The sequence below is a fragment of the Passer domesticus genome, chromosome 8 (genome assembly GCF_036417665.1).
Source record: "Passer domesticus isolate bPasDom1 chromosome 8, bPasDom1.hap1, whole genome shotgun sequence".
In the NCBI taxonomy this organism is placed as follows: domain Eukaryota; kingdom Metazoa; phylum Chordata; class Aves; order Passeriformes; family Passeridae; genus Passer; species Passer domesticus.
This window is the reverse complement of record NC_087481.1, coordinates 20,680,662-20,752,111: the sequence shown is the minus strand read 5'-3', so window position 1 is coordinate 20,752,111 and position 71,450 is coordinate 20,680,662.

Here is a 71,450-nt window from a genome sequence, read left to right as displayed (position 1 = left end):
GAAAGACGCCTGGCAGCGGCACTTAACTTCGGAGAGCTCCGTATCTCCGTATTCTGCATGTCTTGTCTTCTGCGTCTCAGCAAAATGCTTTTCCACTGTGTCTAGCAAGGAGAAACTGTGCCAGCACAGTATACGTCCCCGGACTTGTGTTCTCAATTCCCGAGTTCTCGGCATCTCAAATACTAACGGGAAGAGCATGGTTATCTATGGTGGGCTGGGGCAAAACTAGACGCAAGCAGAGCAAAGTTGTGCAAGAATACCTTCCTTTCGGATGCTAATGGCAATTGAAGAGGCAGGCAAGTGGTAAGCCTTGAAATTCTAGCAGTTAGAAAGATGCGGACACAGTCCGGGTGTTGTGCAGCTTCACTCTTCGCATCCTAGAAGGTACCGCGCTCTCCGTCTCTCGGATGCGATCAAGCGGCTCTTCGCGCAGAGAGCACTGTGCCGGTCACTGTGCGCTGCGGAGCTCTCTTTCTGCCGAAAGACGCCTGGCAGCGGCACTTAACTTCGGAGAGCTCCGTACCTCCGTATTCTGCATGTCTTGTCTTCTGCGTCTCAGCAAAATGCTTTTCCACTGTGTCTAGCAAGGAGAAACTGTGCCAGCACAGTATACGTCCCCGGACTTGTGTTCTCAATTCCCGAGTTCTCGGCACCTCAAAAACTAACGGGAAGAGCAAGGTTATCTATGGTGGGCTGGGGCAAAACTAGACGCAAGCAGAGCAAAGTTGTGCAAGAATACCTTCCTTTCGGATGCTAATGGCAATTGAAGAGGCAGGCAAGTGGTAAGCCTTGAAATTCTAGCAGTTAGAAAGATGCGGACACAGTCCGGGTGTTGTGCAGCTTCACTCTTCGCATCCTAGAAGGTACCGCGCTCTCCGTCTCTCGGATGCGATCAAGCGGCTCTTCGCGCAGAGAGCACTGTGCCGGTCACTGTGCGCTGCGGAGCTCTCTTTCTGCCGAAAGACGCCTGGCAGCGGCACTTAACTTCGGAGAGCTCCGTATCTCCGTATTTTGCATGTCTTGTCTTCTGCGTCTCAGCAAAATGTTTTTCCACTGTGTCTAGCAAGGAGAAACTGTGCCAGCACAGTATAAGTCCCCAGAATTTGTTCTCAATTCCCGAGTTCTCGGCACCTCAAAAACTAACGGGAAGAGCAAGGTTATCTATGGTGGGCTGGGGCAAAACTAGACGCAAGCAGAGCAAAGTTGTGCAAGAATACCTTCCTTTCGGATGCTAATGGCAATTGAAGAGGCAGGCAAGTGGTAAGCCTTGAAATTCTAGCAGTTAGAAAGATGCGGACACAGTCCGGGTGTTGTGCAGCTTCACTCTTCGCATCCTAGAAGGTACCGCGCTCTCCGTCTCTCGGATGCGATCAAGCGGCTCTTCGCGCAGAGAGCACTGTGCCGGTCACTGTGCGCTGCGGAGCTCTCTTTCTGCCGAAAGACGCCTGGCAGCGGCACTTAACTTCGGAGAGCTCCGTATCTCCGTATTTTGCATGTCTTGTCTTCTGCGTCTCAGCAAAATGTTTTTCCACTGTGTCTAGCAAGGAGAAACTGTGCCAGCACAGTATAAGTCCCCAGAATTTGTTCTCAATTCCCGAGTTCTCGGCACCTCAAAAACTAACGGGAAGAGCAAGGTTATCTATGGTGGGCTGGGGCAAAACTAGACGCAAGCAGAGCAAAGTTGTGCAAGAATACCTTCCTTTCGGATGCTAATGGCAATTGAAGAGGCAGGCAAGTGGTAAGCCTTGAAATTCTAGCAGTTAGAAAGATGCGGACACAGTCCGGGTGTTGTGCAGCTTCACTCTTCGCATCCTAGAAGGTACCGCGCTCTCCGTCTCTCGGATGCGATCAAGCGGCTCTTCGCGCAGAGAGCACTGTGCCGGTCACTGTGCGCTGCGGAGCTCTCTTTCTGCCGAAAGACGCCTGGCAGCGGCACTTAACTTCGGAGAGCTCCGTATCTCCGTATTCTGCATGTCTTGTCTTCTGCGTCTCAGCAAAATGCTTTTCCACTGTGTCTAGCAAGGAGAAACTGTGCCAGCACAGTATAAGTCCCCGGACTTGTGTTCTCAATTCCCGAGTTCTCGGCATCTCAAATACTAACGGGAAGAGCATGGTTATCTATGGTGGGCTGGGGCAAAACTAGACGCAAGCAGAGCAAAGTTGTGCAAGAATACCTTCCTTTCGGATGCTAATGGCAATTGAAGAGGCAGGCAAGTGGTAAGCCTTGAAATTCTAGCAGTTAGAAAGATGCGGACACAGTCCGGGTGTTGTGCAGCTTCACTCTTCGCATCCTAGAAGGTACCGCGCTCTCCGTCTCTCGGATGCGATCAAGCGGCTCTTCGCGCAGAGAGCACTGTGCCGGTCACTGTGCGCTGCGGAGCTCTCTTTCTGCCGAAAGACGCCTGGCAGCGGCACTTAACTTCGGAGAGCTCCGTATCTCCGTATTCTGCATGTCTTGTCTTCTGCGTCTCAGCAAAATGCTTTTCCACTGTGTCCAGCAAGGAGAAACTGTGCCAGCACAGTATAAGTCCCCAGAATTTGTTCTCAATTCCCGAGTTCTCGGCATCTCAAATACTAACGGGAAGAGCATGGTTATCTATGGTGGGCTGGGGCAAAACTAGACGCAAGCAGAGCAAAGTTGTGCAAGAATACCTTCCTTTCGGATGCTAATGGCAATTGAAGAGGCAGGCAAGTGGTAAGCCTTGAAATTCTAGCAGTTAGAAAGATGCGGACACAGTCCGGGTGTTGTGCAGCTTCACTCTTCGCATCCTAGAAGGTACCGCGCTCTCCGTCTCTCGGATGCGATCAAGCGGCTCTTCGCGCAGAGAGCACTGTGCCGGTCACTGTGCGCTGCGGAGCTCTCTTTCTGCCGAAAGACGCCTGGCAGCGGCACTTAACTTCGGAGAGCTCCGTATCTCCGTATTCTGCATGTCTTGTCTTCTGCGTCTCAGCAAAATGTTTTTCCACTGTGTCTAGCAAGGAGAAACTGTGCCAGCACAGTATACGTCCCCGGACTTGTGTTCTCAATTCCCGAGTTCTCGGCACCTCAAAAACTAACGGGAAGAGCAAGGTTATCTATGGTGGGCTGGGGCAAAACTAGACGCAAGCAGAGCAAAGTTGTGCAAGAATACCTTCCTTTCGGATGCTAATGGCAATTGAAGAGGCAGGCAAGTGGTAAGCCTTGAAATTCTAGCAGTTAGAAAGATGCGGACACAGTCCGGGTGTTGTGCAGCTTCACTCTTCGCATCCTAGAAGGTACCGCGCTCTCCGTCTCTCGGATGCGATCAAGCGGCTCTTCGCGCAGAGAGCACTGTGCCGGTCACTGTGCGCTGCGGAGCTCTCTTTCTGCCGAAAGACGCCTGGCAGCGGCACTTAACTTCGGAGAGCTCCGTATCTCCGTATTTTGCATGTCTTGTCTTCTGCGTCTCAGCAAAATGTTTTTCCACTGTGTCTAGCAAGGAGAAACTGTGCCAGCACAGTATAAGTCCCCAGAATTTGTTCTCAATTCCCGAGTTCTCGGCACCTCAAAAACTAACGGGAAGAGCAAGGTTATCTATGGTGGGCTGGGGCAAAACTAGACGCAAGCAGAGCAAAGTTGTGCAAGAATACCTTCCTTTCGGATGCTAATGGCAATTGAAGAGGCAGGCAAGTGGTAAGCCTTGAAATTCTAGCAGTTAGAAAGATGCGGACACAGTCCGGGTGTTGTGCAGCTTCACTCTTCGCATCCTAGAAGGTACCGCGCTCTCCGTCTCTCGGATGCGATCAAGCGGCTCTTCGCGCAGAGAGCACTGTGCCGGTCGCTGTGCGCTGCGGAGCTCTCTTTCTGCCGAAAGACGCCTGGCAGCGGCACTTAACTTCGGAGAGCTCCGTACCTCCGTATTCTGCATGTCTTGTCTTCTGCGTCTCAGCAAAATGCTTTTCCACTGTGTCTAGCAAGGAGAAACTGTGCCAGCACAGTATACGTCCCCGGACTTGTGTTCTCAATTCCCGAGTTCTCGGCACCTCAAAAACTAACGGGAAGAGCAAGGTTATCTATGGTGGGCTGGGGCAAAACTAGACGCAAGCAGAGCAAAGTTGTGCAAGAATACCTTCCTTTCGGATGCTAATGGCAATTGAAGAGGCAGGCAAGTGGTAAGCCTTGAAATTCTAGCAGTTAGAAAGATGCGGACACAGTCCGGGTGTTGTGCAGCTTCACTCTTCGCATCCTAGAAGGTACCGCGCTCTCCGTCTCTCGGATGCGATCAAGCGGCTCTTCGCGCAGAGAGCACTGTGCCGGTCACTGTGCGCTGCGGAGCTCTCTTTCTGCCGAAAGACGCCTGGCAGCGGCACTTAACTTCGGAGAGCTCCGTATCTCCGTATTCTGCATGTCTTGTCTTCTGCGTCTCAGCAAAATGCTTTTCCACTGTGTCTAGCAAGGAGAAACTGTGCCAGCACAGTATACGTCCCCGGACTTGTGTTCTCAATTCCCGAGTTCTCGGCATCTCAAATACTAACGGGAAGAGCATGGTTATCTATGGTGGGCTGGGGCAAAACTAGACGCAAGCAGAGCAAAGTTGTGCAAGAATACCTTCCTTTCGGATGCTAATGGCAATTGAAGAGGCAGGCAAGTGGTAAGCCTTGAAATTCTAGCAGTTAGAAAGATGCGGACACAGTCCGGGTGTTGTGCAGCTTCACTCTTCGCATCCTAGAAGGTACCGCGCTCTCCGTCTCTCGGATGCGATCAAGCGGCTCTTCGCGCAGAGAGCACTGTGCCGGTCACTGTGCGCTGCGGAGCTCTCTTTCTGCCGAAAGACGCCTGGCAGCGGCACTTAACTTCGGAGAGCTCCGTACCTCCGTATTCTGCATGTCTTGTCTTCTGCGTCTCAGCAAAATGCTTTTCCACTGTGTCTAGCAAGGAGAAACTGTGCCAGCACAGTATACGTCCCCGGACTTGTGTTCTCAATTCCCGAGTTCTCGGCACCTCAAAAACTAACGGGAAGAGCAAGGTTATCTATGGTGGGCTGGGGCAAAACTAGACGCAAGCAGAGCAAAGTTGTGCAAGAATACCTTCCTTTCGGATGCTAATGGCAATTGAAGAGGCAGGCAAGTGGTAAGCCTTGAAATTCTAGCAGTTAGAAAGATGCGGACACAGTCCGGGTGTTGTGCAGCTTCACTCTTCGCATCCTAGAAGGTACCGCGCTCTCCGTCTCTCGGATGCGATCAAGCGGCTCTTCGCGCAGAGAGCACTGTGCCGGTCACTGTGCGCTGCGGAGCTCTCTTTCTGCCGAAAGACGCCTGGCAGCGGCACTTAACTTCGGAGAGCTCCGTATCTCCGTATTCTGCATGTCTTGTCTTCTGCGTCTCAGCAAAATGTTTTTCCACTGTGTCTAGCAAGGAGAAACTGTGCCAGCACAGTATAAGTCCCCAGAATTTGTTCTCAATTCCCGAGTTCTCGGCACCTCAAAAACTAACGGGAAGAGCAAGGTTATCTATGGTGGGCTGGGGCAAAACTAGACGCAAGCAGAGCAAAGTTGTGCAAGAATACCTTCCTTTCGGATGCTAATGGCAATTGAAGAGGCAGGCAAGTGGTAAGCCTTGAAATTCTAGCAGTTAGAAAGATGCGGACACAGTCCGGGTGTTGTGCGGCTTCACTCTTCGCATCCTAGAAGGTACCGCGCTCTCCGTCTCTCGGATGCGATCAAGCGGCTCTTCGCGCAGAGAGCACTGTGCCGGTCACTGTGCGCTGCGGAGCTCTCTTTCTGCCGAAAGACGCCTGGCAGCGGCACTTAACTTCGGAGAGCTCCGTATCTCCGTATTCTGCATGTCTTGTCTTCTGCGTCTCAGCAAAATGTTTTTCCACTGTGTCTAGCAAGGAGAAACTGTGCCAGCACAGTATACGTCCCCGGACTTGTGGTCTCCATTCCCGAGTTCTCGGCATCTCAAAAACTAACGGGAAGAGCATGGTTATCTATGGTGTGCTGGGGCAAAACTAGACGCAAGCAGAGCAAAGTTGTGCAAGAATACCTTCCTTTCGGATGCTAATGGCAATTGAAGAGGCAGGCAAGTGGTAAGCCTTGAAATTCTAGCAGTTAGAAAGATGCGGACACAGTCCGGGTGTTGTGCGACTTCACTCTTCGCATCCTAGAAGGTACCGCGATCTCCGTGTCTCGGCTGCCATCTAGCGGGTGTTTGCGCAGAGAGCGCTGTGCTGATCGCTGTTCTAAATATTTTTGTGTGTTTTTGGGATGTTTTGGTTCGTTTTTGTGAAGTTTTGGAGAGTTTTGGAATATTTCGGTTCCTTTCGGCGGGTTTTGAAATATTTTGCCCGGATTTTTAAAATATTTTTATTTGTTTTTATTAGTTTTTGGTAAGTTTTTTGTGTGTTTTGATAAGTTCTAAAATATTTTGGCTAGTTTGTGGAATTTTTTTTGTTTAGATTTGTTTTATGTTTTGGCATGTTTTCGGAAAGTTTGATTCGTTATTCTGGCATTAAAATATTTTGGCAGGTTTTTAAAATGTTTTGGTTTGTTTAGATTTGTTTTTATTATGTTTTGCCAAGTTTTTTGAATGTTTTGATCAGTTCAGGCTGGTTTTCTAAACTTTTGGCATCTTTTCAGAATATTTTGATGAGTTTTGCGGGTCTAAATCATTTTGGCGGGTTTTTGGAATATTTTGGTTGGTTTTGATTTGTTTTTATGATGTTTTGGTGGGTTTTTGGAATGTCTTGGTTGGGTTTTAGAATGTTTTGTATTCTCTTGAGTTGTTTTTATTGTGTTGGCAGGTTTTGGAATGTTTGGATTCCTTTTGGTGCGTTTTAAAATGTTTTGGTGGGTATTTGGAATATTTTGATTAGTTTTGACGGGTTTTGAAATATTTTGGCGGGTGTTTAGAAGGTTTTGATTTGTTTTGATTCTGTTTAGCCCCGTTTTTGGTGTGTTTGGATTAGCTTTGGTGGGCTTTCTCATGTTTTGTCAGGTTTTTTCGAATGTATTGATCACCTCTGTCTGGTTTTCTATTTTGGCGGGTTTAAAAATATTTTTGGATTAGTTTTGGCGGGTTTGAAAATATTTTGGCTCTTTGCGCAGAGATGACGGTGCCGGTTGCGGTGCGCTCCGGGGCGCTCCTTCTCGGAAAGACGCCTGGCAGCGGCACTTGGGACAGCTCCGCGTCTCCGTATTGTGCGTTTCTTGCCTTCTGCATCTCAGCAAAATGCTTTCCCACTAGGTCTAGCAAGGAGAAACTGTGGCAGCTGAGTAGATGTAGCCCGGCCCGCCCTTTGAAGTTGACAAGTTCTTGGCATCTCAGAGCCTCAAGGCAAGAGCAAGGTTATCTATGGTAGGCTGGGGCAGAACTAGCAGCAAGCAGAGCAAAGTTGTCCAAGAATAGCTTCCATTGGAATGCTAATGGCAATTGAAGAGGCAGGCCAGTGGCAAGCCACTAGCTTCTAGCAGTTTGAAAGTTGCAGACACAGTGCAGGTGTTGTGCGGCTTCCTTCTTGGCCTCCTAGAAGGTGTCATGTTCTCCGTCTCTTGCTTGCCAATATGTTGCCGTGTTCCTCTTATTTTTTGGTTGGTTTTGATTTGTTTTGATGATGTTTTGGCGGGTTTTCAGAATGTTTTGGTGGTGTTTCAGAATGTTTTGTTTTCTCTTGTGTTGTTTTGATTGTGTTGGCAGGTTGTGGAATGTTTGGATTCCTTTTGGCGGGTTTTCAAATCTTTTGGCGGGTATTTGGAATGTTTTGGTTTGCTTTCATTTGTTTTGATGATGTTTTGGCAAGTTATTGAAAGTTTCGATCACTTCTGACTGGTTTTCTAGTATTTTGGCATCTTTTCAGAATGTTTTGATCAGGTTTGGCAGGTTCTAAACTATTTTGTCGCGTTTTTGGAATTTTTTGGTTGGTTTTGATTTGTTTTTATGATGTTTTGCCAAGTTTTTTGAATGTTTTGATCAGTTCAGGCTGGTTTTCTAATGTTTTGGCATCTTTTCAGAATGTTTTGATGAGTTTTGTGGGTCTAAATAATTTTGTCGGGTTTTTGGCATATTTTGGTTGGTTTTGATTTGTTTTTATGATGTTTTGGCAGGTTTTCGGAATGTTTTGGTTGGGATTTAGAATGTTTTGTATTCTCTTGAGTTGTTTTTATTGTGTTGGCAGGTTTTGGAATGTTTGGATTCCTTTTGGCGAGTTTTAAAATGTTTTGGCGGGTTTTAAAATATTTTGGCGGGTATTTGGAATATTTTGATTTGTTTTGATGGGTTTTGAAATATTGTGGCGGGTTTTTAGAAGGTTTTGATTTGTTTTGATTCTGTTTAGCCCAGTTTTTGGTGTGTTTGGATTAGCTTTGGTGGGCTTTCTCATGTTTTGTCAGGTTTTTTCGAATGTATTGATCACTTCTGTCTGGTTTTCTATTTTGGCGGGTTTGAAAATATTTTTGGATGAGTTTTGGCGGGTTTGAAAATATTTTGGCTCTTTGCGCAGAGATGACGGTGCCGGTTGCGGTGCTCTCCGGGGCGCTCCTTCTGCGGAAAGACGCCTGGCAGCGGCACTTGGGACAGCTCCGCGTCTCCGTATTCTGCGTTTCTTGCCTTCTGCATCTCAGCAAAATGCTTTCCCACTAGGTCTAGCAAGGAGAAACTGTGGCAGCTGAGTAGATGTAGCCCGGCCCACCCTTTGAAGGCATCCGGCCACTCCAGACAACCGGGCCCTGGACACGAACCATGGCCTTTCCCTAGAAAAACAAAAGTCACCAGGCCAGGTTCCTGATATCAGTTTGCAGGAGGCACTTGGCACTGTCAAACCAGCCACAGTTGCCTCTGGGGCCCCTTGCATCTGGGCGGCATCCTGATCCGTTCTGAATTTCAGCAGGCAGCCGGCCACTACTGGCCTACGGGTCCAGGATATGAACCATGGACTTTCCCCAGAGAAACAAAAGTCACCAGGCCAGGTTCCTGATGTCAGTTTGCAGGAGGCACTTGGCACTGTCAAACCAGACACAGTTGCCTGTAGGGGAACATTGCATCTGGGAGGTCTCCTGATCCGTTCTGAATTTCAGCAGTTAGCTGGCCACTTCAGGCAACATGGCCCCGGACAAAAATGATGGCCTTTGCCCCGAGAAACAAAAGTCACCAGACCAGGTTCCCGATGTCTGTAAAGAGGCACTTGGCACTGTCAAATCAGCACAGTAGCCTGTGGTGGTACTTTCGGTCTGGGAGGTATCCTGATCCGTTCGGAATTTCAGCAGGCATTTGACCACTCCGGGCCACCTGGCCCTGGATACGTACAATGGCCTTTCCCCAGAGAAACAAAAGTCACCAGGCCAGGATCCTGATGTCAGTTTGCAGGAGGCACTTGGCACTGTCAAACCAGCCACAGTTGCCTATGGGGGTACTTTCGGTCTGGGAGGTATCCTGATCCATTCGGAATTTCAGCAGGCAGCCGGCCACTACGGGCCTCCAGGCCCTGGACACATACAATGGCCTTTCCCCAGAGAAACAAAAGTCACCAGGCCAGGATCCTGATGTCAGTTTGCAGGAGGCACTTGGCACTGTCAAACCAGCCACAGTTGCCTGTGGGGGCACCTTCTATCTGGGAGGTATCCTCAACCGTGAGGAATTTCAGCAGGAAGCCGGCCACTCCGGGCCACCGACCACTGGGCACAAACGATGGCCTTTCCCCAGAGAAACAAACGTCACCAGGCAGGGTTCCTGATGTCAGTTTGCAGGAGCCACTTGGCACTGTCAAATCAGCTACATTTGCCTGTGCGGGCACATTTCATCTCGGTGGCATCAGGATCCGTGCGGAATTTCAGAATCCAGCTGGTCACTCCGTGTCACCAGGCACTGGACACCAACAATGGCCTTTCCCCAGAGAAACAAAAGTCACCAGGCCAGGTTCCTGATGCCAGTTTGCAGGAGGCACTTGGCACTGTCAAAACAGTCACTGTTGCATATGATGGTACTTTCGGTCTGGGAGGTATCCTGATCCGTGCGGAATTACAGCTGGCGGCCGGCCAGTCCAGGCCACCAGGCCATAGACATGTACGATGGCCTTTCCCCAGAGAAACAAAAGTCACCAGGCCAGGTTCCTGATGTCAGTTTGCAGGAGGCACTTGGCACTGGCAAACCAGCCACAGTGCCCTTTCGGGGCTCCTTTCATCGGGGAGCTATTCTAATCCGTGCAGAATTTCAGGAGGCAGCCGGCCACTCCGGGCCACCGGGTACTGGACATGAACCATGGCCTTTCCCCAGAGAAACAAAAGTCACCAGGCCAGCTTCCTGATGTCAGTTTGCAGGAGGCACTTGGCACTGTCAAACCAGCCACAGTTGCCTGTGGTGGTAATTTTGGTCTGGGAGGTATCCTGATCCGTTCTGAATTTCAGCAGGCAGCCGGCCATTCCAGGCCACCAGGCACTGGACACGAACCATGGCCTCTCCCCAGAGAAACAAAAGTCACCAGGCCAGGTTCCTGATGTCAGTTTGCAGGATGCACTGGGCACTGTCAAACCAGCCACAGTTGCCTGTGGGGGCACCTCGCATCCTGGAGGTATCCTGATCCGTGTGGAATTTCAGCAGGCAGCCGGCCACTCCAGGCCACCGGGCACTGGACACGAACCATGGCCTTTCCCCAGAGAAACAAAAGTCACCAGGCCAGGTTCCTGATGTCAGTTTGCAGGAGGCACTTGGCACTATCAAACCAGACACAGTTGCCTGTGGGGGCCCCTTGCATCTGGGCGGTATCCTGATCCGTTCGGAATTTCAGCAGGCAGCCAGCCATTCCAGGCCAGCGGGCACTGGACACGAACCATGGCCTTTCCCCAGAGAAACAAAAGTCACCAGGCCAGGTTCCTGATGTCAGTTTTCAGGAGGCACTTGGCACTGTCAAACCAGCCACAGTTGCCTGGGGGGGCACCTCGCATCCTGGAGGTATCCTCATCCGTGCGGAATTTCAGAAGGCAGCCAGCCATTCCAGGCCACCGGGCACTGGACACGAACCATGGCCTTTCCCCAGAGAAACAAAAGTCACCAGGCCAGGTTCCTGATGTCAGTTTGCAGGAGGCACTTGGCACTGTCAAACCAGACACAGTTGCCTCTGGGGGCACCTTGCATCGGGACGGCATCCTGATCCGTGTGCAATTTCAGCAGGCAGCCGGCCAATCCGGGCCTACGGGTCCAGGATATGAACGATGGCCTTTCCCCAGAGAAACAAAAGTCACCAGGCCAGGTTCCTGATGTCAGTTTCCAGGAGGCACTTGGCACTGTCAAACCAGCCACAGTTGCCTGTGGTGCTACTTTCGGTCTTGGAGGTATCCTGATCCGTGCGGAATTTCAGCAGGTAGCTGGCCACTACTGGCCTCCAGGCCCTGTACACCTACAATGGCCTTTCCCCAGAGAAACAAAAGTCACCAGGCCAGGTTCCTGATGTCAGTTTGCAGGAGGCACTTGGCACTGTCAAACCAGCCACAGTTGCCTGCGGGGGCACCTTGCATCTGGGAGGTATCCTCAACCGTGCGGAATTTCAGCAGGGAGCCGGCCACACCTGGCCACCGGGCACTGGACACGAACCATGGCCTTTCCCCAGAGAAACAAAAGTCACCAGGCCAGGTTCCTGATGTCAGTTTGCAGGAGGCACTTGGCACTGTCAAACCAGCCACAGTTGCCTGTGGTGGTACTTTCGGTCTGGGAGGTATCATGATCCGTGCGGAATTTCAGCAGGCAGCCGGCCACTCCAGGCCACCGGGCACTGGACATGAACCATGGCCTTTCCCCAGAGAAACAAAAGTCACCAGGCCAGGTTCCTGATGTCAGTTTGCAGGAGGCACTTGGCACTGGCAAACCAGCCACAGTTGCCTGCGGTGGTACTTTCGTTCTGGGAGGTATCCTCATCCGTGCGGAATTTCAGCAGGCCAATCTAGGCCACCGGGCACTGGACATGAACCATGGCCTTTCCCCAGAGAAACAAAAGTCACCAGGCCAGGTTCCTGATGTCAGTTTGCAGGAGGCACTTGGCACTGTCAAACCAGCCACAGTTGCCCGTGGGGGCACGTTGCATCTGGGACGTATACTAATCTGTTCGGAATTTCAGCAGGCAGCCGGCCACTCCGGGCCACCGGGCACTGGACACGTATAATGGCCTTTCCCCAGAGAAGCAAAAGTCACCCGGCCAGGTTCCTGATATCAGTTTGCAGGAGGCACATTGTACTGTCAAACCAGCCACAGTTGCCTGTGGTGGTACTTTCTCTTGGGGAGGTATCCTGATCCGTTCGGAATTTCAGCAGGCATCTGGGCACACTGGGCCGCAAGGCCCAGAACATGAATCATGGCCTTTCCCCAGAGAAACAAAAGTCACCAGGCCAGGTTCCTGATGTCAGTTTGCAGGAGGCACTTGGCACTGTCAAACCAACCACAGTTGCCTGCGGGGGTTCCTTTCATCTGGGAGCTATCCTGAACAGTGCGGAATTTCAGCAGGCATCCGGACCCGCGAGCCCCCGGGCCCTGGATAGGAACGATGGCGTTTCCCCAGAGAAACAAAAGTCACCAGGCCAGGTTCCTGATGTCAGTTTGCAGGAGGCACTTGGCACTGTCAAACCAGCCACAGTTGCCTATGGTGGTACTATCGGTCTGGGAGGTATTCTCATCCGTGCGGAATTTCAGCAGGCAGCCGGCCACTAAGGGCCACCAGGCCCTAGACACGTGCAATGGCCTTTCCAAAGAGAAACAAAAATCACCAGGCCAGGTTCCTGATGTCAGTTTGCAGGATGCACTTGGCACTGGCAAACCAGCCACAGTTGCCTGTGGGGGCCCCTTGTATCTGGGACGTATCCTGATCCGTGCGGAATTTCAGCAGGCAGCCGGCCACTCCAGGCCACCGGGCGTTGGACATGATCCATGGCCTTTCCCCAGAGAAACAAAAGTCACCAGGCCAGGTTCCTGATGTCAGTTTGCAGGAGGCACTTGGCACTGTCAAACCAGCCACAGTTGCCTGTGGTGGTACTCTGGGTCTGGGAGGTATCCTGATTCGTGCGGAACTTCAGCAGGCAGCCGGCCACTCCAGGCCACCGGGCACTGGACATGAACCATGGCCTTTCCCCAGAGAAACAAAAGTCACCAGGCCAGGTTCCTGATGGCAGTTTGCAGGAGGCACTTGGCACTGTCAAACCAGCTGGAGGTGACTATGGGGGCACCTTGCATCCTGGAGGTATCCTCATCCGTGCGGAATTTCAGCAGGCAGCCGGCCACTAAAGGCCATCGGGCACTGGACACGAACCATGGCCTTTCCCCAGAGAAACAAAAGTCACCAGGCCAGGTTCCTGATGTCAGTTTGCAGGAGGCACTTGGCACTGTCAAACCAGCCACAGTTGCCTATGGGGGTACTTTCGGTCTGGGAGGTATCCTGATACTTGCGGAATTTCAGCAGGCATCCGGCCACTACGGGCCTCCAGGCCCTGGACACATACAATGGCCTTTCCCCAGAGAAACAAAAGTCACCAGGCCAGGTTCCTGATGTCAGTTTGCAGGAGACACTTGGCACTGTCAAACCAGCCACAGTTGCCTGGGGGGGCACCTTGCATCTGGGACGTATCCTGATCCGTTCGGAATTTCAGCAGGCAGCCGGCCACTCCAGGCCACCGGGCGTTGGACACGAGCCATGGCCTTTCCCCAGAGAAACAAAACTCACCAGGCCAGGTTCCTGATGGCAGTTTGCAGGAGGCACTTGGCACTGTCAAACCAGCCACAGTTGCCTGTGGGGGCCCCTTGCATCTGGGTGGTATCCTGATCCGTGCGGAATTTCAGCAGGCAGCCGGCCACTGCCGGCAAGGGGACCCCTAGGAAGAATGATGGCCTTTCCCCAGAGAAACAAAAGTCACGAGGCCAGGTTCCTGATGTCAGTTTGCAGGAGGCACTTGGCACTGTCAAACCAGCCACAGTTGCCTGTGGGGGCACATTTCATCTCGGTGGCATCAGGATCCGTGCGGAATTTCAGAATCCAGCTGGTCACTCCGTGTCACCAGGCACTGGACACAAACAATGGCCTTTCCCCAGAGAAACAAAAGTCACCAGGCCAGGTTCCTGATGCCAGTTTGCAGGAGGCACTTGGCACTGTCAAAACAGTCACTGTTGCATATTATGATACTTTCGGTCCGGGAGGTATCCTGATCCGTGCGGAATTACAGCTGGCGGCCGGCCAGTCCAGGCCACCAGGCCATAGACATGTACGATGGCCTTTCCCCAGAGAAACAAAAGTCACCAGGCCAGGTTCCTGATGTCAGTTTGCAGGAGGCACTTGGCACTGGCAAACCAGCCACAGTGCCCTTTCGGGGCTCCTTTCATCGGGGAGCTATTCTAATCCGTGCGGAATTTCAGCAGGCAGCCGGCCACACCTGGCCACCGGGCACTGGAGGGGAACGATGGCCTTTTCCCAGAGAAACAAAAGTCACCAGACCAGGTTCCTGATGTCAGTTTGCAGGAGGCACTTGGCACTGTCAAACCAACCACAGTTGCCTGCGGGGGTTCTTTTCATCTAGGAGCTATCCTGAACAGTGCGGAATTTCAGCAGGCATCCGGACCCGCGAGCCCCCGGGCCCTGGATAGGAACGATGGCGTTTCCCCAGAGAAACAAAAGTCACCAGGCCAGGTTCCTGATGTCAGTTTGCAGGAGGCACTTGGCACTGTCAAACCAGCCACAGTTGCCTATGGTGGTACTATCGGTCTGGGAGGTATTCTCATTCGTGCGGAATTTCAGCAGGCAGCCGGCCACTAAGGGCCACCAGGCCCTAGACACGTGCAATGGCCTTTCCAAAGAGAAACAAAAATCACCAGGCCAGGTTCCTGATGTCAGTTTGCAGGATGCACTTGGCACTGGCAAACCAGCCACAGTTGCCTGTGGGGGCCCCTTGTATCTGGGACGTATCCTGATCCGTGCGGAATTTCAGCAGGCAGCCGGCCACTCCAGGCCACCGGGCGTTGGACACGAACCATGGCCTTTCCCCAGAGAAACAAAAGTCACCAGGCCAGGTTCCTGATGTCAGTTTGCAGGAGGCACTTGGCACTGTCAAACCAGCCACAGTTGCCTGTGGTGGTACTATGGGTCTGGGAGGTATCCTGATTCTTGCGGAACTTCAGCAGGCAGCCGGCCACTCCAGGCCACCGGGCACTGGACATGAACCATGGCCTTTCCCCAGAGAAACAAAAGTCACCAGGCCAGGTTCCTGATGGCAGTTTGCAGGAGGCACTTGGCACTGTCAAACCAGCTGGAGGTGACTATGGGGGCACCTTGCATCCTGGAGGTATCCTCATCCGTTCGGAATTTCAGCAGGCAGCCGGCCACTAAAGGCCATCGGGCACTGGACACGAACCATGGCCTTTCCCCAGAGAAACAAAAGTCACCAGGCCAGGTTCCTGATGTCAGTTTGCAGGAGGCACTTGGCACTGTCAAACCAGCCACAGTTGCCCGTGGGGGCACGTTGCATCTGGGACGTATACTAATCTGTTCGGAATTTCAGCAGGCAGCCGGCCACTCCGGGCCACCGGGCACTGGACACGTATAATGGCCTTTCCCCAGAGAAGCAAAAGTCACCCGGCCAGGTTCCTGATATCAGTTTGCAGGAGGCACATTGTACTGTCAAACCAGCCACAGTTGCCTGTGGTGGTACTTTCTCTTGGGGAGGTATCCTGATCCGTTCGGAATTTCAGCAGGCATCTGGGCACACTGGGCCGCAAGGCCCAGAACATGAATCATGGCCTTTCCCCAGAGAAACAAAAGTCACCAGGCCAGGTTCCTGATGTCAGTTTGCAGGAGGCACTTGGCACTGTCAAACCAACCACAGTTGCCTGCGGGGGTTCCTTTCATCTGGGAGCTATCCTGAACAGTGCGGAATTTCAGCAGGCATCCGGACCCGCGAGCCCCCGGGCCCTGGATAGGAACGATGGCGTTTCCCCAGAGAAACAAAAGTCACCAGGCCAGGTTCCTGATGTCAGTTTGCAGGAGGCACTTGGCACTGTCAAACCAGCCACAGTTGCCTATGGTGGTACTATCGGTCTGGGAGGTATTCTCATCCGTGCGGAATTTCAGCAGGCAGCCGGCCACTAAGGGCCACCAGGCCCTAGACACGTGCAATGGCCTTTCCCCAGAGAAACAAAAATCACCAGGCCAGGTTCCTGATGTCAGTTTGCAGGATGCACTTGGCACTGGCAAACCAGCCACAGTTGCCTGTGGGGGCCCCTTGTATCTGGGACGTATCCTGATCCGTGCGGAATTTCAGCAGGCAGCCGGCCACTCCAGGCCACCGGGCGTTGGACATGATCCATGGCCTTTCCCCAGAGAAACAAAAGTCACCAGGCCAGGTTCCTGATGTCAGTTTGCAGGAGGCACTTGGCACTGTCAAACCAGCCACAGTTGCCTGTGGTGGTACTCTGGGTCTGGGAGGTATCCTGATTCGTGCGGAACTTCAGCAGGCAGCCGGCCACTCCAGGCCACCGGGCACTGGACATGAACCATGGCCTTTCCCCAGAGAAACAAAAGTCACCAGGCCAGGTTCCTGATGGCAGTTTGCAGGAGGCACTTGGCACTGTCAAACCAGCTGGAGGTGACTATGGGGGCACCTTGCATCCTGGAGGTATCCTCATCCGTGCGGAATTTCAGCAGGCAGCCGGCCACTAAAGGCCATCGGGCACTGGACACGAACCATGGCCTTTCCCCAGAGAAACAAAACTCACCAGGCCAGGTTCCTGATGTCAGTTTGCAGGAGGCACTTGGCACTGTCAAACCAGCCACAGTTGCCTATGGGGGTACTTTCGGTCTGGGAGGTATCCTGATACTTGCGGAATTTCAGCAGGCATCCGGCCACTACGGGCCTCCAGGCCCTGGACACATACAATGGCCTTTCCCCAGAGAAACAAAAGTCACCAGGCCAGGTTCCTGATGTCAGTTTGCAGGAGACACTTGGCACTGTCAAACCAGCCACAGTTGCCTGGGGGGGCACCTTGCATCTGGGACGTATCCTGATCCGTTCGGAATTTCAGCAGGCAGCCGGCCACTCCAGGCCACCGGGCGTTGGACACGAGCCATGGCCTTTCCCCAGAGAAACAAAACTCACCAGGCCAGGTTCCTGATGGCAGTTTGCAGGAGGCACTTGGCACTGTCAAACCAGCCACAGTTGCCTGTGGGGGCCCCTTGCATCTGGGTGGTATCCTGATCCGTGCGGAATTTCAGCAGGCAGCCGGCCACTGCCGGCAAGGGGACCCCTAGGAAGAATGATGGCCTTTCCCCAGAGAAACAAAAGTCACGAGGCCAGGTTCCTGATGTCAGTTTGCAGGAGGCACTTGGCACTGTCAAACCAGCCACAGTTGCCTGTGGGGGCACATTTCATCTCGGTGGCATCAGGATCCGTGCGGAATTTCAGAATCCAGCTGGTCACTCCGTGTCACCAGGCACTGGACACAAACAATGGCCTTTCCCCAGAGAAACAAAAGTCACCAGGCCAGGTTCCTGATGCCAGTTTGCAGGAGGCACTTGGCACTGTCAAAACAGTCACTGTTGCATATTATGATACTTTCGGTCCGGGAGGTATCCTGATCCGTGCGGAATTACAGCTGGCGGCCGGCCAGTCCAGGCCACCAGGCCATAGACATGTACGATGGCCTTTCCCCAGAGAAACAAAAGTCACCAGGCCAGGTTCCTGATGTCAGTTTGCAGGAGGCACTTGGCACTGGCAAACCAGCCACAGTGCCCTTTCGGGGCTCCTTTCATCGGGGAGCTATTCTAATCCGTGCGGAATTTCAGCAGGCAGCCGGCCACACCTGGCCACCGGGCACTGGAGGGGAACGATGGCCTTTTCCCAGAGAAACAAAAGTCACCAGACCAGGTTCCTGATGTCAGTTTGCAGGAGGCACTTGGCACTGTCAAACCAACCACAGTTGCCTGCGGGGGTTCTTTTCATCTAGGAGCTATCCTGAACAGTGCGGAATTTCAGCAGGCATCCGGACCCGCGAGCCCCCGGGCCCTGGATAGGAACGATGGCGTTTCCCCAGAGAAACAAAAGTCACCAGGCCAGGTTCCTGATGTCAGTTTGCAGGAGGCACTTGGCACTGTCAAACCAGCCACAGTTGCCTATGGTGGTACTATCGGTCTGGGAGGTATTCTCATTCGTGCGGAATTTCAGCAGGCAGCCGGCCACTAAGGGCCACCAGGCCCTAGACACGTGCAATGGCCTTTCCAAAGAGAAACAAAAATCACCAGGCCAGGTTCCTGATGTCAGTTTGCAGGATGCACTTGGCACTGGCAAACCAGCCACAGTTGCCTGTGGGGGCCCCTTGTATCTGGGACGTATCCTGATCCGTGCGGAATTTCAGCAGGCAGCCGGCCACTCCAGGCCACCGGGCGTTGGACATGATCCATGGCCTTTCCCCAGAGAAACAAAAGTCACCAGGCCAGGTTCCTGATGTCAGTTTGCAGGAGGCACTTGGCACTGTCAAACCAGCCACAGTTGCCTGTGGTGGTACTATGGGTCTGGGAGGTATCCTGATTCTTGCGGAACTTCAGCAGGCAGCCGGCCACTCCAGGCCACCGGGCACTGGACATGAACCATGGCCTTTCCCCAGAGAAACAAAAGTCACCAGGCCAGGTTCCTGATGGCAGTTTGCAGGAGGCACTTGGCACTGTCAAACCAGCTGGAGGTGACTATGGGGGCACCTTGCATCCTGGAGGTATCCTCATCCGTTCGGAATTTCAGCAGGCAGCCGGCCACTAAAGGCCATCGGGCACTGGACACGAACCATGGCCTTTCCCCAGAGAAACAAAAGTCACCAGGCCAGGTTCCTGATGTCAGTTTGCAGGAGGCACTTGGCACTGTCAAACCAGCCACAGTTGCCCGTGGGGGCACGTTGCATCTGGGACGTATACTAATCTGTTCGGAATTTCAGCAGGCAGCCGGCCACTCCGGGCCACCGGGCACTGGACACGTACAATGGCCTTTCCCCAGAGAAGCAAAAGTCACCAGGCCAGGTTCCTGATATCAGTTTGCAGGAGGCACATTGTACTGTCAAACCAGCCACAGTTGCCTGTGGTGGTACTTTCTCTTGGGGAGGTATCCTGATCCGTTCGGAATTTCAGCAGGCATCTGGGCACACTGGGCCGCAAGGCCCAGAACATGAATCATGGCCTTTCCCCAGAGAAACAAAAGTCACCAGGCCAGGTTCCTGATGTCAGTTTGCAGGAGGCACTTGGCACTGTCAAACCAACCACAGTTGCCTGCGGGGGTCCTTTCATCTGGGAGCTATCCTGAACAGTGCGGAATTTCAGCAGGCATCCGGACCCGCGAGCCCCCGGGCCCTGGATAGGAACGATGGCGTTTCCCCAGAGAAACAAAAGTCACCAGGCCAGGTTCCTGATGTCAGTTTGCAGGAGGCACTTGGCACTGTCAAACCAGCCACAGTTGCCTATGGTGGTACTATCGGTCTGGGAGGTATTCTCATCCGTGCGGAATTTCAGCAGGCAGCCGGCCACTCCAGGCCACCGGGCGTTGGACATGATCCATGGCCTTTCCCCAGAGAAACAAAAGTCACCAGGCCAGGTTCCTGATGTCAGCTTGCAGGAGGCACTTGGCACTGTCAAACCAGCCACAGTTGCCTGTGGTGGTACTATGGGTCTGGGAGGTATCCTGATTCGTGCGGAACTTCAGCAGGCAGCCGGCCACTCCAGGCCACCGGGCACTGGACATGAACCATGGCCTTTCCCCAGAGAAACAAAAGTCACCAGGCCAGGTTCCTGATGGCAGTTTGCAGGAGGCACTTGGCACTGTCAAACCAGCTGGAGGTGACTATGGGGGCACCTTGCATCCTGGAGGTATCCTCATCCGTGCGGAATTTCAGCAGGCAGCCGGCCACTAAAGGCCATCGGGCACTGGACACGAACCATGGCCTTTCCCCAGAGAAACAAAACTCACCAGGCCAGGTTCCTGATGTCAGTTTGCAGGAGGCACTTGGCACTGTCAAACCAGCCACAGTTGCCTATGGGGGTACTTTCGGTCTGGGAGGTATCCTGATACTTGCGGAATTTCAGCAGGCATCCGGCCACTACGGGCCTCCAGGCCCTGGACACATACAATGGCCTTTCCCCAGAGAAACAAAAGTCACCAGGCCAGGTTCCTGATGTCAGTTTGCAGGAGACACTTGGCACTGTCAAACCAGCCACAGTTGCCTGGGGGGGCACCTTGCATCTGGGACGTATCCTGATCCGTTCGGAATTTCAGCAGGCAGCCGGCCACTCCAGGCCACCGGGCGTTGGACACGAGCCATGGCCTTTCCCCAGAGAAACAAAACTCACCAGGCCAGGTTCCTGATGGCAGTTTGCAGGAGGCACTTGGCACTGTCAAACCAGCCACAGTTGCCTGTGGGGGCCCCTTGCATCTGGGTGGTATCCTGATCCGTGCGGAATTTCAGCAGGCAGCCGGCCACTGCCGGCAAGGGGACCCCTAGGAAGAATGATGGCCTTTCCCCAGAGAAACAAAAGTCACGAGGCCAGGTTCCTGATGTCAGTTTGCAGGAGGCACTTGGCACTGTCAAACCAGCCACAGTTGCCTGTGGGGGCACATTTCATCTCGGTGGCATCAGGATCCGTGCGGAATTTCAGAATCCAGCTGGTCACTCCGTGTCACCAGGCACTGGACACAAACAATGGCCTTTCCCCAGAGAAACAAAAGTCACCAGGCCAGGTTCCTGATGCCAGTTTGCAGGAGGCACTTGGCACTGTCAAAACAGTCACTGTTGCATATTATGATACTTTCGGTCCGGGAGGTATCCTGATCCGTGCGGAATTACAGCTGGCGGCCGGCCAGTCCAGGCCACCAGGCCATAGACATGTACGATGGCCTTTCCCCAGAGAAACAAAAGTCACCAGGCCAGGTTCCTGATGTCAGTTTGCAGGAGGCACTTGGCACTGGCAAACCAGCCACAGTGCCCTTTCGGGGCTCCTTTCATCGGGGAGCTATTCTAATCCGTGCGGAATTTCAGCAGGCAGCCGGCCACACCTGGCCACCGGGCACTGGAGGGGAACGATGGCCTTTTCCCAGAGAAACAAAAGTCACCAGACCAGGTTCCTGATGTCAGTTTGCAGGAGGCACTTGGCACTGTCAAACCAACCACAGTTGCCTGCGGGGGTTCTTTTCATCTAGGAGCTATCCTGAACAGTGCGGAATTTCAGCAGGCATCCGGACCCGCGAGCCCCCGGGCCCTGGATAGGAACGATGGCGTTTCCCCAGAGAAACAAAAGTCACCAGGCCAGGTTCCTGATGTCAGTTTGCAGGAGGCACTTGGCACTGTCAAACCAGCCACAGTTGCCTATGGTGGTACTATCGGTCTGGGAGGTATTCTCATTCGTGCGGAATTTCAGCAGGCAGCCGGCCACTAAGGGCCACCAGGCCCTAGACACGTGCAATGGCCTTTCCAAAGAGAAACAAAAATCACCAGGCCAGGTTCCTGATGTCAGTTTGCAGGATGCACTTGGCACTGGCAAACCAGCCACAGTTGCCTGTGGGGGCCCCTTGTATCTGGGACGTATCCTGATCCGTGCGGAATTTCAGCAGGCAGCCGGCCACTCCAGGCCACCGGGCGTTGGACATGATCCATGGCCTTTCCCCAGAGAAACAAAAGTCACCAGGCCAGGTTCCTGATGTCAGTTTGCAGGAGGCACTTGGCACTGTCAAACCAGCCACAGTTGCCTGTGGTGGTACTATGCGTCTGGGAGGTATCCTGATTCTTGCGGAACTTCAGCAGGCAGCCGGCCACTCCAGGCCACCGGGCACTGGACATGAACCATGGCCTTTCCCCAGAGAAACAAAAGTCACCAGGCCAGGTTCCTGATGGCAGTTTGCAGGAGGCACTTGGCACTGTCAAACCAGCTGGAGGTGACTATGGGGGCACCTTGCATCCTGGAGGTATCCTCATCCGTTCGGAATTTCAGCAGGCAGCCGGCCACTAAAGGCCATCGGGCACTGGACACGAACCATGGCCTTTCCCCAGAGAAACAAAAGTCACCAGGCCAGGTTCCTGATGTCAGTTTGCAGGAGGCACTTGGCACTGTCAAACCAGCCACAGTTGCCCGTGGGGGCACGTTGCATCTGGGACGTATACTAATCTGTTCGGAATTTCAGCAGGCAGCCGGCCACTCCGGGCCACCGGGCACTGGACACGTACAATGGCCTTTCCCCAGAGAAGCAAAAGTCACCAGGCCAGGTTCCTGATATCAGTTTGCAGGAGGCACATTGTACTGTCAAACCAGCCACAGTTGCCTGTGGTGGTACTTTCTCTTGGGGAGGTATCCTGATCCGTTCGGAATTTCAGCAGGCATCTGGGCACACTGGGCCGCAAGGCCCAGAACATGAATCATGGCCTTTCCCCAGAGAAACAAAAGTCACCAGGCCAGGTTCCTGATGTCAGTTTGCAGGAGGCACTTGGCACTGTCAAACCAACCACAGTTGCCTGCGGGGGTCCTTTCATCTGGGAGCTATCCTGAACAGTGCGGAATTTCAGCAGGCATCCGGACCCGCGAGCCCCCGGGCCCTGGATAGGAACGATGGCGTTTCCCCAGAGAAACAAAAGTCACCAGGCCAGGTTCCTGATGTCAGTTTGCAGGAGGCACTTGGCACTGTCAAACCAGCCACAGTTGCCTATGGTGGTATTATCGGTCTGGGAGGTATTCTCATCCGTGCGGAATTTCAGCAGGCAGCCGGCCACTCCAGGCCACCGGGCGTTGGACATGATCCATGGCCTTTCCCCAGAGAAACAAAAGTCACCAGGCCAGGTTCCTGATGTCAGCTTGCAGGAGGCACTTGGCACTGTCAAACCAGCCACAGTTGCCTGTGGTGGTACTATGGGTCTGGGAGGTATCCTGATTCGTGCGGAACTTCAGCAGGCAGCCGGCCACTCCAGGCCACCGGGCACTGGACATGAACAATGGCGTTTCCCCAGAGAAACAAAAGTCACCAGGCCAGGTTCCTGATGGCAGTTTGCAGGAGGCACTTGGCACTGTCAAACCAGCTGGAGGTGACTATGGGGGCACCTTGCATCCTGGAGGTATCCTCATCCGTGCGGAATTTCAGCAGGCAGCCGGCCACTAAAGGCCATCGGGCACTGGACACGAACCATGGCCTTTCCCCAGAGAAACAAAACTCACCAGGCCAGGTTCCTGATGTCAGTTTGCAGGAGGCACTTGGCACTGTCAAACCAGCCACAGTTGCCTATGGGGGTACTTTCGGTCTGGGAGGTATCCTGATACTTGCGGAATTTCAGCAGGCATCCGGCCACTACGGGCCTCCAGGCCCTGGACACGTACAATGGCCTTTCCCCAGAGAAACAAAAGTCACCAGGCCAGGTTCCTGATGTCAGTTTGCAGGAGACACTTGGCACTGTCAAACCAGCCACAGTTGCCTGGGGGGGCACCTTGCATCTGGGACGTATCCTGATCCGTTCGGAATTTCAGCAGGCAGCCGGCCACTCCAGGCCACCGGGCGTTGGACACGAGCCATGGCCTTTCCCCAGAGAAACAAAAGTCACCAGGCCAGGTTCCTGATGTCAGTTTGCAGGAGGCACTTGGCACTGGCAAACCAGCCACAGTGCCCTTTCGGGGCTCCTTTCATCGGGGAGCTATTCTAATCCGTGCGGAATTTCAGCAGGCAGCCGGCCACTCCGGGCCACCGGGCACTGGAGGGGAACGATGGCCTTTTCCCAGAGAAACAAAAGTCACCAGACCAGGTTCCTGATGTCAGTTTGCAGGAGGCACTTGGCACTGGCAAACCAGCCACTGTTGCCGGAGGTGGTACTATCGGTCTGGGAGGTATCCTGATCCGTTCGGAATTTCAGCAGGTGGCCGGCCACTCCAGACAACCGGGCACTGGACACGAACCATGGCCTTTCCCTAGAAAAACAAAAGTCACCAGGCCAGGTTCCTGATGTCAGTTTGCAGGAGGCACTTGGCACTGTCAAACCAGACACAGGTACCTTTGGGGGCACTTTGCATCGGGGCGGCATCCAGATCCGTTCTGAATTTCAGCAGGCAGCCGGCCACTACAGGCCTACGGGTCCAGGATATGAACCATGGACTTTCCCCAGAGAAACAAAAATCACCAGGCCAGGTTCCTGATGTCAGTTTGCAGGAGGCACTTGGCACTGGCAAATCAGCTACAGTTGCCTGTGGTGGTACCTTTCATCTCGGAATCATGATCCCTGCGGAATTTCAGAATCCAGCCGACCACTCCGTGTCACCAGGAACTGGACATGAACCATGGCCTTTCCCCAGAGAAACAAAAGTCACCAGGCCAGGTTCCTGATGTCAGTTTGCAGGAGGCACTTGGCACTGTCAAACCAGCCACAGTTGCCTCTGGGGGCACCTTGCATCTGGGACGTATCCTGATCCGTGTGGAATTTCAGCAGGCAGCCGGCCACTCCAGGCCACCGGGCGTTGGACACGAACCATGGCCTTTCCCCAGAGAAACAAAAGTCACGAGGCCAGGTTCCTGATGTCAGTTTCCAGGAGGCACTTGGCACTGTCAAACCAGCCACAGTTGCCTGTGGGGGCCCCTTGCATCTGGGTGGTATCCTGATCCGTGCGGAATTTCAGCAGGCAGCCGGCCACTGCCGGCAATGGGACCCCTAGGAAGAATGATGGCCTTTCCCCAGAGAAACAAAAGTCACGAGGCCAGGTTCCTGATGTCAGTTTGCAGGAGGCACTTGGCACTGTCAAACCAGCCACAGTTGCCTCTGGGGGCACCTTGCATCTGGGACGTATCCTGATCCGTGCGGAATTTCAGCAGGCAGCCGGCCACTCCAGGCCACCGGGCACTGGACATGAACCATGGCCTTTCCCCAGAGAAACAAAAGTCACCAGGCCAGCTTCCTGATGTCAGTTTGCAGGAGGCACTTGGCACTGTCAAACCAGCCACAGTTGCCTGTGGTGCTACTTTCGGTCTTGGAGGTATCCTGATCCGTGCGGAATTTCAGCAGGTAGCTGGCCACTACTGGCCTCCAGGCCCTGTACACCTACAATGGCCTTTCCCCAGAGAAACAAAAGTCACCAGGCCAGGTTCCTGATGTCAGTTTGCAGGAGGCACTTGGCACTGGCAAACCAGCCACAGTTGCCTGTGGGGGCACCTTGCATCCAGGAGGTATCATCATCTGTTCGGAATTTCAGCAGGCAGCCGGCCACTCCGGGCCACCGGGCACTGGACACGAACCATGGCCTTTCCCCAGAGAAACAAAAGTCACCAGGCCAGGTTCCTGATGGCAGTTTGCAGGAGGCACTTGGCGCTGTCAAACCAGCCACAGTTGCCTGCGGTTGTAATTTTGGTCTGGGAGGTATCCTGATCCGTTCGGAATTTCAGCAGGCAGCCGGCCATTCCAGGCCACCAGGCACTGGACACGAACCATGGCCTCTCCCCAGAGAAACAAAAGTCACCAGGCCAGGTTCCTGATGTCAGTTTGCAGGATGCACTGGGCACTGGCAAACCAGCCACAGTTGCCTGTGGGGGCACCTCGCATCCTGGAGGTATCCTCATCCGTGCGGAATTTCAGCAGGCAGCCGGCCACTCCAGGCCACCGGGCACTGGACACGAACCATGGCCTTTCCCCAGAGAAACAAAAGTCACCAGGCCAGGTTCCTGATGTCAGTTTGCAGGAGGCACTTGGCACTATCAAACCAGCCACAGTTGCCTGTGGGGGCCCCTTGCATCTGGGCGGTATCCTGATCCGTTCGGAATTTCAGCAGGCAGCCAGCCATTCCAGGCCACCGGGCACTGGACACGAACCATGGCCTTTCCCCAGAGAAACAAAAGTCACCAGGCCAGGTTCCTGATGTCAGTTTTCAGGAGGCACTTGGCATTGTCAAACCAGCCGTAGTTGCCTGTGGGGGCACCTCGCATCCTGGAGGTATCCTCATCCGTGCGGAATTTCAGCAGGCAGCCGGCCATTCCAGGCCACCGGGCACTGGACACGAACCATGGCCTTTCCCCAGAGAAACAAAAGTCACCAGGCCAGGTTCCTGATGTCAGTTTGCAGGAGGCACTTGGCACTGTCAAACCAGACACAGTTGCCTCTGGGGGCACCTTGCATCGGGACGGCATCCTGATCCGTGTGCAATTTCAGCAGGCAGCCGGCCAATCCGGGCCTACGGGTCCAGGATATGAACGATGGCCTTTCCCCAGAGAAACAAAAGTCACCAGGTCAGGTTCCTGATGTCAGTTTGCAGGAGGCACTTGGCACTGTCAAACCAGCCACAGTTGCCTGTGGTGCTACTTTCGGTCTTGGAGGTATCCTGATCCGTGCGGAATTTCAGCAGGTAGCTGGCCACTACTGGCCTCCAGGCCCTGTACACCTACAATGGCCTTTCCCCAGAGAAACAAAAGTCACCAGGCCAGGTTCCTGATGTCAGTTTGCAGGAGGCACTTGGCACTGTCAAACCAGCCACATTTGCCTGCGGGGGCACCTTGCATCTGGGAGGTATCCTCAACCGTGCGGAATTTCAGCAGGGAGCCGGCCACACCTGGCCACCGGGCACTGGACACGAACCATGGCCTTTCCCCAGAGAAACAAAAGTCACCAGGCCAGGTTCCTGATGTCAGTTTTCAGGAGGTACTTGGCACTGTCAAACCAGCCACTGTTGCCTGTGGGGGCACCTTGCATCTGGGAGATATCCTGATCCGTGAGGAATTTCAGCAGGAAGCCGGACGCTACGGGCCACCGGACCCCTGAGAAGAATGATGGCCTTTCCCCAGAGAAACAAAAGTCACCAGGCCAGGATCCTGATGTCAGTTTGCAGGAGGCACTTGGCACTGTCAAACCAGCCACAGTTGCCTGTGGTGGTACTTTTGGTCTGGGAGGTATCCTGATCCCTGCGGAATTTCAGCAGGCAGCCGGCCACTCCAGGCCACCGGGCACTGGACATGAACCATGGCCTTTCCCCAGAGAAACAAAAGTCACCCGGCCAGGTTCTTGATATCAGTTTGCAGAAGGCACATTGTACTGTCAAACCAGCCACAGTTGCCTGTGGTGGTACTTTCTCTTGGGGAGGTATCCTGATCCGTTCTGAATTTCAGCAGGCATCTGGGCACTCTGGGCCGCAAGGCCCAGAACATGAATCATGGCCTTTCCCCAGAGAAACAAAAGTCACCAGGCCAGGTTCCTGATGTCAGTTTGCAGGAGGCACTTGGCACTGTCAAACCAACCACAGTTGCCTGCGGGGGCTCCTTTCATCTGGGAGCTATCCTGAACAGTGCGGAATTTCAGCAGGCATCCGGACACGCGAGCCCCCGGGCCCTGGATAGGAACGATGGCGTTTCCCCAGAGAAACAAAAGTCACCAGGCCAGGTTCCTGATGTCAGTTTGCAGGAGGCACTTGGCACTGTCAAATCAGCCACAGTTGCCTATGGTGGTACTATCGGTCTGGGAGGTATTCTCATCCGTGCGGAATTTCAGCAGGCAGCCGGCCACTAAGGGCCACCAGGCCCTAGACACGTGCAATGGCCTTTCCCCAGAGAAACAAAAATCACCAGGCCAGGTTCCTGATGTCAGTTTGCAGGATGCACTTGGCACTGGCAAACCAGCCACAGTTGCCTGTGGGGGCCCCTTGCATCTGGGACGTATCCTGATCCGTGCGGTATTTCAGCAGGCAGCCGGCCAGTCCAGGCCACCGGGCGTTGGATATGATCCATGGCCTTTCCCCAGAGAAACAAAAGTCACCAGGCCAGGTTCCTGATGTCAGTTTGCAGGAGGCACTTGGCACTGTCAAACCAGCCACAGTTGCTTGTGGTGGTACTATGGGTCTGGGAGGTATCCTGATTCGTGCGGAACTTCAGCAGGCAGCCGGCCACTCCAGGCCACCGGGCACTGGACATGAACCATGGCCTTTCCCCAGAGAAACAAAAGTCACCCGGCCAGGTTCTTGATATCAGTTTGCAGAAGGCACATTGTACTGTCAAACCAGCCACAGTTGCCTGTGGTGGTACTTTCTCTTGGGGAGGTATCCTGATCCGTTCTGAATTTCAGCAGGCAGCCGGCCAATCCGGGCCTACGGGTCCAGGATATGAACGATGGCCTTTCCCCAGAGAAACAAAAGTCACCAGGCCAGGTTCCTGATGTCAGTTTGCAGGAGGCACTTGGCACTGTCAAACCAGCCACAGTTGCCTGTGGTGCTACTTTCGGTCTTGGAGGTATCCTGGTCCGTGCGGAATTTCAGCAGGTAGCTGGCCACTACTGGCCTCCAGGCCCTGTACACCTACAATGGCCTTTCCCCAGAGAAACAAAAGTCACCAGGCCAGGTTCCTGATGTCAGTTTGCAGGAGGCACTTGGCACTGGCAAACCAGCCACAGTGCCCTTTCGGGGCTCCTTTCATCGGGGAGCTATTCTAATCCGTGCGGAATTTCAGCAGGCCGCCGGCCACTCCGGGCCACCGGGCACTGGAGGGGAACGATGGCCTTTTCCCAGAGAAACAAAAGTCACCAGACCAGGTTCCTGATGTCAGTTTGCAGGAGGCACTTGGCACTGGCAAACCAGCCACAGTTGCCGGAGGTGGTACTATCGGTCTGGGAGGTATCCTGATCCGTGTGGAATTTCAGCAGGTGGCCGGCCACTCCAGACAACCGGGCACTGGACACGAACCATGGCCTTTCCCTAGAAAAACAAAAGTCACCAGGCCAGGTTCCTGATGTCAGTTTGCAGGAGGCACTTGGCACTGTCAAACCAGACACAGGTACCTTTGGGGGCACTTTGCATCGGGGCGGCATCCAGATCCGTTCTGAATTTCAGCAGGCAGCCGGCCACTACAGGCCTACGGGTCCAGGATATGAACCATGGACTTTCCCCAGAGAAACAAAAATCACCAGGCCAGGTTCCTGATGTCAGTTTGCAGGAGGCACTTGGCACTGTCAAATCAGCTACAGTTGCCTGTGGTGGTACCTTTCATCTCGGAATCATGATCCCTGCGGAATTTCAGAATCCAGCCGACCACTCCGTGTCACCAGGCACTGGACATGAACCATGGCCTTTCCCCAGAGAAACAAAAGTCACCAGGCCAGGTTCCTGATGTCAGTTTGCAGGAGGCACTTGGCACTGTCAAACCAGCCACAGTTGCCTCTGGGGGCACCTTGCATCTGGGACGTATCCTGATCCGTGTGGAATTTCAGCAGGCAGCCGGCCACTCCAGGCCACCGGGCGTTGGACACGAACCATGGCCTTTCCCCAGAGAAACAAAAGTCACGAGGCCAGGTTCCTGATGTCAGTTTCCAGGAGGCACTTGGCACTGTCAAACCAGCCACAGTTGCCTGTGGGGGCCCCTTGCATCTGGGTGGTATCCTGATCCGTGCGGAATTTCAGCAGGCAGCCGGCCACTGCCGGCAATGGGACCCCTAGGAAGAATGATGGCCTTTCCCCAGAGAAACAAAAGTCACGAGGCCAGGTTCCTGATGTCAGTTTGCAGGAGGCACTTGGCACTGTCAAACCAGCCACAGTTGCCTCTGGGGGCACCTTGCATCTGGGACGTATCCTGATCCGTGCGGAATTTCAGCAGGCAGCCGGCCACTCCAGGCCACCGGGCACTGGACATGAACCATGGCCTTTCCCCAGAGAAACAAAAGTCACCAGGCCAGCTTCCTGATGTCAGTTTGCAGGAGGCACTTGGCACTGTCAAACCAGCCACAGTTGCTTGTGGTGCTACTTTCGGTCTTGGAGGTATCCTGATCCGTGCGGAATTTCAGCAGGTAGCTGGCCACTACTGGCCTCCAGGCCCTGTACACCTACAATGGCCTTTCCCCAGAGAAACAAAAGTCACCAGGCCAGGTTCCTGATGTCAGTTTGCAGGAGGCACTTGGCACTGGCAAACCAGCCACAGTTGCCTCTGGGGGCACCTTGCATCCAGGAGGTATCATCATCTGTGCGGAATTTCAGCAGGCAGCCGGCCACTCCGGGCCACCGGGCACTGGACACGAACCATGGCCTTTCCCCAGAGAAACAAAAGTCACCAGGCCAGGTTCCTGATGGCAGTTTGCAGGAGGCACTTGGCGCTGTCAAACCAGCCACAGTTGCCTGCGGTTGTAATTTTGGTCTGGGAGGTATCCTGATCCGTTCGGAATTTCAGCAGGCAGCCGGCCATTCCAGGCCACCAGGCACTGGACACGAACCATGGCCTCTCCCCAGAGAAACAAAAGTCACCAGGCCAGGTTCCTGATGTCAGTTTTCAGGAGGCACTTGGCATTGTCAAACCAGCCGTAGTTGCCTGTGGGGGCACCTCACATCCTGGAGGTATCCTCATCCGTGCGGAATTTCAGCAGGCAGCCGGCCATTCCAGGCCACCGGGCACTGGACACGAACCATGGCCTTTCCCCAGAGAAACAAAAGTCACCCGGCCAGGTTCTTGATATCAGTTTGCAGAAGGCACATTGTACTGTCAAACCAGCCACAGTTGCCTGTGGTGGTACTTTCTCTTGGGGAGGTATCCTGATCCGTTCTGAATTTCAGCAGGCAGCCGGCCAATCCGGGCCTACGGGTCCAGGATATGAACGATGGCCTTTCCCCAGAGAAACAAAAGTCACCAGGCCAGGTTCCTGATGTCAGTTTGCAGGAGGCACTTGGCACTGTCAAACCAGCCACAGTTGCCTGTGGTGCTACTTTCGGTCTTGGAGGTATCCTGGTCCGTGCGGAATTTCAGCAGGTATCTGGCCACTACTGGCCTCCAGGCCCTGTACACCTACAATGGCCTTTCCCCAGAGAAACAAAAGTCACCAGGCCAGGTTCCTGATGTCAGTTTGCAGGAGGCACTTGGCACTGTCAAACCAGCCACAGTTGCCTGCGGGGGCACCTTGCATCTGGGAGGTATCCTCAACCGTGCGGAATTTCAGCAGGGAGCCGGCCACACATGGCCACCGGGCACTGGACACGAACCATGGCCTTTCCCCAGAGAAACAAAAGTCACCAGGCCAGGATCCTGATGTCAGTTTTCAGGAGGTACTTGGCACTGTCAAACCAGCCACTGTTGCCTGTGGGGGCACCTTGCATCTGGGAGATATCCTGATCCGTGAGGAATTTCAGCAGGAAGCCGGACGCTACGGGCCACCGGACCCCTGAGAAGAATGATGGCCTTTCCCCAGAGAAACAAAAGTCACCAGGCCAGGATCCTGATGTCAGTTTGCAGGAGGCACTTGGCACTGTCAAACCAGCCACAGTTGCCTGTGGTGGTACTTTTGGTCTGGGAGGTATCCTGATCCCTGCGGAATTTCAGCAGGCAGCCGGCCACTCCAGGCCACCGGGCACTGGACACGAACCATGGCCTTTCCCCAGAGAAACAAAAGTCACCCGGCCAGGTTCTTGATATCAGTTTGCAGAAGGCACATTGTACTGTCAAACCAGCCACAGTTGCCTGTGGTGGTACTTTCTCTTGGGGAGGTATCCTGATCCGTTCTGAATTTCAGCAGGCATCTGGGCACTCTGGGCCGCAAGGCCCAGAACATGAATCATGGCCTTTCCCCAGAGAAACAAAAGTCACCAGGCCAGGTTCCTGATGTCAGTTTCCAGGAGGCACTTGGCACTGTCAAACCAACCACAGTTGCCTGCGGGGGCTCCTTTCATCTGGTAGCTATCCTGAACAGTGCGGAATTTCAGCAGGCATCCGGACACGCGAGCCCCCGGTCCCTGGATAGGAACGATGGCGTTTCCCCAGAGAAACAAAAGTCACCAGGCCAGGTTCCTGATGTCAGTTTGCAGGAGGCACTTGGCACTGTCAAATCAGCCACAGTTGCCTATGGTGGTACTATCGGTCTGGGAGGTATTCTCATCCGTGCGGAATTTCAGCAGGCAGCCGGCCACTAAGGGCCACCAGGCCCTAGACACGTGCAATGGCCTTTCCCCAGAGAAACAAAAATCACCAGGCCAGGTTCCTGATGTCAGTTTGCAGGATGCACTTGGCACTGGCAAACCAGCCACAGTTGCCTGTGGGGGCCCCTTGCATCTGGGACGTATCCTGATCCGTGCGGAATTTCAGCAGGCAGCCGGCCAGTCCAGGCCACCGGGCGTTGGATATGATCCATGGCCTTTCCCCAGAGAAACAAAAGTCACCAGGCCAGGTTCCTGATGTCAGTTTGCAGGAGGCACTTGGCACTGTAAAACCAGCCACAGTTGCTTGTGGTGGTACTATGGGTCTGGGAGGTATCCTGATTCGTGCGGAACTTCAGCAGGCAGCCGGCCACTCCAGGCCACCGGGCACTGGACATGAACCATGGCCTTTCCCCAGAGAAACAAAAGTCACCAGGCCAGGTTCCTGATGTCAGTTTGCAGGAGGCACTTGGCACTGTCAAACCAGCTGCAGGTGACTATGGGGGCACCTTGCATCCTGGAGGTATCCTCATCCGTGCGGAATTTCAGCAGGCAGCCGGCCACTAAAGGCCATCGGGCACTGGACACGAACCATGGCCTTTCCCCAGAGAAACAAAACTCACCAGGCCTGGTTCCTGATGTCAGTTTGCAGGAGGCACTTGGCACTGTCAAACCAGCCACAGTTGCCTATGGGGGTACTTTCGGTCTGGGAGGTATCCTGATGCTTGCGGAATTTCAGCAGGCAGCCGGCCACTACGGGCCTCCAGGCACTGGACACATACAATGGCCTTTCCCCAGAGAAACAAAAGTCACCAGGCCAGGTTCCTGATGTCAGTTTGCAGGAGACACTTGGCACTGTCAAACCAGCCAAAGTTGCCTCTGGGGGCACCTTGCATCTGGGACGTATCCTGATCCGTGTGGAATTTCAGCAGGCAGCCGGCCACACCGGGCCACCGGGCGTTGGACACGAACCATGGCCTTTCCCCAGAGAAACAAAACTCACCAGGCCAGGTTCCTGATGGCAGTTTGCAGGAGGCACTTGGCACTGTCAAACCAGCCACAGTTGCCTGTGGGGGCCCCTTGCATCTGGGAGGTATCCTGATCCGTGCGGAATTTCAGCAGGCAGCCGGCCACTGCCGGCAAGGGGACCCCTAGGAAGAATGATGGCCTTTCCCCAGAGAAACAAAAGTCACGAGGCCAGGTTCCTGATGGCAGTTTGCAGGAGGCACTTGGCACTGTCAAAACAGTCACTGTTGCATATGATTGTATTTTCGGTCCGGGAGGTATCCTGATCCGTGCGGAATTACAGTTGGCGGCCGGCCAGTCCAGGCCACCAGGCCATAGACATGTACGATGGCCTTTCCCCAGAGAAACAAAAGTCACCAGGCCAGGTTCCTGATGTCAGTTTGCAGGAGGCACTTGGCACTGTCAAACCAGCCACAGTTGCCTGTGGTGCTACTTTCGGTCTTGGAGGTATCCTGGTCCGTGCGGAATTTCAGCAGGTAGCTGGCCACTACTGGCCTCCAGGCCCTGTACACCTACAATGGCCTTTCCCCAGAGAAACAAAAGTCACCAGGCCAGGTTCCTGATGTCAGTTTTCAGGAGGTACTTGGCACTGTCAAACCAGCCACTGTTGCCTGTGGGGGCACCTTGCATCTGGGAGATATCCTGATCCGTGAGGAATTTCAGCAGGAAGCCGGACGCTACGGGCCACCGGACCCCTGAGAAGAATGATGGCCTTTCCCCAGAGAAACAAAAGTCACCAGGCCAGGATCCTGATGTCAGTTTGCAGGAGGCACTTGGCACTGTCAAACCAGCCACAGTTGCCTGTGGTGGTACTTTTGGTCTGGGAGGTATCCTGATCCCTGCGGAATTTCAGCAGGCAGCCGGCCACTCCAGGCCACCGGGCACTGGACATGAACCATGGCCTTTCCCCAGAGAAACAAAAGTCACCCGGCCAGGTTCTTGATATCAGTTTGCAGAAGGCACATTGTACTGTCAAACCAGCCACAGTTGCCTGTGGTGGTACTTTCTCTTGGGGAGGTATCCTGATCCGTTCTGAATTTCAGCAGGCATCTGGGCACTCTGGGCCGCAAGGCCCAGAACATGAATCATGGCCTTTCCCCAGAGAAACAAAAGTCACCAGGCCAGGTTCCTGATGTCAGTTTGCAGGAGGCACTTGGCACTGTCAAACCAACCACAGTTGCCTGCGGGGGCTCCTTTCATCTGGGAGCTATCCTGAACAGTGCGGAATTTCAGCAGGCATCCGGACACGCGAGCCCCCGGGCCCTGGATAGGAACGATGGCGTTTCCCCAGAGAAACAAAAGTCACCAGGCCAGGTTCCTGATGTCAGTTTGCAGGAGGCACTTGGCACTGTCAAATCAGCCACAGTTGCCTATGGTGGTACTATCGGTCTGGGAGGTATTCTCATCCGTGCGGAATTTCAGCAGGCAGCCGGCCACTAAGGGCCACCAGGCCCTAGACACGTGCAATGGCCTTTCCCCAGAGAAACAAAAATCACCAGGCCAGGTTCCTGATGTCAGTTTGCAGGATGCACTTGGCACTGGCAAACCAGCCACAGTTGCCTGTGGGGGCCCCTTGCATCTGGGACGTATCCTGATCCGTGCGGTATTTCAGCAGGCAGCCGGCCAGTCCAGGCCACCGGGCGTTGGATATGATCCATGGCCTTTCCCCAGAGAAACAAAAGTCACCAGGCCAGGTTCCTGATGTCAGTTTGCAGGAGGCACTTGGCACTGTCAAACCAGCCACAGTTGCTTGTGGTGGTACTATGGGTCTGGGAGGTATCCTGATTCGTGCGGAACTTCAGCAGGCAGCCGGCCACTCCAGGCCACCGGGCACTGGACATGAACCATGGCCTTTCCCCAGAGAAACAAAAGTCACCCGGCCAGGTTCTTGATATCAGTTTGCAGAAGGCACATTGTACTGTCAAACCAGCCACAGTTGCCTGTGGTGGTACTTTCTCTTGGGGAGGTATCCTGATCCGTTCTGAATTTCAGCAGGCAGCCGGCCAATCCGGGCCTACGGGTCCAGGATATGAACGATGGCCTTTCCCCAGAGAAACAAAAGTCACCAGGCCAGGTTCCTGATGTCAGTTTGCAGGAGGCACTTGGCACTGTCAAACCAGCCACAGTTGCCTGTGGTGCTACTTTCGGTCTTGGAGGTATCCTGGTCCGTGCGGAATTTCAGCAGGTAGCTGGCCACTACTGGCCTCCAGGCCCTGTACACCTACAATGGCCTTTCCCCAGAGAAACAAAAGTCACCAGGCCAGGTTCCTGATGTCAGTTTGCAGGAGGCACTTGGCACTGGCAAACCAGCCACAGTGCCCTTTCGGGGCTCCTTTCATCGGGGAGCTATTCTAATCCGCGCGGAATTTCAGCAGGCCGCCGGCCACTCCGGGCCACCGGGCACTGGAGGGGAACGATGGCCTTTTCCCAGAGAAACAAAAGTCACCAGACCAGGTTCCTGATGTCAGTTTGCAGGAGGCACTTGGCACTGGCAAACCAGCCACAGTTGCCGGAGGTGGTACTATCGGTCTGGGAGGTATCCTGATCCGTTCGGAATTTCAGCAGGTGGCCGGCCACTCCAGACAACCGGGCACTGGACACGAACCATGGCCTTTCCCTAGAAAAACAAAAGTCACCAGGCCAGGTTCCTGATGTCAGTTTGCAGGAGGCACTTGGCACTGTCAAACCAGACACAGGTACCTTTGGGGGCACTTTGCATCGGGGCGGCATCCAGATCCGTTCTGAATTTCAGCAGGCAGCCGGCCACTACAGGCCTACGGGTCCAGGATATGAACCATGGACTTTCCCCAGAGAAACAAAAATCACCAGGCCAGGTTCCTGATGTCAGTTTGCAGGAGGCACTTGGCACTGTCAAATCAGCTACAGTTGCCTGTGGTGGTACCTTTCATCTCGGAATCATGATCCCTGCGGAATTTCAGAATCCAGCCGACCACTCCGTGTCACCAGGCACTGGACATGAACCATGGCCTTTCCCCAGAGAAACAAAAGTCACCAGGCCAGGTTCCTGATGTCAGTTTGCAGGAGGCACTTGGCACTGTCAAACCAGCCACAGTTGCCTCTGGGGGCACCTTGCATCTGGGACGTATCCTGATCCGTGTGGAATTTCAGCAGGCAGCCGGCCACTCCAGGCCACCGGGCGTTGGACACGAACCATGGCCTTTCCCCAGAGAAACAAAAGTCACGAGGCCAGGTTCCTGATGTCAGTTTCCAGGAGGCACTTGGCACTGTCAAACCAGCCACAGTTGCCTGTGGGGGCCCCTTGCATCTGGGTGGTATCCTGATCCGTGCGGAATTTCAGCAGGCAGCCGGCCACTGCCGGCAATGGGACCCCTAGGAAGAATGATGGCCTTTCCCCAGAGAAACAAAAGTCACGAGGCCAGGTTCCTGATGTCAGTTTGCAGGAGGCACTTGGCACTGTCAAACCAGCCACAGTTGCCTCTGGGGGCACCTTGCATCTGGGACGTATCCTGATCCGTGCGGAATTTCAGCAGGCAGCCGGCCACTCCAGGCCACCGGGCACTGGACATGAACCATGGCCTTTCCCCAGAGAAACAAAAGTCACCAGGCCAGCTTCCTGATGTCAGTTTGCAGGAGGCACTTGGCACTGTCAAACCAGCCACAGTTGCCTGTGGTGCTACTTTCGGTCTTGGAGGTATCCTGATCCGTGCGGAATTTCAGCAGGTAGCTGGCCACTACTGGCCTCCAGGCCCTGTACACCTACAATGGCCTTTCCCCAGAGAAACAAAAGTCACCAGGCCAGGTTCCTGATGGCAGTTTGCAGGAGGCACTTGGCACTGGCAAACCAGCCACAGTTGCCTGTGGGGGCACCTTGCATCCAGGAGGTATCATCATCTGTGCGGAATTTCAGCAGGCAGCCGGCCACTCCGGGCCACCGGGCACTGGACACGAACCATGGCCTTTCCCCAGAGAAACAAAAGTCACCAGGCCAGGTTCCTGATGGCAGTTTGCAGGAGGCACTTGGCGCTGTCAAACCAGCCACAGTTGCCTGCGGTTGTAATTTTGGTCTGGGAGGTATCCTGATCCGTTCGGAATTTCAGCAGGCAGCCGGCCATTCCAGGCCACCAGGCACTGGACACGAACCATGGCCTCTCCCCAGAGAAACAAAAGTCACCAGGCCAGGTTCCTGATGTCAGTTTTCAGGAGGCACTTGGCATTGTCAAACCAGCCGTAGTTGCCTGTGGGGGCACCTCGCATCCTGGAGGTATCCTCATCCGTGCGGAATTTCAGCAGGCAGCCGGCCATTCCAGGCCACCGGGCACTGGACACGAACCATGGCCTTTCCCCAGAGAAACAAAAGTCACCCGGCCAGGTTCTTGATATCAGTTTGCAGAAGGCACATTGTACTGTCAAACCAGCCACAGTTGCCTGTGGTGGTACTTTCTCTTGGGGAGGTATCCTGATCCGTTCTGAATTTCAGCAGGCAGCCGGCCAATCCGGGCCTACGGGTCCAGGATATGAACGATGGCCTTTCCCCAGAGAAACAAAAGTCACCAGGCCAGGTTCCTGATGTCAGTTTGCAGGAGGCACTTGGCACTGTCAAACCAGCCACAGTTGCCTGTGGTGCTACTTTCGGTCTTGGAGGTATCCTGGTCCGTGCGGAATTTCAGCAGGTATCTGGCCACTACTGGCCTCCAGGCCCTGTACACCTACAATGGCCTTTCCCCAGAGAAACAAAAGTCACCAGGCCAGGTTCCTGATGTCAGTTTGCAGGAGGCACTTGGCACTGTCAAACCAGCCACAGTTGCCTGCGGGGGCACCTTGCATCTGGGAGGTATCCTCAACCGTGCGGAATTTCAGCAGGGAGCCGGCCACACATGGCCACCGGGCACTGGACACGAACCATGGCCTTTCCCCAGAGAAACAAAAGTCACCAGGCCAGGATCCTGATGTCAGTTTTCAGGAGGTACTTGGCACTGTCAAACCAGCCACTGTTGCCTGTGGGGGCACCTTGCATCTGGGAGATATCCTGATCCGTGAGGAATTTCAGCAGGAAGCCGGACGCTACGGGCCACCGGACCCCTGAGAAGAATGATGGCCTTTCCCCAGAGAAACAAAAGTCACCAGGCCAGGATCCTGATGTCAGTTTGCAGGAGGCACTTGGCACTGTCAAACCAGCCACAGTTGCCTGTGGTGGTACTTTTGGTCTGGGAGGTATCCTGATCCCTGCGGAATTTCAGCAGGCAGCCGGCCACTCCAGGCCACCGGGCACTGGACACGAACCATGGCCTTTCCCCAGAGAAACAAAAGTCACCCGGCCAGGTTCTTGATATCAGTTTGCAGAAGGCACATTGTACTGTCAAACCAGCCACAGTTGCCTGTGGTGGTACTTTCTCTTGGGGAGGTATCCTGATCCGTTCTGAATTTCAGCAGGCATCTGGGCACTCTGGGCCGCAAGGCCCAGAACATGAATCATGGCCTTTCCCCAGAGAAACAAAAGTCACCAGGCCAGGTTCCTGATGTCAGTTTGCAGGAGGCACTTGGCACTGTCAAACCAACCACAGTTGCCTGCGGGGGCTCCTTTCATCTGGTAGCTATCCTGAACAGTGCGGAATTTCAGCAGGCATCCGGACACGCGAGCCCCCGGTCCCTGGATAGGAACGATGGCGTTTCCCCAGAGAAACAAAAGTCACCAGGCCAGGTTCCTGATGTCAGTTTGCAGGAGGCACTTGGCACTGTCAAATCAGCCACAGTTGCCTATGGTGGTACTATCGGTCTGGGAGGTATTCTCATCCGTGCGGAATTTCAGCAGGCAGCCGGCCACTAAGGGCCACCAGGCCCTAGACACGTGCAATGGCCTTTCCCCAGAGAAACAAAAATCACCAGGCCAGGTTCCTGATGTCAGTTTGCAGGATGCACTTGGCACTGGCAAACCAGCCACAGTTGCCTGTGGGGGCCCCTTGCATCTGGGACGTATCCTGATCCGTGCGGAATTTCAGCAGGCAGCCGGCCAGTCCAGGCCACCGGGCGTTGGATATGATCCATGGCCTTTCCCCAGAGAAACAAAAGTCACCAGGCCAGGTTCCTGATGTCAGTTTGCAGGAGGCACTTGGCACTGTAAAACCAGCCACAGTTGCTTGTGGTGGTACTATGGGTCTGGGAGGTATCCTGATTCGTGCGGAACTTCAGCAGGCAGCCGGCCACTCCAGGCCACCGGGCACTGGACATGAACCATGGCCTTTCCCCAGAGAAACAAAAGTCACCAGGCCAGGTTCCTGATGTCAGTTTGCAGGAGGCACTTGGCACTGTCAAACCAGCTGCAGGTGACTATGGGGGCACCTTGCATCCTGGAGGTATCCTCATCCGTGCGGAATTTCAGCAGGCAGCCGGCCACTAAAGGCCATCGGGCACTGGACACGAACCATGGCCTTTCCCCAGAGAAACAAAACTCACCAGGCCTGGTTCCTGATGTCAGTTTGCAGGAGGCACTTGGCACTGTCAAACCAGCCACAGTTGCCTATGGGGGTACTTTCGGTCTGGGAGGTATCCTGATGCTTGCGGAATTTCAGCAGGCAGCCGGCCACTACGGGCCTCCAGGCACTGGACACATACAATGGCCTTTCCCCAGAGAAACAAAAGTCACCAGGCCAGGTTCCTGATGTCAGTTTGCAGGAGACACTTGGCACTGTCAAACCAGCCAAAGTTGCCTCTGGGGGCACCTTGCATCTGGGACGTATCCTGATCCGTGTGGAATTTCAGCAGGCAGCCGGCCACACCGGGCCACCGGGCGTTGGACACGAACCATGGCCTTTCCCCAGAGAAACAAAACTCACCAGGCCAGGTTCCTGATGGCAGTTTGCAGGAGGCACTTGGCACTGTCAAACCAGCCACAGTTGCCTGTGGGGGCCCCTTGCATCTGGGAGGTATCCTGATCCGTGCGGAATTTCAGCAGGCAGCCGGCCACTGCCGGCAAGGGGACCCCTAGGAAGAATGATGGCCTTTCCCCAGAGAAACAAAAGTCACGAGGCCAGGTTCCTGATGGCAGTTTGCAGGAGGCACTTGGCACTGTCAAAACAGTCACTGTTGCATATGATGGTATTTTCGGTCCGGGAGGTATCCTGATCCGTGCGGAATTACAGTTGGCGGCCGGCCAGTCCAGGCCACCAGGCCATAGACATGTACGATGGCCTTTCCCCAGAGAAACAAAAGTCACCAGGCCAGGTTCCTGATGTCAGTTTGCAGGAGGCACTTGGCACTGTCAAACCAGCCACAGTTGCCTGTGGTGCTACTTTCGGTCTTGGAGGTATCCTGGTCCGTGCGGAATTTCAGCAGGTAGCTGGCCACTACTGGCCTCCAGGCCCTGTACACCTACAATGGCCTTTCCCCAGAGAAACAAAAGTCACCAGGCCAGGTTCCTGATGTCAGTTTTCAGGAGGTACTTGGCACTGTCAAACCAGCCACTGTTGCCTGTGGGGGCACCTTGCATCTGGGAGATATCCTGATCCGTGAGGAATTTCAGCAGGAAGCCGGACGCTACGGGCCACCGGACCCCTGAGAAGAATGATGGCCTTTCCCCAGAGAAACAAAAGTCACCAGGCCAGGATCCTGATGTCAGTTTGCAGGAGGCACTTGGCACTGTCAAACCAGCCACAGTTGCCTGTGGTGGTACTTTTGGTCTGGGAGGTATCCTGATCCCTGCGGAATTTCAGCAGGCAGCCGGCCACTCCAGGCCACCGGGCACTGGACATGAACCATGGCCTTTCCCCAGAGAAACAAAAGTCACCCGGCCAGGTTCTTGATATCAGTTTGCAGAAGGCACATTGTACTGTCAAACCAGCCACAGTTGCCTGTGGTGGTACTTTCTCTTGGGGAGGTATCCTGATCCGTTCTGAATTTCAGCAGGCATCTGGGCACTCTGGGCCGCAAGGCCCAGAACATGAATCATGGCCTTTCCCCAGAGAAACAAAAGTCACCAGGCCAGGTTCCTGATGTCAGTTTGCAGGAGGCACTTGGCACTGTCAAACCAACCACAGTTGCCTGCGGGGGCTCCTTTCATCTGGGAGCTATCCTGAACAGTGCGGAATTTCAGCAGGCATCCGGACACGCGAGCCCCCGGGCCCTGGATAGGAACGATGGCGTTTCCCCAGAGAAACAAAAGTCACCAGGCCAGGTTCCTGATGTCAGTTTGCAGGAGGCACTTGGCACTGTCAAATCAGCCACAGTTGCCTATGGTGGTACTATCGGTCTGGGAGGTATTCTCATCCGTGCGGAATTTCAGCAGGCAGCCGGCCACTAAGGGCCACCAGGCCCTAGACACGTGCAATGGCCTTTCCAAAGAGAAACAAAAATCACCAGGCCAGGTTCCTGATGTCAGTTTGCAGGATGCACTTGGCACTGGCAAACCAGCCACAGTTGCCTGTGGGGGCCCCTTGCATCTGGGACGTATCCTGATCCGTGCGGTATTTCAGCAGGCAGCCGGCCAGTCCAGGCCACCGGGCGTTGGATATGATCCATGGCCTTTCCCCAGAGAAACAAAAGTCACCAGGCCAGGTTCCTGATGTCAGTTTGCAGGAGGCACTTGGCACTGTCAAACCAGCCACAGTTGCTTGTGGTGGTACTATGGGTCTGGGAGGTATCCTGATTCGTGCGGAACTTCAGCAGGCAGCCGGCCACTCCAGGCCACCGGGCACTGGACATGAACCATGGCCTTTCCCCAGAGAAACAAAAGTCACCCGGCCAGGTTCTTGATATCAGTTTGCAGAAGGCACATTGTACTGTCAAACCAGCCACAGTTGCCTGTGGTGGTACTTTCTCTTGGGGAGGTATCCTGATCCGTTCTGAATTTCAGCAGGCAGCCGGCCAATCCGGGCCTACGGGTCCAGGATATGAACGATGGCCTTTCCCCAGAGAAACAAAAGTCACCAGGCCAGGTTCCTGATGTCAGTTTGCAGGAGGCACTTGGCACTGTCAAACCAGCCACAGTTGCCTGTGGTGCTACTTTCGGTCTTGGAGGTATCCTGGTCCGTGCGGAATTTCAGCAGGTAGCTGGCCACTACTGGCCTCCAGGCCCTGTACACCTACAATGGCCTTTCCCCAGAGAAACAAAAGTCACCAGGCCAGGTTCCTGATGTCAGTTTGCAGGAGGCACTTGGCACTGGCAAACCAGCCACAGTGCCCTTTCGGGGCTCCTTTCATCGGGGAGCTATTCTAATCCGTGCGGAATTTCAGCAGGCCGCCGGCCACTCCGGGCCACCGGGCACTGGAGGGGAACGATGGCCTTTTCCCAGAGAAACAAAAGTCACCAGACCAGGTTCCTGATGTCAGTTTGCAGGAGGCACTTGGCACTGGCAAACCAGCCACAGTTGCCGGAGGTGGTACTATCGGTCTGGGAGGTATCCTGATCCGTTCGGAATTTCAGCAGGTGGCCGGCCACTCCAGACAACCGGGCACTGGACACGAACCATGGCCTTTCCCTAGAAAAACAAAAGTCACCAGGCCAGGTTCCTGATGTCAGTTTGCAGGAGGCACTTGGCACTGTCAAACCAGACACAGGTACCTTTGGGGGCACTTTGCATCGGGGCGGCATCCAGATCCGTTCTGAATTTCAGCAGGCAGCCGGCCACTACAGGCCTACGGGTCCAGGATATGAACCATGGACTTTCCCCAGAGAAACAAAAATCACCAGGCCAGGTTCCTGATGTCAGTTTGCAGGAGGCACTTGGCACTGTCAAATCAGCTACAGTTGCCTGTGGTGGTACCTTTCATCTCGGAATCATGATCCCTGCGGAATTTCAGAATCCAGCCGACCACTCCGTGTCACCAGGCACTGGACATGAACCATGGCCTTTCCCCAGAGAAACAAAAATCACCAGGCCAGGTTCCTGATGTCAGTTTGCAGGAGGCACTTGGCACTGTCAAACCAGCCACAGTTGCCTGTGGGGGCACCTTGCATCTGGGACGTATCCTGATCCGTGTGGAATTTCAGCAGGCAGCCGGCCACTCCAGGCCACCGGGCGTTGGACACGAACCATGGCCTTTCCCCAGAGAAACAAAAGTCACGAGGCCAGGTTCCTGATGTCAGTTTCCAGGAGGCACTTGGCACTGTCAAACCAGCCACAGTTGCCTGTGGGGGCCCCTTGCATCTGGGTGGTATCCTGATCCGTGCGGAATTTCAGCAGGCAGCCGGCCACTGCCGGCAATGGGACCCCTAGGAAGAATGATGGCCTTTCCCCAGAGAAACAAAAGTCACGAGGCCAGGTTCCTGATGTCAGTTTGCAGGAGGCACTTGGCACTGTCAAACCAGCCACAGTTGCCTCTGGGGGCACCTTGCATCTGGGACGTATCCTGATCCGTGCGGAATTTCAGCAGGCAGCCGGCCACTCCAGGCCACCGGGCACTGGACATGAACCATGGCCTTTCCCCAGAGAAACAAAAGTCACCAGGCCAGCTTCCTGATGTCAGTTTGCAGGAGGCACTTGGCACTGTCAAACCAGCCACAGTTGCCTGTGGTGCTACTTTCGGTCTTGGAGGTATCCTGATCCGTGCGGAATTTCAGCAGGTAGCTGGCCACTACTGGCCTCCAGGCCCTGTACACCTACAATGGCCTTTCCCCAGAGAAACAAAAGTCACCAGGCCAGGTTCCTGATGTCAGTTTGCAGGAGGCACTTGGCACTGGCAAACCAGCCACAGTTGCCTGTGGGGGCACCTTGCATCCAGGAGGTATCATCATCTGTGCGGAATTTCAGCAGGCAGCCGGCCACTCCGGGCCACCGGGCACTGGACACGAACCATGGCCTTTCCCCAGAGAAACAAAAGTCACCAGGCCAGGTTCCTGATGGCAGTTTGCAGGAGGCACTTGGCGCTGTCAAACCAGCCACAGTTGCCTGCGGTTGTAATTTTGGTCTGGGAGGTATCCTGATCCGTTCGGAATTTCAGCAGGCAGCCGGCCATTCCAGGCCACCAGGCACTGGACACGAACCATGGCCTCTCCCCAGAGAAACAAAAGTCACCAGGCCAGGTTCCTGATGTCAGTTTTCAGGAGGCACTTGGCATTGTCAAACCAGCCGTAGTTGCCTGTGGGGGCACCTCGCATCCTGGAGGTATCCTCATCCGTGCGGAATTTCAGCAGGCAGCCGGCCATTCCAGGCCACCGGGCACTGGACACGAACCATGGCCTTTCCCCAGAGAAACAAAAGTCACCCGGCCAGGTTCTTGATATCAGTTTGCAGAAGGCACATTGTACTGTCAAACCAGCCACAGTTGCCTGTGGTGGTACTTTCTCTTGGGGAGGTATCCTGATCCGTTCTGAATTTCAGCAGGCAGCCGGCCAATCCGGGCCTACGGGTCCAGGATATGAACGATGGCCTTTCCCCAGAGAAACAAAAGTCACCAGGCCAGGTTCCTGATGTCAGTTTGCAGGAGGCACTTGGCACTGTCAAACCAGCCACAGTTGCCTGTGGTGCTACTTTCGGTCTTGGAGGTATCCTGGTCCGTGCGGAATTTCAGCAGGTATCTGGCCACTACTGGCCTCCAGGCCCTGTACACCTACAATGGCCTTTCCCCAGAGAAACAAAAGTCACCAGGCCAGGTTCCTGATGTCAGTTTGCAGGAGGCACTTGGCACTGTCAAACCAGCCACAGTTGCCTGCGGGGGCACCTTGCATCTGGGAGGTATCCTCAACCGTGCGGAATTTCAGCAGGGAGCCGGCCACACATGGCCACCGGGCACTGGACACGAACCATGGCCTTTCCCCAGAGAAACAAAAGTCACCAGGCCAGGATCCTGATGTCAGTTTTCAGGAGGTACTTGGCACTGTCAAACCAGCCACTGTTGCCTGTGGGGGCACCTTGCATCTGGGAGATATCCTGATCCGTGAGGAATTTCAGCAGGAAGCCGGACGCTACGGGCCACCGGACCCCTGAGAAGAATGATGGCCTTTCCCCAGAGAAACAAAAGTCACCAGGCCAGGATCCTGATGTCAGTTTGCAGGAGGCACTTGGCACTGTCAAACCAGCCACAGTTGCCTGTGGTGGTACTTTTGGTCTGGGAGGTATCCTGATCCCTGCGGAATTTCAGCAGGCAGCCGGCCACTCCAGGCCACCGGGCACTGGACACGAACCATGGCCTTTCCCCAGAGAAACAAAAGTCACCCGGCCAGGTTCTTGATATCAGTTTGCAGAAGGCACATTGTACTGTCAAACCAGCCACAGTTGCCTGTGGTGGTACTTTCTCTTGGGGAGGTATCCTGATCCGTTCTGAATTTCAGCAGGCATCTGGGCACTCTGGGCCGCAAGGCCCAGAACATGAATCATGGCCTTTCCCCAGAGAAACAAAAGTCACCAGGCCAGGTTCCTGATGTCAGTTTGCAGGAGGCACTTGGCACTGTCAAACCAACCACAGTTGCCTGCGGGGGCTCCTTTCATCTGGTAGCTATCCTGAACAGTGCGGAATTTCAGCAGGCATCCGGACACGCGAGCCCCCGGTCCCTGGATAGGAACGATGGCGTTTCCCCAGAGAAACAAAAGTCACCAGGCCAGGTTCCTGATGTCAGTTTGCAGGAGGCACTTGGCACTGTCAAATCAGCCACAGTTGCCTATGGTGGTACTATCGGTCTGGGAGGTATTCTCATCCGTGCGGAATTTCAGCAGGCAGCCGGCCACTAAGGGCCACCAGGCCCTAGACACGTGCAATGGCCTTTCCCCAGAGAAACAAAAATCACCAGGCCAGGTTCCTGATGTCAGTTTGCAGGATGCACTTGGCACTGGCAAACCAGCCACAGTTGCCTGTGGGGGCCCCTTGCATCTGGGACGTATCCTGATCCGTGCGGAATTTCAGCAGGCAGCCGGCCAGTCCAGGCCACCGGGCGTTGGATATGATCCATGGCCTTTCCCCAGAGAAACAAAAGTCACCAGGCCAGGTTCCTGATGTCAGTTTGCAGGAGGCACTTGGCACTGTAAAACCAGCCACAGTTGCTTGTGGTGGTACTATGGGTCTGGGAGGTATCCTGATTCGTGCGGAACTTCAGCAGGCAGCCGGCCACTCCAGGCCACCGGGCACTGGACATGAACCATGGCCTTTCCCCAGAGAAACAAAAGTCACCAGGCCAGGTTCCTGATGTCAGTTTGCAGGAGGCACTTGGCACTGTCAAACCAGCTGCAGGTGACTATGGGGGCACCTTGCATCCTGGAGGTATCCTCATCCGTGCGGAATTTCAGCAGGCAGCCGGCCACTAAAGGCCATCGGGCACTGGACACGAACCATGGCCTTTCCCCAGAGAAACAAAACTCACCAGGCCTGGTTCCTGATGTCAGTTTGCAGGAGGCACTTGGCACTGTCAAACCAGCCACAGTTGCCTATGGGGGTACTTTCGGTCTGGGAGGTATCCTGATGCTTGCGGAATTTCAGCAGGCAGCCGGCCACTACGGGCCTCCAGGCACTGGACACATACAATGGCCTTTCCCCAGAGAAACAAAAGTCACCAGGCCAGGTTCCTGATGTCAGTTTGCAGGAGACACTTGGCACTGTCAAACCAGCCAAAGTTGCCTCTGGGGGCACCTTGCATCTGGGACGTATCCTGATCCGTGTGGAATTTCAGCAGGCAGCCGGCCACACCGGGCCACCGGGCGTTGGACACGAACCATGGCCTTTCCCCAGAGAAACAAAACTCACCAGGCCAGGTTCCTGATGGCAGTTTGCAGGAGGCACTTGGCACTGTCAAACCAGCCACAGTTGCCTGTGGGGGCCCCTTGCATCTGGGAGGTATCCTGATCCGTGCGGAATTTCAGCAGGCAGCCGGCCACTGCCGGCAAGGGGACCCCTAGGAAGAATGATGGCCTTTCCCCAGAGAAACAAAAGTCACGAGGCCAGGTTCCTGATGGCAGTTTGCAGGAGGCACTTGGCACTGTCAAAACAGTCACTGTTGCATATGATGGTATTTTCGGTCCGGGAGGTATCCTGATCCGTGCGGAATTACAGTTGGCGGCCGGCCAGTCCAGGCCACCAGGCCATAGACATGTACGATGGCCTTTCCCCAGAGAAACAAAAGTCACCAGGCCAGGTTCCTGATGTCAGTTTGCAGGAGGCACTTGGCACTGTCAAACCAGCCACAGTTGCCTCTGGGGGCACCTTGCATCTGGGACGTATCCTCAACCGTGCGATATTTCAGCAGGGAGCCGGCCACACCTGGCCACCGGGCACTGGACACGAACCATAGCCTTTCCCCAGAGAAACAAAAGTCACCAGGCCAGGATCCTGATGTCAGTTTGCAGGAGGCACTTGGCACTGTCAAACCAGCTGCAGGTGCCTCTGGGGGCACTTTGCATACTGGAGGTATCATCATCCGTGCGGAATTTCAGCAGGCAGCCGGCCACTCCAGGCCATCGGGCACTGGAGACGAACCATGGCCTTTCCCCAGAGAAACAAAAGTCACCAGGCCAGGTTCCTGATGTCAGTTTGCAGGAGGCACTTGGCACTGTCAAACCAGCCACAGTTGCCCGTGGGGGAAAGTTGCATCTGGGACGTATACTGATCTGTTCGGAATTTCAGCAGGCAGCCCGCCACTCCGGGCCACCGGACACTGGACACGTACAATGGCCTTTCCCCAGAGAAACAAAAGTCACCCGGCCAGGTTCCTGATATCAGTTTGCAGAAGGCACATTGTACTGTCAAACCAGCCACAGTTGCCTGTGGTGGTACTTTCTCTTGGGGAGGTATCCTGATCCGTTCGGAAATTCAGCAGGCATCTGGGCACTCTGGGCCGCAAGGCCCAGAACATGAATCATGGCCTTTCCCCAGAGAAACAAAAGTCACCAGGCCAGGTTCCTGATGGCAGTTTGCAGGAGGCACTTGGCACTGTCAAACCAGCCACAGTTGCCTTTGGGGGCACATTGCATCTGGGCGGCATCCTGATCTGTGTGGAATTTCAACAGGCAGCCGGGCAATCCTGGCCTACGGGTGCAGGATATGAACGATGGCCTTTCCCCAGAGAAACAAAAGTCACCAGGCCAGGTTCCTGATGTCAGTTTGCAGGCGGCACTTGGCACTGTCAAACCAGCCACAGTTGCCTGTGGGGACTCCTTTCATCTGGGAGGTATCCGGACCCGTGCGGAATTTCAGCAGGCAGCCGGCCACTCCGTGCCACCGGGCCCTTGACAAGATCTATGGCCTTTCCCCAGAGAAACAAAAGTCACCAGGCCAGGTTCCTGACGTCAGTTTGCAGGAGGCACTTGGCACTGGCAAACCAGTCCCAGCTGCCTGTGGGGGCATCTTCCATTCTGGTGGTATCCTCATCCGTGTGGAATTTCAGCAGGCATCCGGCCACTCCAGACAACCGGGCACTGGACACGAACCATGGCCTTTCCCTAGAAAAACAAAAGTCACCAGGCCAGGTTCCTGATGTCAGTTTGCAGGAGGCACTTGGTACTGTCAAACCAGACACAGGTACCTTTGGGGGCACCTTGCATCGGGGCGGCATCCAGATCCGTTCTGAATTTCAGCAGGCAGCCGGCCACTACGGGCCTACGGGTCCAGGATATGAACCATGGACTTTCCCCAGAGAAACAAAAGTCACCAGGCCAGGTTCCTGATGTCAGTTTGCAGGAGGCACTTGGCACTGTCAAATCAGCTACAGTTGCCTGTGGTGGTACCTTTCATCTCGGAATCATGATCCCTGCGGAATTTCAGAATCCAGCCGACCACTCCGTGTCACCAGGCACTGGACACGAACCATGGCCTTTCCCCAGAGAAACAAAAGTCACCAGGCCAGGTTCCTGATGTCAGTTTGCAGGAGGCACTTGGCACTGTTAAACCAGCCACAGTTGCCTGTGGGGGCACCTTGCATCTGGGACGTATCCTGATCCGTGTGGAATTTCAGCAGGCAGCCGGCCACTCCAGGCCACCGGGCGTTGGACTCGAACCATGGCCTTTCCCCAGAGAAACAAAAGTCACCAGGCCAGGTTCCTGATGTCAGTTTCCAGGAGGCACTTGGCACTGTCAAACCAGCCACAGTTGCCTGTGGTGCTACTTTCGGTCTTGGAGGTATCCTGATCCGTGCGGAATTTCAGCAGGTAGCTGGCCACTACTGGCCTCCAGGCCCTGTACACCTACAATGGCCTTTCCCCAGAGAAACAAAAGTCACCAGGCCAGGTTCCTGATGTCAGTTTGCAGGAGGCACTTGGCACTGTCAAACCAGCCACAGTTGCCTCTGGGGGCACCTTGCATCCAGGAGGTATCATCATCTGTGCGGAATTTCAGCAGGCAGCCGGCCAATCTAGGCCACCGGGCACTGGACATGAACCATGGCCTTTCCCCAGAGAAACAAAAGTCACCAGGCCAGGATCCTGATGTCAGTTTGCAGGAGGCACTTGGCACTGTCAAACCAGCTGCAGGTGCCTCTGGGGGCACTTTGCATCCTGGAGGTATCATCATCCGTGCGGAATTTCAGCAGGCAGCCGGCCACTCCAGGCCATCGGGCACTGGAGACGAACCATGGCCTTTCCCCAGAGAAACAAAAGTCACCAGGCCAGGTTCCTGATGTCAGTTTGCAGGAGGCACTTGGCACTGTCAAACCAGCCACAGTTGCCCGTGGGGACACGTTGCATCTGGGACGTATACTGATCTGTTCGGAATTTCAGCAGGCAGCCGGCCACTCCGGGCCACAGGACACTGGACACGTACAATGGCCTTTCCCCAGAGAAACAAAAGTCACCCGGCCAGGTTCCTGATATCAGTTTGCAGAAGGCACATTGTACTGTCACACCAGCCACAGTTGCCTGTGGTGGTACTTTCTCTTGGGGAGGTATCCTGATCCGTTCGGAATTTCAGCAGGCATCTGGGCACACTGGGCCGCAAGGCCCAGAACATGAATCATGGCCTTTCCCCAGAGAAACAAAAGTCACCAGGCCAGGTTCCTGATGTCAGTTTGCAGGAGGCACTTGGCACTGTCAAACCAGCCACAGTTGCCTGTGGTGGTTCTATGGGTCTGGGAGGTATCCTGATCCGTGCGGAACTTCAGCAGGCAGCCGGCCACTCCAGGCCACTGGGCACTGGACATGAACCATGGCCTTTCCCCAGAGAAACAAAAGTCACCAGGCCAGGTTCCTGATGTCAGTTTGCAGGAGGCACTTGGCACTGGCAAACCAGCCACAGTTGCCTCGGGCGGCACCATGCATCTAGGCGGTATCCTCATCCGTTCGGAATTTCAGCAGGCAGCCGGCCACTCCGGGCCACCAGGCCCTGGACACGAACCATGGCCTTTCCCCAGAGAAACAAAAGTCACCAGGCCTGGTTCCTGATGTCAGTTTGCAGGATGCACTTGGCACTGTCAAACCAGCCACAGTTGCCTTTGGGGGCACATTGCATCTGGGCGGCATCCTGATCTGTGTGGAATTTCAACAGGCAGCCGGCCAATCCGGGCCTACGGGTGCAGGATATGAACGATGGCCTTTCCCCAGAGAAACAAAAGTCACCAGGCCAGGTTCCTGATGTCAGTTTGCAGGCGGCACTCGGCACTGTCAAACCAGCCACAGTTGCCTGTGGGGACTCCTTTCATCTGGGAGGTATCCGGATCCGTGCGGAATTTCAGCAGGCAGCCGGCCACTCCGTGCCACCGGGCCCTTGACAAGATCTATGGCCTTTCCCCAGAGAAACAAAAGTCACCAGGCCAGGTTCCTGACGTCAGTTTGCAGGAGGCACTTGGCACTGGCAAACCAGTCCCAGCTGCCTGTGGGGGCATCTTGCATTCTGGTGGTATCCTCATCCGTGTGGAATTTCAGCAGGCATCCGGCCACTCCAGACAACCGGGCACTGGACACGAACCATGGCCTTTCCCTAGAAAAACAAAAGTCACCAGGCCAGGTTCCTGATGTCAGTTTGCAGGAGGCACTTGGTACTGTCAAACCAGACACAGGTACCTTTGGGGGCACCTTGCATCGGGGCGGCATCCAGATCCGTTCTGAATTTCAGCAGGCAGCCGGCCACTACGGGCCTACGGGTCCAGGATATGAACCATGGACTTTCCCCAGAGAAACAAAAGTCACCAGGCCAGGTTCCTGATGTCAGTTTGCAGGAGGCACTTGGCACTGTCAAATCAGCTACAGTTGCCTGTGGTGGTACCTTTCATCTCGGAATCATGATCCCTGCAGAATTTCAGAATCCAGCCGACCACATCGTGTCACCAGGCACTGGAGACGAACCATGGCCTTTCCCCAGAGAAACAAAAGTCACCAGGCCAGGTTCCTGATGTCAGTTTGCAGGAGGCACTTGGCACTGTCAAACCAGCCACAGTTGCCTGTGGGGGCCCCTTGCATCTGGGCGGTATCCTGATCCGTTCGGAATTTCAGCAGGCAGCCAGCCATTCCAGGACACCGGGCACTGGACACGAACCATGGCCTTTCCCCAGAGAAACAAAAGTCACCAGGCCAGGTTCCTGATGTCAGTTTGCAGGAGGCACTTGCCACTGTCAAACCAGCCACAGTTGCCTGTGGGGGCACCTCGCATCCTGGAGGTATCCTCATCCGTGCGGAATTTCAGCAGGCAGCCGGCCATTCCAGGCCACCGGGCACTGGACACGAACCATGGCCTTTCCCCAGAGAAACAAAAGTCACCAGGCCAGGTTCCTGATGTCAGTTTTCAGGAGCCACTTGGCACTGTCAAACCAGACACAGTTGCCTCTGGGGGCACCTTGCATCGGGACGGCATCCTGATCCGTGTGCAATTTCAGCAGGCAGCCGGCCAATCCGGGCCTACGGGTCCAGGATATGAACGATGGCCTTTCCCCAGAGAAACAAAAGTCACCAGGCCAGGTTCCTGATGTCAGTTTGCAGGAGGCACTTGGCACTGGCAAACCAGCCACAGTTGCCTGTGGTGCTACTTTCGGTCTTGGAGGTATCCTGATCCGTGCGGAATTTCAGCAGGTAGCTGGCCACTACTGGCCTCCAGGCCCTGTACAGATACAATGGCCTTTCCCCAGAGAAACAAAAGTCACCAGGCCAGGTTCCTGATGTCAGTTTGCAGGAGGCACTTGGCACTGGCAAACCAGCCACAGTTGCCTGCGGGGGCACCTTGCATCCTGGAGGTATCCTCAACCGTGCGGAATTTCAGCAGGGAGCCGGCCACACCGGGCCACCGGGCACTGGACACGAACCATGGCCTTTCCCCAGAGAAACAAAAGTCACCAGGCAGGGTTCCTGATGTCAGTTTGCAGGAGGTACTTGGCACTGTCAAACCAGCCACTGTTGCCTGTGGGGGCACCTTGCATCTGGGAGATATCCTGATCCGTGAGGAATTTCAGCAGAAAGCCGGACGCTACGGGCCACCGGACCCCTGAGAAGAATGATGGCCTTTCCCCAGAGAAACAAAAGTCACCAGGCCAGGATCCTGATGTCAGTTTGCAGGAGGCACTTGGCACTGTCAAACCAGCCACAGTTGCCTGTGGTGGTACTTTCGGTTTGGGAGGTATCCTGATCCGTGCGGAATTTCAGCAGGCAGCCGGCCACTCCAGGCCACCGGGCACTGGACATGAGCCATGGCCTTTCCCCAGAGAAACAAAAGTCACCAGGCCAGGTTGCTGATGTCAGTTTGCAGGAGGCACTTGCCACTGTCAAACCAGCCACAGTTGCCTGCGGTGGTACTTTCGTTCTGGGAGGTATCCTCATCCGTGCGGAATTTCAGCAGGCAGCCGGCCAATCTAGGCCACCGGGCACTGGACATGAACCATGGCCTTTCCCCAGAGAAACAAAAGTCACCAGGCCAGGATCCTGATGTCAGTTTGCAGGAGGCACTTGGCACTGTCAAACCAGCTGCAGGTGCCTCTGGGGGCACTTTGCATTCTGGAGGTATCATCATCCCTTCGGAATTTCAGCAGGCAGCCGGCCACTCCAGGCCACTGGGCACTGGAGACGAACCATGGCCTTTCCCCAGAGAAACAAAAGTCACCAGGCCAGGTTCCTGATGTCAGTTTGCAGGAGGCACTTGGCACTGGCAAACCAGCCACAGTTGCCTCGGGCGGCACCATGCATCTAGGCGGTATCCTCATCCGTTCGGAATTTCAGCAGGCAGCCGGCCACTCCGGGCCACCAGGCCCTGGACACGAACCATGGCCTTTCCCCAGAGAAACAAAAGTCACCAGGCCTGGTTCCTGATGTCAGTTTGCAGGATGCACTTGGCACTGTCAAACCAGCCACAGTTGCCTTTGGGGGCACATTGCATCTGGGCGGCATCCTGATCTGTGTGGAATTTCAACAGGCAGCCGGGCAATCCGGGCCTACGGGTGCAGGATATGAACGATGGCCTTTCCCCAGAGAAACAAAAGTCACCAGGCCAGGTTCCTGATGTCAGTTTGCAGGCGGCACTCGGCACTGTCAAACCAGCCACAGTTGCCTGTGGGGACTCCTTTCATCTGGGAGGTATCCGGATCCGTGCGGAATTTCAGCAGGCAGCCGGCCACTCCGTGCCACCGGGCCCTTGACAAGATCTATGGCCTTTCCCCAGAGAAACAAAAGTCACCAGGCCAGGTTCCTGACGTCAGTTTGCAGGAGGCACTTGGCACTGGCAAACCAGTCCCAGCTGCCTGTGGGGGCATCTTGCATTCTGGTGGTATCCTCATCCGTGTGGAATTTCAGCAGGCATCCGGCCACTCCAGACAACCGGGCACTGGACACGAACCATGGCCTTTCCCTAGAAAAACAAAAGTCACCAGGCCAGGTTCCTGATGTCAGTTTGCAGGAGGCACTTGGTACTGTCAAACCAGACACAGGTACCTTTGGGGGCACCTTGCATCGGGGCGGCATCCAGATCCGTTCTGAATTTCAGCAGGCAGCCGGCCACTACGGGCCTACGGGTCCAGGATATGAACCATGGACTTTCCCCAGAGAAACAAAAGTCACCAGGCCAGGTTCCTGATGTCAGTTTGCAGGAGGCACTTGGCACTGTCAAATCAGCTACAGTTGCCTGTGGTGGTACCTTTCATCTCGGAATCATGATCCCTGCAGAATTTCAGAATCCAGCCGACCGCATCGTGTCACCAGGCACTGGAGACGAACCATGGCCTTTCCCCAGAGAAACAAAAGTCACCAGGCCAGGTTCCTGATGTCAGTTTGCAGGAGGCACTTGGCACTGTTAAACCAGCCACAGTTGCCTGTGGGGGCACCTTGCATCTGGGACGTATCCTGATCCGTGTGGAATTTCAGCAGGCAGCCGGCCACTCCAGGCCACCGGGCGATGGACTCGAACCATGGCCTTTCCCCAGAGAAACAAAAGTCACCAGGCCAGGTTCCTGATGGCAGTTTGCAGGAGGCACTTGGCACTGTCAAACCAGCCACAGTTGCCTGTGGGGGCCCCTTGCATCTGGGTGGTATCCTGATCCGTGCGGAATTTCAGCAGGCAGCCGGCCACTGCCGGCAAGGGGACCCCTGAGAAGAATGATGGCCTTTCCCCAGAGAAACAAAAGTCACGAGGCCAGGTTCCTGATGTCAGTTTGCAGGAGGCACTTGGCACTGTCAAACCAGCCACAGTTGCCTGTGGGGGCACGTTGCATCTGGGAGGTATCCTGATCCGTGCGGAATTTCAGCAGGCAGCCGGCCACTCCAGGCCACCGGGCACTGGACATGAACCATGGCCTTTCCCCAGAGAAACAAAAGTCACCAGGCCAGGTTCCTGATGTCAGTTTGCAGGAGGCACTTGGCACTGTCAAACCAGACACAGTTGCCTGTGGGGGCCCCTTGCATCTGGGCGGTATCCTGATCTGATCAGAATTTCAGCAGGCAGCCGGCCACTTCAGGCCACCGGGCACTGGACACGAATCATGGCCTTTCCCCAGAGAAACAAAAGTCACCAGGCCAGGTTCCTGATGTCAGTTTGCAGGAGGCACTTGCCACTGTCAAACCAGCCACAGTTGCCTGTGGGGGCACCTCGCATCCTGGAGGTATCCTCATCCGTGCGGAATTTCAGCAGGCAGCCGGCCATTCCAGGCCACCGGGCACTGGACACGAACCATGGCCTTTCCCCAGAGAAACAAAAGTCACCAGGCCAGGTTCCTGATGTCAGTTTTCAGGAGCCACTTGGCACTGGCAAACCAGACGCAGTTGCCTCTGGGGGCACCTTGCATCGGGACGGCATCCTGATCCGTGTGCAATTTCAGCAGGCAGCCGGCCAATCCGGGCCTACGGGTCCAGGATATGAACGATGGCCTTTCCCCAGAGAAACAAAAGTCACCAGGCCAGGTTCCTGATGTCAGTTTGCAGGAGGCACTTGGCACTGGCAAACCAGCCACAGTTGCCTGTGGTGCTACTTTCGGTCTTGGAGGTATCCTGATCCGTGCGGAATTTCAGCAGGTAGCTGGCCACTACTGGCCTCCAGGCCCTGTACAGATACAATGGCCTTTCCCCAGAGAAACAAAAGTCACCAGGCCAGGTTCCTGATGTCAGTTTGCAGGAGGCACTTGGCACTGGCAAACCAGCCACAGTTGCCTGCGGGGGCACCTTGCATCCTGGAGGTATCCTCAACCGTGCGGAATTTCAGCAGGGAGCCGGCCACACCGGGCCACCGGGCACTGGACACGAACCATGGCCTTTCCCCAGAGAAACAAAAGTCACCAGGCAGGGTTCCTGATGTCAGTTTGCAGGAGGTACTTGGCACTGTCAAACCAGCCACTGTTGCCTGTGGGGGCACCTTGCATCTGGGAGATATCCTGATCCGTGAGGAATTTCAGCAGAAAGCCGGACGCTACGGGCCACCGGACCCCTGAGAAGAATGATGGCCTTTCCCCAGAGAAACAAAAGTCACCAGGCCAGGATCCTGATGTCAGTTTGCAGGAGGCACTTGGCACTGTCAAACCAGCCACAGTTGCCTGTGGTGGTACTTTCGGTTTGGGAGGTATCCTGATCCGTGCGGAATTTCAGCAGGCAGCCGGCCACTCCAGGCCACCGGGCACTGGACATGAGCCATGGCCTTTCCCCAGAGAAACAAAAGTCACCAGGCCAGGTTGCTGATGTCAGTTTGCAGGAGGCACTTGCCACTGTCAAACCAGCCACAGTTGCCTGCGGTGGTACTTTCGTTCTGGGAGGTATCCTCATCCGTGCGGAATTTCAGCAGGCAGCCGGCCAATCTAGGCCACCGGGCACTGGACATGAACCATGGCCTTTCCCCAGAGAAACAAAAGTCACCAGGCCAGGATCCTGATGTCAGTTTGCAGGAGGCACTTGGCACTGTCAAATCAGCTGCAGGTGCCTCTGGGGGCACTTTGCATTCTGGAGGTATCATCATCCGTTCGGAATTTCAGCAGGCAGCCGGCCACTCCAGGCCACTGGGCACTGGAGACGAACCATGGCCTTTCCCCAGAGAAACAAAAGTCACCAGGCCAGGTTCCTGATGTCAGTTTGCAGGAGGCACTTGGCACTGGCAAACCAGCCACCGTTGCCTCGGGCGGCACCATGCATCTAGGCGGTATCCTCATCCGTTCGGAATTTCAGCAGGCAGCCGGCCACTCCGGGCCACCAGGCCCTGGACACGAACCATGGCCTTTCCCCAGAGAAACAAAAGTCACCAGGCCTGGTTCCTGATGTCAGTTTGCAGGATGCACTTGGCACTGTCAAACCAGCCACAGTTGCCTTTGGGGGCACATTGCATCTGGGCGGCATCCTGATCTGTGTGGAATTTCAACAGGCAGCCGGGCAATCCGGGCCTACGGGTGCAGGATATGAACGATGGCCTTTCCCCAGAGAAACAAAAGTCACCAGGCCAGGTTCCTGATGTCAGTTTGCAGGCGGCACTCGGCACTGTCAAACCAGCCACAGTTGCCTGTGGGGACTCCTTTCATCTGGGAGGTATCCGGATCCGTGCGGAATTTCAGCAGGCAGCCGGCCACTCCGTGCCACCGGGCCCTTGACAAGATCTATGGCCTTTCCCCAGAGAAACAAAAGTCACCAGGCCAGGTTCCTGACGTCAGTTTGCAGGAGGCACTTGGCACTGGCAAACCAGTCCCAGCTGCCTGTGGGGGCATCTTGCATTCTGGTGGTATCCTCATCCGTGTGGAATTTCAGCAGGCATCCGGCCACTCCAGACAACCGGGCACTGGACACGAACCATGGCCTTTCCCTAGAAAAACAAAAGTCACCAGGCCAGGTTCCTGATGTCAGTTTGCAGGAGGCACTTGGTACTGTCAAACCAGACACAGGTACCTTTGGGGGCACCTTGCATCGGGGCGGCATCCAGATCCGTTCTGAATTTCAGCAGGCAGCCGGCCACTACGGGCCTACGGGTCCAGGATATGAACCATGGACTTTCCCCAGAGAAACAAAAGTCACCAGGCCAGGTTCCTGATGTCAGTTTGCAGGAGGCACTTGGCACTGTCAAATCAGCTACAGTTGCCTGTGGTGGTACCTTTCATCTCGGAATCATGATCCCTGCAGAATTTCAGAATCCAGCCGACCACATCGTGTCACCAGGCACTGGAGACGAACCATGGCCTTTCCCCAGAGAAACAAAAGTCACCAGGCCAGGTTCCTGATGTCAGTTTGCAGGAGGCACTTGGCACTGTTAAACCAGCCACAGTTGCCTGTGGGGGCACCTTGCATCTGGGACGTATCCTGATCCGTGTGGAATTTCAGCAGGCAGCCGGCCACTCCAGGCCACCGGGCGATGGAGTCGAACCATGGCCTTTCCCCAGAGAAACAAAAGTCACCAGGCCAGGTTCCTGATGGCAGTTTGCAGGAGGCACTTGGCACTGTCAAACCAGCCACAGTTGCCTGTGGGGGCCCCTTGCATCTGGGTGGTATCCTGATCCGTGCGGAATTTCAGCAGGCAGCCGGCCACTGCCGGCAAGGGGACCCCTGAGAAGAATGATGGCCTTTCCCCAGAGAAACAAAAGTCACCAGGCCAGGTTCCTGATGTCAGTTTGCAGGAGGCACTTGGCACTGTCAAACCAGCCACAGTTGCCTGTGGGGGCACCTTGCATCTGGGAGGTATCCTGATCCGTGCGGAATTTCAGCAGGCAGCCGGCCACTCCAGGCCACCGGGCACTGGACATGAACGATGGCCTTTCCCCAGAGAAACAAAAGTCACCAGGCCAGGTTCCTGATGTCAGTTTGCAGGAGGCACTTGGCACTGTCAAACCAGCCACAGTTGCCTGTGGGGGCCCCTTGCATCTGGGCGGTATCCTGATCTGATCAGAATTTCAGCAGGCAGCCGGCCACTTCAGGCCACCGGGCACTGGACACGAATCATGGCCTTTCCCCAGAGAAACAAAAGTCACCAGGCCAGGTTCCTGATGTCAGTTTGCAGGAGGCACTTGCCACTGTCAAACCAGCCACAGTTGCCTGTGGGGGCACCTCGCATCCTGGAGGTATCCTCATCCGTGCGGAATTTCAGCAGGCAGCCGGCCATTCCAGGCCACCGGGCACTGGACACGAACCATGGCCTTTCCCCAGAGAAACAAAAGTCACCAGGCCAGGTTCCTGATGTCAGTTTTCAGGAGCCACTTGGCACTGTCAAACCAGACACAGTTGCCTCTGGGGGCACCTTGCATCGGGACGGCATCCTGATCCGTGTGCAATTTCAGCAGGCAGCCGGCCAATCCGGGCCTACGGGTCCAGGATATGAACGATGGCCTTTCCCCAGAGAAACAAAAGTCACCAGGCCAGGTTCCTGATGTCAGTTTGCAGGAGGCACTTGGCACTGGCAAACCAGCCACAGTTGCCTGTGGTGCTACTTTCGGTCTTGGAGGTATCCTGATCCGTGCGGAATTTCAGCAGGTAGCTGGCCACTACTGGCCTCCAGGCCCTGTACACCTACAATGGCCTTTCCCCAGAGAAACAAAAGTCACCAGGCCAGGTTCCTGATGTCAGTTTGCAGGAGGCACTTGGCACTGGCAAACCAGCCACAGTTGCCTGCGGGGGCACCTTGCATCCTGGAGGTATCCTCAACCGTGCGGAATTTCAGCAGGGACCCGGCCACACATGGCCACCGGGCACTGGACACGAACCATGGCCTTTCCCCAGAGAAACAAAAGTCACCAGGCAGGGTTCCTGATGTCAGTTTGCAGGAGGTACTTGGCACTGTCAAACCAGCCACTGTTGCCTGTGGGGGCACCTTGCATCTGGGAGATATCCTGATCCGTGAGGAATTTCAGCAGAAAGCCGGACGCTACGGGCCACCGGACCCCTGAGAAGAATGATGGCCTTTCCCCAGAGAAACAAAAGTCACCAGGCCAGGATCCTGATGTCAGTTTGCAGGAGGCACTTGGCACTGTCAAACCAGCCACAGTTGCCTGTGGTGGTACTTTCGGTCTGGGAGGTATCCTGATCCGTGCGGAATTTCAGCAGGCAGCCGGCCACTCCAGGCCACCGGGCACTGGACATGAGCCATGGCCTTTCCCCAGAGAAACAAAAGTCACCAGGCCAGGTTGCTGATGTCAGTTTGCAGGAGGCACTTGCCACTGTCAAACCAGCCACAGTTGCCTGCGGTGGTACTTTCGTTCTGGGAGGTATCCTCATCCGTGCGGAATTTCAGCAGGCAGCCGGCCAATCTAGGCCACCGGGCACTGGACATGAACCATGGCCTTTCCCCAGAGAAACAAAAGTCACCAGGCCAGGATCCTGATGTCAGTTTGCAGGAGGCACTTGGCACTGTCAAACCAGCTGCAGGTGCCTCTGGGGGCACTTTGCATCCTGGAGGTATCATCATCCGTGCGGAATTTCAGCAGGCAGCCGGCCACTCCAGGCCATCGGGCACTGGAGACGAACCATGGCCTTTCCCCAGAGAAACAAAAGTCACCAGGCCAGGTTCCTGATGTCAGTTTGCAGGAGGCACTTGGCACTGTCAAACCAGCCACAGTTGCCCGTGGGGGCACGTTGCATCTGGGACGTATACTGATCTGTTCGGAATTTCAGCAGGCAGCCCGCCACTCCGGGCCACCGGACACTGGACACGTACAATGGCCTTTCCCCAGAGAAACAAAAGTCACCCGGCCAGGTTCCTGATATCAGTTTGCAGAAGGCACATTGTACTGTCAAACCAGCCACAGTTGCCTGTGGTGGTACTTTCTCTTGGGGAGGTATCCTGATCCGTTCGGAATTTCAGCAGGCATCTGGGCACTCTGGGCCGCAAGGCCCAGAACATGAATCATGGCCTTTCCCCAGAGAAACAAAAGTCACCAGGCCAGGTTCCTGATGTCAGTTTGCAGGAGGCACTTGGCACTGTCAAACCAGCCACAGTTGCCTGTGGTGGTTCTATGGGTCTGGGAGGTATCCTGATCCGTGCGGAACTTCAGCAGGCAGCCGGCCACTCCAGGCCACTGGGCACTGGACATGAACCATGGCCTTTCCCCAGAAAAACAAAAGTCACCAGGCCAGGTTCCTGATGGCAGTTTGCAGGAGGCACTTGGCACTGTCAAACCAGCCACAGTTGCCTTTGGGGGCACATTGCATCTGGGCGGCATCCTGATCTGTGTGGAATTTCAACAGGCAGCCGGGCAATCCGGGCCTACGGGTGCAGAATATGAACGATGGCCTTTCCCCAGAGAAACAAAAGTCACCAGGCCAGGTTCCTGATGTCAGTTTGCAGGCGGCACTTGGCACTGTCAAACCAGCCACAGTTGCCTGTGGGGACTCCTTTCATCTGGGAGGTATCCGGATCCGTGCGGAATTTCAGCAGGCAGCCGGCCACTCCGTGCCACCGGGCCCTTGACAAGATCTATGGCCTTTCCCCAGAGAAACAAAAGTCACCAGGCCAGGTTCCTGACGTCAGTTTGCAGGAGGCACTTGGCACTGGCAAACCAGTCCCAGCTGCCTGTGGGGGCATCTTGCATTCTGGTGGTATCCTCATCCGTGTGGAATTTCAGCAGGCATCCGGCCACTCCAGACAACCGGGCACTGGACACGAACCATGGCCTTTCCCTAGAAAAACAAAAGTCACCAGGCCAGGTTCCTGATGTCAGTTTGCAGGAGGCACTTGGTACTGTCAAACCAGACACAGGTACCTTTGGGGGCACCTTGCATCGGGGCGGCATCCAGATCCGTTCGGAATTTCAGCAGGCAGCCGGCCACTACGGGCCTACGGGTCCAGGATATGAACCATGGCCTTTCCCCAGAGAAACAAAAGTCACCAGGCCAGGTTCCTGATGTCAGTCTGCAGGAGGCACTTGGCACTGTCAAATCAGCTACAGTTGCCTGTGGTGGTACCTTTCATCTCGGAATCATGATCCCTGCAGAATTTCAGAATCCAGCCGACCACATCGTGTCACCAGGCACTGGAGAAGAACCATGGCCTTTCCCCAGAGAAACAAAAGTCACCAGGCCAGGTTCCTGATGTCAGTTTGCAGGAGGCACTTGGCACTGTTAAACCAGCCACAGTTGCCTCTGGGGGCATCTTGCATCTGGGACGTATCCTGATCCGTTCGGAATTTCAGCAGGCAGCCGGCCACTCCAGGCCACCAGGCGTTGGACTCGAACCATGGCCTTTCCCCAGAGAAACAAAAGTCACCAGGCCAGGTTCCTGATGGCAGTTTGCAGGAGGCACTTGGCACTGTCAAACCAGCCACAGTTGCCTGTGGGGGCCCCTTGCATCTGGGTGGTATCCTGATCCGTGCGTAATTTCAGCAGGCAGCCGGCCACTGCCGGCAAGGGGACCCCTGAGAAGAATGATGGCCTTTCCCCAGAGAAACAAAAGTCACGAGGCCAGGTTCCTGATGTCAGTTTGCAGGAGGCACTTGGCACTGTCAAACCAGCCACAGTTGCCTGTGGGGGCCCCTTGCATCTGGGCGGTATCCTGATCCGTTCGGAATTTCAGCAGGCAGCCAGCCATTCCAGGACACCGGGCACTGGACACGAACCATGGCCTTTCCCCAGAGAAACAAAAGTCACCAGGCCAGGTTCCTGATGTCAGTTTGCAGGAGGCACTTGCCACTGTCAAACCAGCCACAGTTGCCTGTGGGGGCACCTCGCATCCTGGAGGTATCCTCATCCGTGCGGAATTTCAGCAGGCAGCCGGCCATTCCAGGCCACCGGGCACTGGACACGAACCATGGCCTTTCCCCAGAGAAACAAAAGTCACCAGGCCAGGTTCCTGATGTCAGTTTTCAGGAGCCACTTGGCACTGTCAAACCAGACACAGGTGCCTCTGGGGGCACCTTGCATCGGGACGGCATCCTGATCCGTGTGCAATTTCAGCAGGCAGCCGGCCAATCCGGGCCTACGGGTCCAGGATATGAACGATGGCCTTTCCCCAGAGAAACAAAAGTCACCAGGCCAGGTTCCTGATGTCAGTTTGCAGGAGGCACTTGGCACTGTCAAACCAGCCACAGTTGCCTGTGGTGCTACTTTCGGTCTTGGAGGTATCCTCATCCGTGCGGAATTTCAGCAGGTAGCTGGCCACTACTGGCCTCCAGGCCCTGTACACCTACAATGGCCTTTCCCCAGAGAAACAAAAGTCACCAGGCCAGGTTCCTGATGTCAGTTTGCAGGAGGCACTTGGCACTGGCAAACCAACCACAGTTGCCTGCGGGGGCACCTTGCATCCTGGAGGTATCCTCAACCGTGCGGAATTTCAGCAGGGAGCCGGCCACACCTGGCCACCGGGCACTGGACACGAACCATGGCCTTTCCCCAGAGAAACAAAAGTCACCAGGCAGGGTTCCTGATGTCAGTTTGCAGGAGGTACTTGGCACTGTCAAACCAGCCACTGTTGCCTGTGGGGGCACCTTGCATCTGGGAGATATCCTGATCTGTGAGGAATTTCAGCAGGAAGCCGGACGCTACGGGCCACCGGACCCCTGAGAAGAATGATGGCCTTTCCCCAGAGAAACAAAAGTCACCAGGCCAGGATCCTGATGTCAGTTTGCAGGAGGCACTTGGCACTGTCAAACCAGCCACAGTTGCCTGTGGTGGTACTTTCGGTCTGGGAGGTATCCTGATCCGTGCGGAATTTCAGCAGGCAGCCGGCCACTCCAGGCCACCGGGCACTGGACATGAGCCATGGCCTTTCCCCAGAGAAACAAAAGTCACCAGGCCAGGTTCCTGATGTCAGTTTGCAGGAGGCACTTGCCACTGTCAAACCAGCCACAGTTGCCTGCGGTGGTACTTTCGTTCTGGGAGGTATCCTCATCCGTGCGGAATTTCAGCAGGCAGCCGGCCAATCTAGGCCACCGGGCACTGGACATGAACCATGGCCTTTCCCCAGTGAAACAAAAGTCACCAGGCCAGGATCCTGATGTCAGTTTGCAGGAGGCACTTGGCACTGTCAAACCAGCTGCAGGTGCCTCTGGGGGCACTTTGCATCCTGGAGGTATCATCATCCGTGCGGAATTTCAGCAGGCAGCCGGCCACTCCAGGCCATCGGGCACTGGAGACGAACCATGGCCTTTCCCCAGAGAAACAAAAGTCACCAGGCCAGGTTCCTGATGTCAGTTTGCAGGAGGCACTTGGCACTGTCAAACCAGCCACAGTTGCCCGTGGGGGCACGTTGCATCTGGGACGTATACTGATCTGTTCGGAATTTCAGCAGGCAGCCCGCCACTCCGGGCCACCGGACACTGGACACGTACAATGGCCTTTCCCCAGAGAAACAAAAGTCACCCGGCCAGGTTCCTGATATCAGTTTGCAGAAGGCACATTGTACTGTCAAACCAGCCACAGTTGCCTGTGGTGGTACTTTCTCTTGGGGAGGTATCCTGATCCGTTCGGAATTTCAGCAGGCATCTGGGCACTCTGGGCCGCAAGGCCCAGAACATGAATCATGGCCTTTCCCCAGAGAAACAAAAGTCACCAGGCCAGGTTCCTGATGTCAGTTTGCAGGAGGCACTTGGCACTGTCAAACCAGCCACAGTTGCCTGTGGTGGTTCTATGGGTCTGGGAGGTATCCTGATCCGTGCGGAACTTCAGCAGGCAGCCGGCCACTCCAGGCCACTGGGCACTGGACATGAACCATGGCCTTTCCCCAGAAAAACAAAAGTCACCAGGCCAGGTTCCTGATGGCAGTTTGCAGGAGGCACTTGGCACTGTCAAACCAGCCACAGTTGCCTTTGGGGGCACATTGCATCTGGGCGGCATCCTGATCTGTGTGGAATTTCAACAGGCAGCCGGGCAATCCGGGCCTACGGGTGCAGGATATGAACGATGGCCTTTCCCCAGAGAAACAAAAGTCACCAGGCCAGGTTCCTGATGTCAGTTTGCAGGCGGCACTTGGCACTGTCAAACCAGCCACAGTTGCCTGTGGGGACTCCTTTCATCTGGGAGGTATCCGGATCCGTGCGGAATTTCAGCAGGCAGCCGGCCACTCCGTGCCACCGGGCCCTTGACAAGATCTATGGCCTTTCCCCAGAGAAACAAAAGTCACCAGGCCAGGTTCCTGACGTCAGTTTGCAGGAGGCACTTGGCACTGGCAAACCAGTCCCAGCTGCCTGTGGGGGCATCTTGCATTCTGGTGGTATCCTCATCCGTGTGGAATTTCAGCAGGCATCCGGCCACTCCAGACAACCGGGCACTGGACACGAACCATGGCCTTTCCCTAGAAAAACAAAAGTCACCAGGCCAGGTTCCTGATGTCAGTTTGCAGGAGGCACTTGGTACTGTCAAACCAGACACAGGTACCTTTGGGGGCACCTTGCATCGGGGCGGCATCCAGATCCGTTCGGAATTTCAGCAGGCAGCCGGCCACTACGGGCCTACGGGTCCAGGATATGAACCATGGCCTTTCCCCAGAGAAACAAAAGTCACCAGGCCAGGTTCCTGATGTCAGTCTGCAGGAGGCACTTGGCACTGTCAAATCAGCTACAGTTGCCTGTGGTGGTACCTTTCATCTCGGAATCATGATCCCTGCGGAATTTCAGAATCCAGCCGACCACTCCGTGTCACCAGGCACTGGACACGAACCATGGCCTTTCCCCAGAGAAACAAAAGTCACCAGGCCAGGTTCCTGATGGCAGTTTGCAGGAGGCACTTGGCACTGTTAAACCAGCCACAGTTGCCTCTGGGGGCACCTTGCATCTGGGACGTATCCTGATCCGTGTGGAATTTCAGCAGGCAGCCGGCCACTCCAGGCCACCGGGCGTTGGACTCGAACCATGGCCTTTCCCCAGAGAAACAAAAGTCACCAGGCCAGGTTCCTGATGTCAGTTTCCAGGAGGCACTTGGCACTGTCAAACCAGCCACAGTTGCCTGTGATGCTACTTTCGGTCTTGGAGGTATCCTGATCCGTGCGGAATTTCAACAGGTAGCTGGCCACTACTGGCCTCCAGGCCCTGTACACCTACAATGGCCTTTCCCCAGAGAAACAAAAGTCACCAGGCCAGGTTCCTGATGTCAGTTTGCAGGAGGCACTTGGCACTGGCAAACCAGCCACAGTTGCCTGTGGGGGCACCTTGCATCCAGGAGGTATCATCATCTGTGCGGAATTTCAGCAGACAGCCGGCCAATCTAGGCCACCGGGCACTGGACATGAACCATGGCCTTTCCCCAGAGAAACAAAAGTCACCAGGCCAGGATCCTGATGTCAGTTTGCAGGAGGCACTTGGCACTGTCAAACCAGCTGCAGGTGCCTCTGGGGGCACTTTGCATCCTGGAGGTATCATCATCCGTGCGGAATTTCAGCAGGCAGCCGGCCACTCCAAGCCATCGGGCACTGGAGACGAACCATGGCCTTTCCCCAGAGAAACAAAAGTCACCAGGCCAGGTTCCTGATGTCAGTTTGCAGGAGGCACTTGGCACTGTCAAACCAGCCACAGTTGCCCGTGGGGGCACGTTGCATCTGGGACGTACACTGATCTGTTCGGAATTTCAGCAGGCAGCCGGCCACTCCGGGCCACCGGACACAGGACACGTACAATGGCCTTTCCCCAGAGAAACAAAAGTCACCAGGCCAGGTTCCTGATGTCAGTTTGCAGGAGGCACTTGGCACTGGCAAACCAGCCACAGTTGCCTGCAGGGGCACCTTGCATCCTGGAGGTATCCTCAACCGTGCGGAATTTCAGCAGGGAGCCGGCCACACCGGGCCACCGGGCACTGGACACGAACCATGGCCTTTCCCCAGAGAAACAAAAGTCACCAGGTAGGGTTCCTGATGTCAGTTTGCAGGAGGTACTTGGCACTGTCAAACCAGCCACTGTTGCCTGTGGGGGCACCTTGCATCTGGGAGATATCCTGATCCGTGAGGAATTTCAGCAGAAAGCCGGACGCTACGGGCCACCGGACCCCTGAGAAGAATGATGGCCTTTCCCCAGAGAAACAAAAGTCACCAGGCCAGGATCCTGATGTCAGTTTGCAGGAGGCACTTGGCACTGTCAAACCAGCCACAGTTGCCTGTGGTGGTACTTTTGGTCTGGGAGGTATCCTGATCCGTGCGGAATTTCAGCAGGCAGCCGGCCACTCCAGGCCACCGGGCACTGGACATGAGCCATGGCCTTTCCCCAGAGAAACAAAAGTCACCAGGCCAGGTTGCTGATGTCAGTTTGCAGGAGGCACTTGCCACTGTCAAACCAGCCACAGTTGCCTGCGGTGGTACTTTCGTTCTGGGAGGTATCCTCATCCGTGCGGAATTTCAGCAGGCAGCCGGCCAATCTAGGCCACCGGGCACTGGACATGAACCATGGCCTTTCCCCAGAGAAACAAAAGTCACCAGGCCAGGATCCTGATGTCAGTTTGCAGGAGGCACTTGGCACTGTCATACCAGCTGCAGGTGCCTCTGGGGGCACTTTGCATCCTGGAGGTATCATCATCCGTGCGGAATTTCAGCAGGCAGCCGGCCACTCCAGGCCATCGGGCACTGGAGACGAACCATGGCCTTTCCCCAGAGAAACAAAAGTCACCAGGCCAGGTTCCTGATGTCAGTTTGCAGGAGGCACTTGGCACTGTCAAACCAGCCACAGTTGCCCGTGGGGGCACGTTGCATCTGGGACGTATACTGATCTGTTCGGAATTTCAGCAGGCAGCCCGCCACTCCGGGCCACCGGACACTGGACACGTACAATGGCCTTTCCCCAGAGAAACAAAAGTCACCAGGCCAGGTTCCTGATGTCAGTTTGCAGGAGGCACTTGGCACTGTCAAACCAGCCACAGTTGCCTGTGGTGGTTCTATGGGTCTGGGAGGTATCCTGATCCGTGCGGAACTTCAGCAGGCAGCCGGCCACTCCAGGCCACTGGGCACTGGACATGAACCATGGCCTTTCCCCAGAAAAACAAAAGTCACCAGGCCAGGTTCCTGATGGCAGTTTGCAGGAGGCACTTGGCACTGTCAAACCAGCCACAGTTGCCTTTGGGGGCACATTGCATCTGGGCGGCATCCTGATCTGTGTGGAATTTCAACAGGCAGCCGGGCAATCCGGGCCTACGGGTGCAGGATATGAACGATGGCCTTTCCCCAGAGAAACAAAAGTCACCAGGCCAGGTTCCTGATGTCAGTTTGCAGGCGGCACTTGGCACTGTCAAACCAGCCACAGTTGCCTGTGGGGACTCCTTTCATCTGGGAGGTATCCGGATCCGTATCTGGGAGGTATCCGGAATTTCAGCAGGCAGCCGGCCACTCCGTGCCACCGGGCCCTTGACAAGATCTATGGCCTTTCCCCAGAGAAACAAAAGTCACCAGGCCAGGTTCCTGACGTCAGTTTGCAGGAGGCACTTGGCACTGGCAAACCAGTCCCAGCTGCCTGTGGGGGCATCTTGCATTCTGGTGGTATCCTCATCCGTGTGGAATTTCAGCAGGCATCCGGCCACTCCAGACAACCGGGCACTGGACACGAACCATGGCCTTTCCCTAGAAAAACAAAAGTCACCAGGCCAGGTTCCTGATGTCAGTTTGCAGGAGGCACTTGGTACTGTCAAACCAGACACAGGTACCTTTGGGGGCACCTTGCATCGGGGCGGCATCCAGATCCGTTCTGAATTTCAGCAGGCAGCCGGCCACTACGGGCCTACGGGTCCAGGATATGAACCATGGCCTTTCCCCAGAGAAACAAAAGTCACCAGGCCAGGTTCCTGATGTCAGTTTGCAGGAGGCACTTGGCACTGTCAAATCAGCTACAGTTGCCTGTGGTGGTACCTTTCATCTCGGAATCATGATCCCTGCGGAATTTCAGAATCCAGCCGACCACTCCGTGTCACCAGGCACTGGACACGAACCATGGCCTTTCCCCAGAGAAACAAAAGTCACCAGGCCAGGTTCCTGATGTCAGTTTGCAGGAGGCACTTGGCACTGTTAAACCAGCCACAGTTGCCTCTGGGGGCACCTTGCATCTGGGACGTATCCTGATCCGTGTGGAATTTCAGCAGGCAGCCGGCCACTCCAGGCCACCGGGCGTTGGACTCGAACCATGGCCTTTCCCCAGAGAAACAAAAGTCACCAGGCCAGGTTCCTGATGTCAGTTTCCAGGAGGCACTTGGCACTGTCAAACCAGCCACAGTTGCCTGTGGTGCTACTTTCGGTCTTGGAGGTATCCTGATCCGTGCGGAATTTCAGCAGGTAGCTGGCCACTACTGGCCTCCAGGCCCTGTACACCTACAATGGCCTTTCCCCAGAGAAACAAAAGTCACCAGGCCAGGTTCCTGATGTCAGTTTGCAGGAGGCACTTGGCACTGGCAAACCAGCCACAGTTGCCTGTGGGGGCACCTTGCATCCAGGAGGTATCATCATCTGTGCGGAATTTCAGCAGGCAGCCGGCCAATCTAGGCCACCGGGCACTGGACATGAACCATGGCCTTTCCCCAGAGAAACAAAAGTCACCAGGCCAGGATCCTGATGTCAGTTTGCAGGAGGCACTTGGCACTGTCAAACCAGCTGCAGGTGCCTCTGGGGGCACTTTGCATCCTGGAGGTATCATCATCCGTGCAGAATTTCAGCAGGCAGCCGGCCACTCCAAGCCATCGGGCACTGGAGACGAACCATGGCCTTTCCCCAGAGAAACAAAAGTCACCAGGCCAGGTTCCTGATGTCAGTTTGCAGGAGGCACTTGGCACTGTCAAACCAGCCACAGTTGCCCGTGGGGGCACGTTGCATCTGGGACGTATACTGATCTGTTCGGAATTTCAGCAGGCAGCCGGCCACTCCGGGCCACCGGACACTGGACACGTACAATGGCCTTTCCCCAGAGAAACAAAAGTCACCCGGCCAGGTTCCTGATATCAGTTTGCAGAAGGCACATTGTACTGTCAAACCAGCCACAGTTGCCTGTGGTGGTACTTTCTCTTGGGGAGGTATCCTGATCCGTTCGGAATTTCAGCAGGCATCTGGGCACTCTGGGCCGCAAGGCCCAGAACATGAATCATGGCCTTTCCCCAGAGAAACAAAAGTCACCAGGCCAGGTTCCTGATGTCAGTTTGCAGGAGGCACTTGGCACTGTCAAACCAGCCACAGTTGCCTGTGGTGGTTCTATGGGTCTGGGAGGTATTCTGATCCGTGCGGAACTTCAGCAGGCAGCCGGCCACTCCAGGCCACTGGGCACTGGACATGAACCATGGCCTTTCCCCAGAGAAACAAAAGTCACCAGGCCAGGTTCCTGATGTCAGTTTGCAGGAGGCACTTGGCACTGGCAAACCAGCCACAGTTGCCTCGGGCGGCACCATGCATCTAGGCGGTATCCTCATCCGTTCGGAATTTCAGCAGGCAGCCGGCCACTCCGGGCCACCAGGCCCTGGACACGAACCATGGCCTTTCCACAGAGAAACAAAAGTCACCAGGCCTGGTTCCTGATGTCAGTTTGCAGGATGCACTTGGCACTGTCAAACCAGCCACAGTTGCCTTTGGGGGCACATTGCATCTGGGCGGCATCCTGATCTGTGTGGAATTTCAACAGGCAGCCGGGCAATCCAGGGCCTACGGGTGCAGGATATGAACGATGGCCTTTCCCCAGAGAAACAAAAGTCACCAGGCCAGGTTCCTGATGTCAGTTTGCAGGCGGCACTTGGCACTGTCAAACCAGCCACAGTTGCCTGTGGGGACTCCTTTCATCTGGGAGGTATCCGGATCCGTGCGGAATTTCAGCAGGCAGCCGGCCACTCCGTGCCACCGGGCCCTTGTCAAGATCTATGGCCTTTCCCCAGAGAAACAAAAGTCACCAGGCCAGGTTCCTGACGTCAGTTTGCAGGAGGCACTTGGCACTGGCAAACCAGTCCCAGCTGCCTGTGGGGGCATCTTGCATTCTGGTGGTATCCTCATCCGTGTGGAATTTCAGCAGGCATCCGGCCACTCCAGACAACCGGGCACTGGACACGAACCATGGCCTTTCCCTAGAAAAACAAAAGTCACCAGGCCAGGTTCCTGATGTCAGTTTGCAGGAGGCACTTGGTACTGTCAAACCAGACACAGGTACCTTTGGGGGCACCTTGCATCGGGGCGGCATCCAGATCCGTTCTGAATTTCAGCAGGCAGCCGGCCACTACGGGCCTACGGGTCCAGGATATGAACCATGGACTTTCCCCAGAGAAACAAAAGTCACCAGGCCAGGTTCCTGATGTCAGTTTGCAGGAGGCACTTGGCACTGTCAAATCAGCTACAGTTGCCTGTGGTGGTACCTTTCATCTCGGAATCATGATCCCTGCAGAATTTCAGAATCCAGCCGACCACATCGTGTCACCAGGCACTGGAGACGAACCATGGCCTTTCCCCAGAGAAACAAAAGTCACCAGGCCAGGTTCCTGATGTCAGTTTGCAGGAGGCACTTGGCACTGTTAAACCAGCCACAGTTGCCTCTGGGGGCACCTTGCATCTGGGACGTATCCTGATCCGTGTGGAATTTCAGCAGGCAGCCGGCCACTCCAGGCCACCGGGAGTTGGACTCGAACCATGGCCTTTCCCCAGAGAAACAAAAGTCACCAGGCCAGGTTCCTGATGGCAGTTTGCAGGAGGCACTTGGCACTGTCAAACCAGACACAGTTGCCTCTGGGGGCACCTTGCATCGGGACGGCATCCGGATCCGTGTGCAATTTCAGCAGGCAGCCGGCAAATCCGGGCCTACGGGTCCAGGATATGAACGATGGCCTTTCCCCAGAGAAACAAAAGTCACCAGGCCAGGTTCCTGATGTCAGTTTCCAGGAGGCACTTGGCACTGTCAAACCAGCCACAGTTGCCTGTGGTGCTACTTTCGGTCTTGGAGGTATCCTGATCCGTGCGGAATTTCAGCAGGTAGCTGGCCACTACTGGCCTCCGGGCCCTGTACACCTACAATGGCCTTTCCCCAGAGAAACAAAAGTCACCAGGCCAGATTCCTGATGTCAGTTTGCAGGAGGCACTTGGCACTGTCAAACCAGCCACAGTTGCCTGCGGGGGCACCTTGCATCCTGGAGGTATCCTCAACCGTGCGGAATTTCAGCAGGGAGCCGGCCACACCGGGCCACCGGGCACTGGACACGAACCATGGCCTTTCCCCAGAGAAACAAAAGTCACCAGGCAGGGTTCCTGATGTCAGTTTGCAGGAGGTACTTGGCACTGTCAAACCAGCCACTGTTGCCTGTGGGGGCACCTTGCATCTGGGAGATATCCTGATCCGTGAGGAATTTCAGCAGAAAGCCGGACGCTACGGGCCACCGGACCCCTGAGAAGAATGATGGCCTTTCCCCAGAGAAACAAAAGTCACCAGGCCAGGATCCTGATGTCAGTTTGCAGGAGGCACTTGGCACTGTCAAACCAGCCACAGTTGCCTGTGGTGGTA